The following is a 60948-nucleotide window of genomic DNA, read 5'->3' on the forward strand; positions in this document are numbered from 1 at the left end:
CTACCTCCTATTTGGATTGCCAGACGCCAATATTGACCATACCTACCCCGGATCTTTTCACCCTAGAGACAAAACTGAGCATGCCATTGGTCCATACAAGGTGTCATTATTATCGTTAAGGCCTTGGCTAACTTTAACATGTGTTTACCAACATAAATAGGTGCCTCATTAAGCGGAAAAATCGAAAAACCATCATAAAAACCAAGAAAACCAACATAAAGGCAAATGTCAATTATAGTGAAAATCTTCCCCCAGCACCGCCCAGACATGCCATTGAGGTATTTTATAGCTCAAACTAATGCTTAGGGTGTCTACTACATGCCTGAATCTTTATTTATAGTGAAATATATATGTGAACGTAAGCCAAGAAAATATTTAATCGACCCCTACCCCCTATTTGGATCGCCAGACGCCAATATTGACCATACCTACCCCGGATCTTTTCACCGTAGAGACAAAACTGAGCATGGCATTGGTCCATACAAGGTGTCATTTTTACCGTAAAGGCCTTGGCTAACTTTAACATGTGTTTTCCAACATAAATAGGTGCCTCATTAAGCGAAAAACACGAAAAACCATCATAAAAACCAAGAAAACCAACATAAAGGCAAATGTCAATTATAGTGAAAATCTTCCCCCAGCACCGCCCAGACATGCCATTGAGGTATTTTATAGCTCAAACTACTGCTTAGGGTGTCTACTACATGCCTGAATCTTTGTTTATATTGAAATATGTGAACGTAAGCCAAGAAAATATTTAATCGACCCCTACCTCCTATTTGGATTGCCAGACGCCAATATTGACCATACCTACCCCGGATCTTTTCACCCTAGAGACAAAACTGAGCATGCCATTGGTCCATACAAGTTGTCATTTTTATCGTAAAGGCCTTGGCTAACTTAACATGTGTTTACCAACATAAATAGGTGCCTCATGAAGAGAAAAACACGAAAAACCATCATAAAAACCAAGAAAACCAACATAAAGGCAAATGTCAATTATAGTGAAAATCTTCCCCCAGCACCGCCCAGACATGGCATTGAGGTTTTATAGCTCAAACTAATGCTTAGGGTGTCTACTTCATGCCTGAATCTTTTTTATATTGAAATATGTGAACGTAAGCCAAGAAAATATTTAATCGACCCCTACCCCCTATTTGGATTGCCAGACGCCAATATTGACCATTCCTACCCCGGATCTTTTTACCGTAGAGACAAAACTGAGCATGGCATTGGTCCATACAAGGTGTCATTTTTACCGTAAAGGCCTTGGCTAACTTTAACATGTGTTTTCCAACATACATAGGTGCCTCATTAAGCGAAAAACACGAAAAACCATCATAAAAACCAAGAAAACCAACATAAAGGCAAATGTCAATTATAGTGAAAATCTTCCCCCAGCACCGCCCAGACATGCCATTGAGGTATTTTATAGCTCAAACTAATGCTTAGGGTGTCTACTACATGCCTGAATCTTTGTTTATATTGAAATATGTGAACGTAAGCCAAGAAAATATTTAATCGACCCCTACCTCCTACTTGGATTGCCAGACGCCAATATTGACCATACCCACCCCGGATCTTTTCACCCTAGAGACAAAACTGAGCATGCCATTGGTCCATACAAAGTGTCATTTTTATTGTAAAGGCCTTGGCTAACTTTAACATGTGTTTACCAACATAAATAGGTGCCTCATTAAGCGGAAAACACGAAAAACCATCATAAAAACCAAGAAAACCAACATAAAGGCAAATGTCAATTATAGTGAAAATCTTCCCCCAGCACCGCCCAGACATGCCATTGAGGTATTTTATAGCTCAAACTAATGCTTATGGTGTCTACTACATGCCTGAATCTTTATTTATAGTGAAATATGTGAACGTAAGCCAAGAAAATATTTAATCGACCCCTACCTCCTATTTGGATTGCCAGACGCCAATATTGACCATACCTACCCCGGATCTTTTCACCCTAGAGACACAATTGAGCATGCCATTGGTCCATACAAGGTGTCATTTTTACCGTAAAGGCCTTGGCTAACTTTAACATGTGTTTTCCAACATAAATATGTGCCTCATTAAGCGGAAAACACGAAAAACCATCATAAAAACCAAGAAAACCAACATAAAGGCAAATGTCAATTATAGTGAAAATCTTCCCCCAGCACCGCCCAGACATGCCATTGAGGTATTTTATAGCTCAAACTAATGCTTATGGTGTCTACTACATGCCTGAATCTTTATTTATAGTGAAATATGTGAACGTAAGCCAAGAAAATATTTAATCGACCCCTACCTCCTATTTGGATTGCCAGACGCCAATATTGACCATACCCACCCCGGATCTTTTCACCCTAGAGACAAAACTGAGCATGCCATTGGTCCATACAAAGTGTCATTTTTATTGTAAAGGCCTTGGCTAACTTTAACATGTGTTTACCAACATAAATAGGTGCCTCATTAAGCGGAAAACTCGAAAAACCATCATAAAAACCAAGAAAACCAACATAAAGGCAAATGTCAATTATAGTGAAAATCTTCCCCCAGCACCGCCCAGACATGCCATTGAGGTATTTTATAGCTCAAACTAATGCTCAGGGTGTCTACTACATGCCTGAATCTTTGTTTATATTGAAATATGTGAACGTAAGCCAAGAAAATATTTAATCGACCCCTACCTCCTATTTGGATTGCCAGACGCCAATATTGACCATACCTACCCCGGATCTTTTCACACTAGAGACAAAACTGAGCATGCCATTGGTCCATACAAGGTGTCATTTTTATCGTAAAGGCCTTGGCTAACTTTAACATGTGTTTACCAACATAAATAGGTGCCTCATTAAGCGGAAAACTCGAAAAACCATCATAAAAACCAAGAAAACCAACATAAAGGCAAATGTCAATTATAGTAAAAATCTTCCCCCAGCACCGCCCAGACATGCCATTGAGGTATTTTATAGCTCAAACTAATGCTTAGGGTGTCTACTACATGCCTGAATCTGTGTTTATATTGAAATATGTGAACGTAAGCCAAGAAAATATTTAATCGACCCCTACCTCCTATTTGGATTGCCAGACGCCAATATTGACCATACCTACCCCGGATCTTTTCACCCTAGAGACACAACTGAGCATGCCATTGGTCCACACAAGGTGTCATTTTTACCGTAAAGGCCTTGGTTAACTTTAACATGTGTTTTCCAACATAAATATGTGCCTCATTAAGCGGAAAACACGAAAAACCATCATAAAAACCAAGAAAACCAACATAAAGGCAAATGTCAATTATAGTGAAAATCTTCCCCCAGCACCGCCCAGACATGCCATTGAGGTATTTTATAGCTCAAACTAATGCTTATGGTGTCTACTACATGCCTGAATCTTTATTTATAGTGAAATATGTGAACGTAAGCCAAGAAAATATTTAATCGACCCCTACCTCCTATTTGGATTGCCAGACGCCAATATTGACCATACCCACCCCGGATCTTTTCACCCTAGAGACAAAACTGAGCATGCCATTGGTCCATACAAAGTGTCATTTTTATTGTAAAGGCCTTGGCTAACTTTAACATGTGTTTACCAACATAAATAGGTGCCTCATTAAGCGGAAAACTCGAAAAACCATCATAAAAACCAAGAAAACCAACATAAAGGCAAATGTCAATTATAGTGAAAATCTTCCCCCAGCACCGCCCAGACATGCCATTGAGGTATTTTATAGCTCAAACTAATGCTCAGGGTGTCTACTACATGCCTGAATCTTTGTTTATATTGAAATATGTGAACGTAAGCCAAGAAAATATTTAATCGACCCCTACCTCCTATTTGGATTGCCAGACGCCAATATTGACCATACCTACCCCGGATCTTTTCACACTAGAGACAAAACTGAGCATGCCATTGGTCCATACAAGGTGTCATTTTTATCGTAAAGGCCTTGGGTAACTTTAACATGTGTTTACCAACATAAATAGGTGCCTCATTAAGCGGAAAACTCGAAAAACCATCATAAAAACCAAGAAAACCAACATAAAGGCAAATGTCAATTATAGTAAAAATCTTCCCCCAGCACCGCCCAGACATGCCATTGAGGTATTTTATAGCTCAAACTAATGCTTAGGGTGTCTACTACATGCCTGAATCTGTGTTTATATTGAAATATGTGAACGTAAGCCAAGAAAATATTTAATCGACCCCTACCTCCTATTTGGATTGTCAGACGCCAATATTGACCATACCTACCCCGGATCTTTTCACCCTAGAGACACAACTGAGCATGCCATTGGTCCATACAAGGTGTCATTTTTACCGTAAAGGCCTTGGCTAACTTTAACATGTGTTTTCCAACATAAATAGGTGCCTCATTAAGCGAAAAACACGAAAAACCATCATAAAAACCAAGAAAACCAACATAAAGGCAAATGTCAATTATAGTGAAAATCTTCCCCCAGCACCGCCCAGACATGCCATTGAGGTATTTTATAGCTCAAACTAATGCTTAGGATGTCTACTACATGCCTGAATCTTTGTTTATATTGAAATATGTGAACGTAAGCCAAGAAAATATTTAATCGACCCCTACCTCCTATTTGGATTGCCAGACGCCAATATTGACCATACCTACCCCGGATCTTTTCACCCTAGAGACAAAACTGAGCATGCCATTGGTCCATACAAGGTGTCATTTTTATCGTAAAGGCCTTGGCTAACTTTAACATGTGTTTACCAACATAAATAGGTGCCTCATTAAGCGGAAAACTCGAAAAACCATCATAAAAACCAAGAAAACCAACATAAAGGCAAATGTCAATTATAGTAAAAATCTTCCCCCAGCACCGCCCAGACATGCCATTGAGGTATTTTATAGCTCAAACTAATGCTTAGGGTGTCTACTACATGCCTGAATCTTTGTTTATATTGAAATATGTGAACGTAAGCCAAGAAAATATTTAATCGACCCCTACCTCCTATTTGGATTGCCAGACGCCAATATTGACCATACCTACCCCGGATCTTTTCACCCTAGAGACAAAACTGAGCATGCCATTGGTCCATCCATACAAGGTGTCATTTTTACCGTAAAGGCCTTGGCTAACTTTAACATGTGTTTTCCAACATAAATAGGTGCCTCATTAAGCGAAAAACACGAAAAACCATCATAAAAACCAAGAAAACCAACATAAAGGCAAATGTCAATTATAGTGAAAATCTTCCCCCATCACCGCCCAGACATGCCATTGAGGTATTTTATAGCTCAAACTAATGCTTAGGGTGTCTACTACATGCCTGAATCTTTGTTTATATTGAAATATGTGAACGTAAGCCAAGAAAATATTTAATCGACCCCTACCTCCTATTTGGATTGCCAGACGCCAATATTGACCATACCTACCCCGGATCTTTTCACCCTAGAGACAAAACTGAGCATGCCATTGGTCCATACAAGTTGTCATTTTTATCGTAAAGGCCTTGGCTAACTTTAACATGTGTTTACCAACATGAATAGGTGCCTTATTAAGCGGAAAACTCGAAAAACCATCATAAAAACCAAGAAAACCAAGATAAAGGCAAATGTCAATTATAGTGAAAATCTTCCCCCAGCACCGCCCAGACATGCCATTGAGGTATTTTATAGCTCAAACTAATGCTTAGGGTGTCTACTACATGCCTGAATCTTTGTTTATATTGAAATATGTGAACGTAAGCCAAGAAAATATTTAATCGACCCCTACCTCCTATTTGGATTGCCAGACGCCAATATTGACCATACCTACCCCGGATCTTTTCATCCTAGAGACAAAACTGAGCATGCCATTGGTCCATACAAGGTGTCATTTTTACCGTAAAGGCCTTGGCTAACTTTAACATGTGTTTTCCAACATAAATAGGTGCCTCATTAAGCGAAAAACACGAAAAACCATCATAAAAACCAAGAAAACCAACATAAAGGCAAATGTCAATTATAGTGAAAATCTTCCCCCAGCACCGCCCAGACATGCCATTGAGGTATTTTATAGCTCAAACTAATGCTTAGGGTGTCTACTACATGCCTGAATCTTTGTTAATATTGAAATATGTGAACGTAAGCCAAGAAAATATTTAATCGACCCCTACCTCCTATTTGGATTGCCAGACGCCAATATTGACCATACCTACCCCGGATCTTTTCACCCTAGAGACAAAACTGAGCATGCCATTGGTCCATCCATACAAGTTGTCATTTTTATCGTAAAGGCCTTGGCTACTTTTAACATGTGTTTACCAACATAAATAGGTGCCTCATAAAGCGAAAAACACGAAAAACCATCATAAAAACCAAGAAAACCAACATAAAGGCAAATGTCAATTATAGTGAAAATCTGCCCCCAGCACCGCCCAGACATGGCATTGAGGTTTTATAGCTCAATCTAATGCTTAGGGTGTCTACTTCATGCCTGAATCTTTGTTCATTTTAAAATATGTGAACGTAAGCCAAGAAAATATTTAATCGACCCCTACCCCCTATTTGGATTGCCAGACGCCAATATTGACCATACCTACCCCGGATCTTTTCACCGTAGAGAAAAAACTAAGCATGCCATTGGTCCATACAAGGTGTAATTTTTACCGTAAAGGCCTTGGCTAACTTTAACATGTGTTTTCCAACATAAATAGGTGCCTCATTAAGCGAAAAACTCGAAAAACCATCATAAAAACCAAGAAAACCAACATAAAGGCAAATGTCAATTATAGTGAAAATCTTCCCCCAGCACCGCCCAGACATGCCATTGAGGTATTTTATAGCTCAAACTAATGCTTAGGGTGTCTACTACATGCATGAATCTTTATTTATACTGAATTATGTGAACGTAAGTCAAGAGAATATTTAATCGACCCCTACCCCCTATTTGGATCGCCAGACGCCAATATTGACCACACCTACCCCGGATCTTTTCACCCTAGAGACAAAACTGAGCATGCCATTGGTCCATACAAGTTGTCATTTTTATCGTAAAGGCCTTGGCTACTTTTAACATGTGTTTACCAACATAAATAGGTGCCTCATAAAGCGAAAAACACGAAAAACCATCATAAAAACCAAGAAAACCAACATAAAGGCAAATGTCAATTATAGTGAAAATCTTCCCCCAGCACCGCCCAGACATGCCATTGAGGTATTTTATAGCTCAAACTAATGCTTAGGGTGTCTACTACATGCCTGAATCTTTATTTATACTGAATTATGTGAACGTAAGTCAAGAAAATATTTAATCGACCCCTACCCCCTATTTGGATCGCCAGACGCCAATATAGACCATACCTACCCCGGATCTTTTCACCGTAGAGACAAAACTGAGCATGGCATTAGTCCATACAAGGTGTCATTTTTACCGTAAAGGCCTTGGCTAACTTCAACATGTGTTTTCCAACATAAATAGGTGCCTCATTATGCGAAAAACACGAAAAACCATCATAAAAACCAAGAAAACCAACATAAAGGCAAATGTCAATTATAGTGAAAATCTTCCCCCACCACCACCCAGACATGCCATTGAGGTATTTTATAGCTCAAACTAATGCTTAGGGTGTCTACTACATGCCTGAATCTTTGTTTATATTGAAATATGTGAACGTAAGCCAAGAAAATATTTAATCGACCCCTACCTCCTATTTGGATTGCCAGACGCCAATATTGACTATACCTACCCCGGATCTTTTCACCCTAGAGACAAAACTGAGCATGCCATTGGTCCATACAAGGTGTCATTTTTACCGTAAAGGCCTTGGCTAACTTTAACATGTGTTTACCAACATAAATAGGTGCCTTATTAAGCGGAAAACTCGAAAAACCATCATAAAAACCAAGAGAACCAAGATAAAGGCAAATGTCAATTATAGTGAAAATCTTCCCCCAGCACCGCCCAGACATGCCATTGAGGTATTTTATAGCTCAAACTAATGCTTAGGATGTCTACTACATGCCTGAATCTTTATTTATAGTGAAATATGTGAACGTAAGCCAAGAAAATATTTAATCGACCCCTACCCCCTATTTGGATCGTCAGACGCCAATATTGACCATACCTACCCCGGATCTTTTCACCGTAGAGACAAAACTAAGCATGCCATTGGTCCATACAAGGTGTAATTTTTACCGTAAAGGCCTTGGCTAACTTTAACATGTGTTTTCCAACATAAATAGGTGCCTCATTAAGCGGAAAACTCGAAAAACCATCATAAAAACCAAGAAAACCAACATAAAGGCAAATGTCAATTATAGTGAAAATCTTCCCCCAGCACCGCCCAGACATGCCATTAAGGTATTTTATAGCTCAAACTAATGCTTAGGGTGTCTACTACATGCCTGAATCTTTGTTTATATTGAAATATGTGAACGTAAGCCAAGAAAATATTTAATCGACCTCTACCCCCTATTTGGATCGTCAGACGCCAATATTGACCATACCTACCCCGGATCTTTTCACCGTAGAGACAAAACTAAGCATGCCATTGGTCCATACAAGGTGTCATTTTTACCGTAAAGGCCTTGGCTAACTTTAACATGTGTTTTCCAACATAAATAGGTGCCTCATTAAGCGGAAAACTCGAAAAACCATCATAAAAACCAAGAAAACCAACATAAAGGCAAATGTCAATTATAGTGAAAATCTTCCCCCAGCACCGCCCAGACATGCCATTAAGGTATTTTATAGCTCAAACTAATGCTTAGGGTGTTTACTACATGCCTGAATCTTTGTTTATATTGAAATATGTGAACGTAAGCCAAGAAAATATTTAATCGACCCCTACCTCCTATTTGGATTGCCAGACGCCAATATTGACCATACCTACCCCGGATCTTTTCACCCTAGAGACAAAACTGAGCATGCCATTGGTCCATACAAGGTGTCATTTTTATCGTAAAGGCCTTGGCTAACTTTAACATGTGTTTACCAACATAAATAGGTGCCTCATTAGGCGGAAAACCCGAAACCATCATAAAAACCAAGAAAACCAACATAAAGGCAAATGTCAATTATAGTGAAAATCTTCCCCCAGCACCGCCCAGACATGCCATTGAGGTATTTTATAGCTCAAACTAATGCTTAGGGTGTCTACTACATGCCTGAATCTTTATTTATAGTGAAATATGTGAACGTAAGCCAAGAAAATATTTAATCGACCCCTACCCCCTATTTGGATCGCCAGACGCCAATATTGACCATACCTACCCCGGATCTTTTCACCGTAGAGACAAAACTAAGCATGCCATTGGTCCATACAAGGTGTCATTTTTACCGTAAAGGCCTTGGTTAACTTTAACATGTGTTTTCCAACATAAATAGGTGCCTCATTAAGCGGAAAACACGAAAAACCATCATAAAAACCAAGAAAACCAACATAAAGGCAAATGTCAATTATAGTGAAAATCTTCCCCCCAGCACCGCCCAGACATGCCATTGAGGTATTCTATAGCTCAAACTAATGCTTAGGGTGTCTACTACATGCCTGAATCTTTGTTTATATTGAAATATGTGAACGTAAGCCAAGAAAATATTTAATCGACCCCTACCTCCTATTTGGATTGCCAGACGCCATTATTGACCATACCTGCCCCGGATCTTTTCACCCTAGAGACAAAACTGAGCATGCCATGGTCCATACAGGGTGTCATTTTTATCGTAAAGGCCTTGGCTAACTTTAACATGTGTTTACTAACATAAATAGGTGCCTCATTAAGCGGAAAACTCGAAAAACCATCATAAAAACCAAGAAAACCAACATAAAGGCAAATGTCAATTATAGTGAAAATCTTCCCGCAGCACCGCCCAGACATGCCATTGAGGTATTTTATAGCTCAAACTAATGCTTAGGGTGTCTACTACATGCCTGAATCTTTATTTATAGTGAAATATGTGAACGTAAGCCAAGAAAATATTTAATCGACCCCTACCCCCTATTTGGATCGCCAGACGCCAATATTGACCATACCTACCCCGGATCTTTTCACCGTAGAGACAAAACTAAGCATGCCATTGGTCCATACAAGGTGTCATTTTTACCGTAAAGGCCTTGGCTAACTTTAACATGTGTTTTCCAACATAAATAGGTGCCTCATTAAGCGGAAAACACGAAAAACCATCATAAAAACCAAGAAAACCAACATAAAGGCAAATGTCAATTATAGTGAAAATCTTCCCCCCAGCACCGCCCAGACATGCCATTGAGGTATTCTATAGCTCAAACTAATGCTTAGGGTGTCTACTACATGCCTGAATCTTTGTTTATATTGAAATATGTGAACGTAAGCCAAGAAAATATTTAATCGACCCCTACCTCCTATTTGGATTGCCAGACGCCATTATTGACCATACCTACCCCGGATCTTTTCACCCTAGAGACAAAACTGAGCATGCCATTGGTCCATACAAGGTGTCATTTTTATCGTAAAGGCCTTGGCTAACTTTAACATGTGTTTACTAACATAAATAGGTGCCTCATTAAGCGGAAAACTCGAAAAACCATCATAAAAACCAAGAAAACCAACATAAAGGCAAATGTCAATTATAGTGAAAATCTTCCCGTAGCACCGCCCAGACATGCCATTGAGGTATTTTATAGCTCAAACTAATGCTTAGGGTGTCTACTACATGCCTGAATCTTTATTTATAGTGAAATATGTGAACGTAAGCCAAGAAAATATTTAATCGACCCCTACCCCCTATTTGGATCGCCAGACGCCAATATTGACCATACCTTCCCCGGATCTTTTCACCGTAGAGACAAAACTGAGCATGGCATTGGTCCATACAAGGTGTCATTTTTACCGTAAAGGCCTTGGATAACTTTAACATGTGTTTTCCAACATAAATAGGTGCCTCATTAAGCGAAAAACACGAAAAACCATCATAAAAACCAAGAAAACCAACATAAAGGCAAATGTCAATTATAGTGAAAATCTTCCCCCAGCACCGCCCAGACATGCCATTGAGGTATTTTATAGCTCAAACTAATGCTTAGGGTGTCTACTACATGCCTGAATCTTTGTTTATATTGAAATATGTGAACGTAAGCCAAGAAAATATTTAATCGACCCCTACCTCCTATTTGGATTGCCAGACGCCAATATTGACTATACCTACCCCAGATCTTTTCACCCTAGAGACAAAACTGAGCATGCCATTGGTCCATACAAGGTTTCATTTTTATCGTAAAGGCCTTGGCTAACTTTAACATGTGTTTACCAACATAAATAGGTGCCTCATTAAGCGGAAAACTCGAAAAACCATCATAAAAACCAAGAAAACCAACATAAAGGCAAATGTCAATTATAGTGAAAATCTTCCCCCAGCACCGCCCAGCCATGCCAATGAGGTATTTTATAGCTAAAACTAATGCTTAGGGTGTCTACTACATGCCTGAATCTTTATTTATAGTGAAATATGTGAACGTAAGCCAAGAAAATATTTAAACGACCCCTATCCCCTATTTGGATCGCCAGACGCCAAAATTGACCATACCTACCCCGGATCTTTTCACCGTAGAGACAAAACTGAGCATGGCATTGGTCCATACAAGGTGTCATTTTTACCGTAAAGGCCTTGGCTAACTTTAACATATGTTTTCCAACATAAAAAGGTGCCTCATTAAGCGAAAAACACGAAAAACCATCATAAAAACCAAGAAAACCAACATAAAGGCAAATGTCAATTATAGTGAAAATCTTCCCCCAGCACCACCCAGACATGTCATTGAGGTATTTTATAGCTCAAACTAATGCTTAGGGTGTCTACTACATGCCTGAATCTTTGTTTATATTGAAATATGTGAACGTAAGCCAAGAAAATATTTAATCGACCCCTACCCCCAATTTGGATCGCCAGACGCCAATATTGACCATACCTACCCCGGATCTTTTCACCCTAGAGACAAAACTGAGCATGCCATTGGTCCATACAAGGTGTCATTTTTATCATAAAGGCCTTGGCTAACTTTAACATGTGTTTACCAACATAAATAGGTGCCCCATTAAGCGGAAAACACGAAAAACCATCATAAAAACCAAGAAAACCAACATAAAGGCAAATATCAATTATAGTGAAAATCTTCCCCCAGCACCGCCCAGACATGCCATTAAGGTATTTTATAGCTCAAACTAATGCTTAGGGTGTCTACTATATGCCTGAATCTTTATTTATACTGAAATATGTGAACGTAAGCCAAGAAAATATTTAATCGAACCCTACCCCAAATTTGGATCGCCAGACGCCAATATTGACAATACCTACCCCGGATCTTTTCACCCTAGAGACAAAACTGAGCATGCCATTGGTCTATACAAGGTGTCATTTTTACCGTAAAGGCCTTGGCTAACTTTAACATGTGTTTTCAAACATATATAGGTGCCCCATTAAGCGGAAAACACGAAAAACCATCATAAAAACCAAGAAAACCAACATAAAGGCAAATATCAATTATAGTGAAAATCTTCCCCCAGCACCGCCCAGACATGCCATTAAGGTATTTTATAGCTCAAACTAATGCTTAGGGTGTCTACTACATGCCTGAATCTTTATTTATACTGAAATATGTGAACGTAAGCCGAGAAAATATTTTATCGACCCCTACCCCAAATTTGGATCACCAGACGCCAATATTGACCATACCTACCCCGGATCTTTTCACCATAGAGACAAAACTGAGCATGTCATTGGTCCATACAAGCTGTCATTTTTACCGTTAAGGTCTTGGCTAACTTTAACATGTGTTTTCAAACATATATAGGTGCCCCATTAAGCGGAAAACACGAAAAACCATCATAAAAACCAAGAAAACCAACATAAAGGCAAATATCAATTATAGTGAAAATCTTCCCCCAGCACCGCCCAGACATGCCATTGAGGTATGTTATAGCTCAAACTAATGCTTAGGGTGTCTACTACATGCCTGAATCTTTATTTATACTGAAATATGTGAACGTAAGACAAGAAAATATTTAATCGACCCCTACCCCCAAATTGGATCGCCAGACGCCAATATTGACCATACCTACCCCGGATCTTTTCACCCTAGAGACAAAACTGAGCATGCCATTTGTCCATACAAGGTGTCATTTTTACCATAAAGGCCTTGGCTAACTTTAACATGTGTTTTCAAACATATATAGGTGCCCCATTAAGCGGAAAACACGAAAAACCATCATAAAAGCCAAGAAAACCAACATAAAGGCAAATATCAATTATAGTGAAAATCTTCCCCCAGCACCGCCCAGACATGCCATTAAGGTATTTTATAGCTCAAACTAATGCTTAGGGTGTCTACTATATGCCTGAACCTTTATTTATACTGAAATATGTGAACGTAAGCCAAGAAAATATTTAATCGAACCCTACCCCAAATTTGGATCGCCAGACGCCAATATTGACAATACCTACCCCGGATCTTTTCACCCTAGAGACAAAACTGAGCATGCCATTGGTCTATACAAGGTGTCATTTTTACCGTAAAGGCCTTGGCTAACTTTAACATGTGTTTTCAAACATATATAGGTGCCCCATTAAGCGGAAAACACGAAAAACAATCATAAAAACCAAGAAAACCAACATAAAGGCAAATATCAATTATAGTGAAAATCTTCCCCCAGCACCGCCCAGACATGCCATTAAGGTATTTTATAGCTCAAACTAATGCTTAGGGTGTCTACTACATGCCTGAATCTTTATTTATACTGAAATATGTGAACGTAAGCCGAGAAAATATTTTATCGACCCCTACCCCAAATTTGGATCGCCAGACGCCAATATTGACCATACCTACCCCGGATCTTTTCCCCATAGAGACAAAACTGAGCATGTCATTGGTCCATACAAGCTGTCATTTTTACCGTTAAGGTCTTGGCTAACTTTAACATGTGTTTTCAAACATATATAGGTGCCCCATTAAGCGGAAAACACGAAAAACCATCATAAAAACCAAGAAAACCAACATAAAGGCAAATATCAATTATAGTGAAAATCTTCCCCCAGCACCGCCCAGACATGCCATTGAGGTATTTTATAGCTCAAACTAATGCTTAGGGTGTCTACTACATGCCTGAATCTTTATTTATACTGAAATATGTGAACGTAAGCCAAGAAAATATTTTATCGACCCCTACCCCAAATTTGGATCGCCAGACGCCAATATTGACCATACCTACCCCGGATCTTTTCACCCTAGAGACAAAACTGAGCATGCCATTGGTCTATACAAGGTGTCATTTTTACCGTAAAGGCCTTGGCTAACTTTAACATGTGTTTTCAAACATATATAGGTGCCCCATTAAGCGGAAAACACGAAAAACCATCATAAAAACCAAGAAAACCAACATAAAGGCAAATATCAATTATAGTGAAAATCTTCCCCCAGCACCGCCCAGACATGCCATTAAGGTATTTTATAGCTCAAACTAATGCTTAGGGTGTCTACTACATGCCTGAATCTTTATTTATACTGAAATATGTGAACGTAAGACAAGAAAATATTTAATCGACCCCTACCCCCAAATTGGATCGCCAGACGCCAATATTGACCATACCTACCCCGGATCTTTTCACCCTAGAGACAAAACTGAGCATGCCATTTGTCCATACAAGGTGTCATTTTTACCGTAAAGGCCTTGGCTAACTTTAACATGTGTTTTCAAACATATATAGGTGCCCCATTAAGCGGAAACACGAAAAACCATCATAAAAGCCAAGAAAACCAACATAAAGGCAAATATCAATTATAGTGAAAATCTTCCCCCAGCACCGCCCAGACATGCCATTAAGGTATTTTATAGCTCAAACTAATGCTTAGGGTGTCTACTACATGCCTGAATCTTTATTAATACTGAAATATGTGAACGTAAGCCAAGAAAATATTTAATCGACCCCTACCCCAAATTTGGATCGCCAGACGCCAATATTGACCATACCTACCCCGGATCTTTTCACCCTAGAGACAAAACTGAGCATGCCATTGGTCTATACAAGGTGTCATTTTTACCGTAAAGGCCTTGGCTAACTTTAACATGTGTTTTCAAACATATATAGGTGCCCCATTAAGCGGAAAACACGAAAAACCATCATAAAAACCAAGAAAACCAACATAAAGGCAAATATCAATTATAGTGAAAATCTTCCCCCAGCACCGCCCAGACATGCCATTAAGGTATTTTATAGCTCAAACTAATGCTTAGGGTGTCTACTATATGCCTGAATCTTTATTTATACTGAAATATGTGAACGTAAGCCAAGAAAATATTTAATCGAACCCCACCCCAAATTTGGATCGCCAGACGCCAATATTGACAATACCTACCCCGGATCTTTTCACCCTAGAGACAAAACTGAGCATGCCATTGGTCTATACAAGCTGTTATTTTTACCGTTAAGGTCTTGGCTAACTTTAACATGTGTTTTCCAACTTAAATAGGTGCCTCATTAAGCGGAAAACGCGAAAAACCATCATAAAAGCCTAAAAAATCAACATTAAGGCAAATATCTATTAGAGTGAAATTCTTCCTCAGCTATAAAATCGAGTGGGTTGTAACAACTGATCAATGTTTTTTGGTTTTATGGTAGCATATTGATAACCCTCAGAGTAAAACATCATTTTTCCGATATATTCCACATGATTATAAAAATAAGAAGATTTTAGGTGCCCTTTTTTGATAATTTCTCAATCAGTCCGGAATTTTCCGGAGTGTATTTTTTTGTAAATGTTTGATAATACATTTCGTCAATTTGTATTCAATTATTGAGGAAAAACTAATTGTTTCCTAACAAACAATACATAATATATCATAAACGCTTGAAAAAATACAGTTATAACAGCTAAATAGACAAAAAAATGTATTTGTGTATGGCCATATGTAAGCAAAATCAAAATCCCAAAATATCAAAATATGAAACTAATTTGTTTTACCTTATAAATCGAGTGGGTTATAACAACTGATTGATGGGTTTTTGATTTTATGGTAGTATATTGATTGCCCCTAATGACAAGTATCGTTATTCCGATATATATCACGTTGTTAAAAAAATTAGAAGCTTTTTATGTGTCCTTTTTTTCTAATTTCTCATTCAGTCCGGAATTTTCCGGAGTGTATTTTTTTGTAAATGTTTGATAATACATTTCGGCAATTTGTATTCAATTATTGAGGAAAAACTAATTGTTTCCTAACAAACAATACATACTATATCATAAACGCTTGAAGAAATACAGTTATAACAGCTAAATAGACAAAAAATTGTATTTGTGTATGGCCATATGTAAGCAAAATCAAAATCCCAAAATATCAAAATATGAAACTTATTTGTTTTACCTTATAAATCGAGTGGGTTATAACAACTGATTGATGGGTTTTTGATTTTATGGTAGTATATTGATTGCCCCTTATGACAAATATCGTTATTCCGATATTTCTCACGTTGTTAAAAAAATTAGAAGCTTTTTATGTGTCCTTTTTTTCTAATTTCTCATTCAGTCCGGAATTTTCCGGAGTGTATTTTTTTGTAAATTTTTGATATTACATTTCTGCAATTTGTATTCATTTTTTCAGGGAAAACTAATTGTTTCCTAACAAACAATACATAATATATCGCAAACGCTTGAAGAAATACAGTTATAACAGCTAAATAGACAAAAAAAATGTATTTGTGTATGGCCATATGTAAGCAAAATCAAAATCCCAAAATGTCAAAATATGACACTAACTTATGAACCTTAAAAATCGAGTGGGTTGGTGAAATAAATCAATGGGTTCTATTTCGGTCATTCATATATATCCATATGTAAGTGATTGGCCTTGAATGGTCTGTTTATTTTGCACAGTAAAAAAAATAAAGCATATTTTTAAATGAGGTGTATATCCGGCGAGCGGGAATCCAATTCTGAATAGGGTTCATAAAATATAATCCTTTTTTCCTCAAATACCAAAGAATGAGCAGTTATCGGCGAATGATCAATGGAAAGCAACATATTAAGAGTTTACAAAAAATGTAAGAATGGTTAGTCTAAGTGATAAATTATTGAAATAATGACGATTTTATTTTTTGGGTCCGGACCCGGTCGGAGGGAATCCGGATTCGCTCGGTCGGAGGGAGGATATGAGGGGATTTTCATCTATCATATCAAATATCTACCAGTGTCAAATAAAAAAACCCTGATCAGAACATTTAATGATAGTTTCAATAAAATTCCTTCAAATACATCGACATTTTTCACAGAGATACGTGTAAGAATTGGTGCAATTTTATATGACTGTTCTTTTAAAAAATCTTGGGTAAAATTGTATCTGGATCTGCTGCAAGGTTTGGATTTAAGTTTTGTAAAAGTTTGTATTGTTTTGTATATTGTTGGTAAAAGGGTATTATTTGGCGTGTTGCACTGTATGACAAATTCTATAAGAACACCCCCTCCCCCTTTTCGATATCTGGTTCAGCCTTCGTTCTGTCATTTATGTACAATTTCAAATTGTCATAGATTTTTCTATATCTCTAATTTTTGGGTCTTACAAAGTGATTTTGAATCCAAGGTTGAGTAGAAAATGAAAAACATTTCATTTTAAAATGCGAACTTCATTGTGACTTACTTTATAAATTTATTTTGTGTCTGACTGCTCTTAATCACGGTAGATATAGTGTCCAGCTAAGATCGTGTTTTTGAGTGATTTGGTACATTTTTTCGAGTGTATTTTGAGCTTTTTGGATTTATAAAACACGCAATAAGATCAAATAACGGATATTTCGTAACTATAACCATTTTTAACATTACTTCCCATCTTATATTGAATGCTATATCTGTTTTAATCTACGAAGAAGCTCATTTTCCCTATATTTAATTAAAAAAAAAACAGTATTTGTTATTGTCCGGGTTTTTTCGAGAGTAACTGTAAAATCGTCCGGGTTTTTAGACAAATGGTCCGGGTTTTTAACAGAAAGTTAGAAGGTATTCTAGACTTGAAAGAAAGAGCTTTTTTCTAGTATATAACTGTAATAAAGTTAAGGACAATATCATATATTCCCAATAAGTCATCACAAACATATCATTGACAAAATGAATCTTGTTTTCAATTTCATGCAAATATTCTGTTTGGAGAGCGTTATACAACTAATTTCCAGTGTTCATTTATAAATAACTTGATCCTTAACAAAACGGTGTCTAGAACATTATGCAGGGACTTCATTTTCATTTTAACTTCATTTCATGCTACTTTTGATTTTTCAGTTGACAATATTTCTTGTGGTAAACTCCTGAGATTAATAAAGAAACATATTAATAAAAAAAAACGTACAAAACACACTAAATTCATCTCATTTGTATAGCCATTGAACATTAGCAGCTTTACAACACACACAATTCCTTCGCCCACATTGTTTGTAGCAACCGGGAGATGGAATAGGCTGCTTTGCTAATACATCTGTAGACATTACTTTTTTGTTTTAAAAGATAAACACCAATTGTTTCTTTGTTGAATTTTGTAATTTCTGTATTTTATATGTATCCTAAAAAGTATACATTTTTTTTTCAGAAATAACTCATATTTCTCAAATGTTCATTAATGTAGAAAAAAAACATCATTTTTTTCTGTATATTTATCAAATTAAAAAAAAATTGCACTATTTACGTTTTATATAAAAATTGGAACATATATATATCATCTTGTTAAGTAATCAAACCAAATACCCCCTTTTAAAAATGGCTGGATCCGCCTCTGGACTGCATACAGGAACTTATTCAGAAGAATAATAAGAAGTTAACAGTATGCTTTAAATTTACTTTTTGTTATATATAGATAATATTCTGTCACTTAATAATTCAAAATTTTGTGACTATGTTGAACGCGTTTATATATTCCATGGAACTTGAGACAAAGGATACAACAGAAACAGTGAACACTGACTCATATCTTGACTTATATTTAGAAATTTACAATGAGGGTCAGTTGAAAACAAACTACCTTTACAACAAAAGAGAGGATTTCAGCTTCCAAATTCTGAACTTTCCATTCCTATATATGTAACAATAAACATTCCAGCAGCGCCTGCATACAGAGAACATACGATATCTCAGTTGAGACAATAATCCAGGGCTTGTGTTTCTTATCAAATTTTCCTTCATGAAGGGTTACTGTCAGCTCACAAGGAAACTATTCATAAAACCAAGAGTTCCAAGGGGTGAAATTGAAATCATCACTTTGTTTTTACGGACGCAATTACGAGTTGGTTGAGCGTTATGAAATATCTCAGATGATAGTGGAAATGTTCCAATTATTGTTACTATACAATCACGTCCCGTTTTCCCCGAATGTTACCTTAAGAATAAGACTTATTGTCGGTTTTGAAATAATATAAGCAGAACGGCGGGTGCTTCATATGGAGCAGGATCAGCTTACCGACTTTCTGGAGCACCTCAGTTCAATAACCCAAGTTTAGGTTAAGTTATTGTTGCTCAGTTCTTAGTTGTTTGTTTTGTGTTATGTGTACTGTTGTTTTTCTGCATGTTGGTCTTTTACTTTTTTGCCTTTCTTTTTTGCCCATGACGTTTCGGCGTTATTTTAGACTTGTGAGTTTGAATGTCCCTTTGATGTGTTTCGCCTCTCTTTTTATCCCGTTTTTATTTTATCTAAGTTAATACCTTGACTACTGGATATAAATCTCTCTGAACATAAACACGATTTTTTATGGTCTTTAAATTAAGTTCCAACGGTACAAAAAACAGTCAACTTAAAACGATACATTCTTTCCCGATAAAATTGAAAGATTAAATTGCTAACAAGCAGTCAGGATTCTACTTCGTCAAAATTGTCTCCCCATTACGCAAATTCATTTTCAAAATCGTAGAAATGAAAGCCATTGTAGGGATGACGCGCTACCAGTTTTGCTCTTGGAAACCGATAAATTTATCCACATTGCACCATTACGATCCTTATATGTCAGTTATATTTTAAAAGACAAATGTATCAACTAGATAATGAGCATCAGTTAATGATCTTGTCTGCATTGATTCAACTTAAAACTAGTGTCTGATCGGTTGTCAGGTTGAATTCTCGAAAATTCATAAACATTTAAAAAAATTCTAATTAAATATTTCGTGGAAGGGCAGACTTGATATTTTTAGTGTATGAAGATTATAAACCCTAGTTATCACACACAAAAAATTAGAATTTTTCGAAGATATGCATTTTCATCATCCAACTTGAAAGACTGTCGTCAAGTACTCTCAGTAAAAAAAATAGCTATTCGAATACACCTACTCATTAGATAGGTATTTCACTTGACCCACATATTTTATCTTTTAGTACTGTTTGTTTTGTGTTATAAAGTCAACCTGTAGCTTTGACATATAAAAATGATAGAATCTGAAGCGAGACGATGTATGAAATATTCCTACTGTGTGCGATATCAAGACAAAATGCTTAACTCAAACGCGCCCTAACATAAAAAGGTGCGCTCGATTTTCTCTTATCGATACAATTGTTACCTATTTTTTGGATTTTTTTCTTCAGTCACATAATGGAAGGACAGACACGAAAACTACTGAACTAATAGATTGATATGTTTTCCGTCCGTGGTAATTTTTTCAAAAAAATCGGAGGTTATGCATTTTCTTCATCCAACTTGAAAGATACCCATGTCGTCGACTTGATATATAATTGTTCTGCTTAACTATGTACTAGATAAATTGAAAACTTATGCAAATGGTGTTTTTTCAAATAAAACACCTCGTAATCGAGAAGAAAATTGCAATTTTGTGTGTTTCTATTGACTTTTTAAAAAATTGTCACTATAGTAAACAATACAGTAAACATTTATCGCCTTCTCTAACAAAGATCTTCGATTCTTTTGTTCTATTTCAACCTGGTTTCCGACTGCATCTGATTTCATAGTGAGTGGTCTAATCTGGATATAAGGACCATGTGTAGCGGTTTGAAACATATTGACACTACACAACAAGTCAAACATAACCATATTACAACACGATTACATTAAATAAATCACATGACAGTGTCTTTACGCAAAAAAAAGGTAGATGAACGACTTATGGCTGAAAGTTCAAGGAAAAGAGTTGTTTTAGCAATGGATGGTAGCAAAGAGTCTGATAACGCGTTAGACTGTAAGTGTTCTATAAAAATTTAGTTTACGGTATGTTTACGTCAATGTATAGATTTGAACGCATAGAATATTCCTTCATAGTGAAAAAGAATAAGCTGATGCGTTATATTATATATTTATATTTGGACCAGTTAAGAGACAAGGTCACTAACCTATACTGAACTTAACATAACACAACACATTCTTTAATGTTTTATAGAAGAAATATTCTTATTAACATTTTTATAAACATAAAGGGTAATTCCCGATGACAATCATGTAGATTGTGAAGCAACTTGTAGCTTCATATACCAATATTTCCCTGTTATCCTTAATCCGGCATCACACATTGGCGTATAGACCGGCGTGCACCAGACGTACAGAGAAAATTGGCAAAGTCCGTATACGTTAGTGCACGCCAGAGGAACGCTAAACAATCGTTTGACCCGCGTTGTAAAGTTTAAAGTACGTCGAAATGCAAAGGTATACGCTTGGTGAACGCTATAACTCCAGGATTTTTTTATGCAGCTTATACCGTCGTCACACATCGACGTACGCCGGGCGTGATAAAAAATCATGTACGCTGCAAATACGCTAGTAATTGTGGATGTATTCAACCTGTCAATCATATATGTAACGTGTGTAAAACGAGCTTTAAGTGTGTATTGGGCATACGAAAAGCGTACCTAAGCGTTAATCAGGTGTTCAAGAAACGTATGGTTGCGTATGCCTGGCGTTTGTCTAACCTAGATGGAGTGCACGGTAAGAAGGAAAAACGTTTCTTGAACGTATTTGAGACGCGTTCCGGTCGTATCTTAGACGTTCTATTAAGGGGTGTTTGTTACAAACACACCTACATACGTTTAAGTAAAAGTAGAACGATCTCGAAGCGTAAACAACGTGTCCTAAACGTGTCTCAAAACTTATCCGTATCGCGTTAAACGCTCTTCTAGCGTATGCATACCGTGCGTGTAGCGTACAGGTATACGCTAGCAGACGCTTGATCTGGATTAAAATTTGTATGCTGCATATAAAAATTTCCTCGAGTTGCTGCGTTCACCAAGATATTATATGTTATTCAGGTCTCAGACAGGGTATATACTGTGACATTCCCGGCTTAGATTATATATCCCTTGAGCCGACTTTGTCAATTTTCTCTGTACGTTTGGTGCACGCCGGTCTATACACCAATGTGTGACACCGGCATTAAAAAATTTCATCTAGCCCAAGAACATTTTTTTATTTAAATGTACCCTTTATAATAAGGAAAGAAAACCCTTTCTGGGTGAACTCTTTACAAAATACCTATATTTATCCCAAATATCCGATAGTAATCTGTTTATTTGTTCATGCCGAACGATGACCTTGATTTTAACTCTAAATTATGTGAATCCTCATTTTACACATTGAGAAACTAAATATTTGCTTAACTGAAACTTATAACACTTATTTATAGTCTTCACCAGTTCATTGTCACATCATACTTGAATTGGTTTTTTTTTTCTTTTCTGGGCACTAAGAGTTATCCTTCGTTCCATATATACAATGCAGGCAACTGACTTCTCATAAAAAAAATAAAAATACATTTGTGTTTGTATTTTATTTTTCATTTACATGTTGTACTGTTAAATTAATCATCCTTAATCAGAACGATAGTTGTATGTTTGAGTGTATGCGAGTGGGAGAGAAAGGCTTTTTATTCTTACTTTATTTGATAACATGCTTGTTATGAGCCCTATGATTTGGAAATAAAATATCTTATCTTATCTGTACGCTACACGCACGTAATAAATACGCTACAAGCGCTACAGATAAGTTTGAAACACGTTTAGGGTACGTTGTATACGTTTCAAGATCGTTCGACTTTAACTAAAACGTATGCGGGTGTGATTGTAACAAACACCCCATAACTTAACATCCCAGACACGCAGACTGCACGTATCATCGTCCCAGATACGACCGGGACGCGTCTCAAAAACGTTCAAGGGACGCTTTTTTTTCCTTTGTAGCGTGTATTTTTTCTACGTTAGACAAACGCCAGATATTTGCAAACATACGTAAATTGGGCGCCCGATAAACGCTTATGTACGCTCCTCGTACGCCCAATATTGGGCTCGTTGTGCACACGATACAGATATGATTGGTAAGTTACTAGGGTATTGGCAGGTTTTTTTACCACGCCCGGCGTACGTCGGAGCTATAAAGTCTATATAGCTGATCTGTGACGCCGGTATTAGGGAATAAACTATGTAATAATGTAATATTTAAGTACTCTCAACATATACAGCGCATTCTTACAGACACCAGAACACCACACACTTACAGCCATAATGACACTTGGCGTAAAGCGAACGAAAAGAAGAAGTAATGGACGGATTGTTGTCTTAATCAAACACAGTGACAAACAGTTCGTGCATTTTCAATACGAGCACGGATTAGCAATATTTCTAATACTATTACTAGGTAAATTAAGAGGAAGAAGAGACACTTGACTGTAACTAGAAACATAGGGTGGGTTGAATTTTATAACTATAAGAATGGAAGACAAGACAGTTATTGTTTACAAATTTACCTGCTAGACAAAGCTTTGGTCGGTTAGTAAAGGAAGATTACAGATAAATCTTAAGTAAAAAAAAATAGATATTAAAAGTTTATTGGTTTATAAGTGTATTATTGATAATTGCAAAGTGAATTGTTTATGATCATGTAACTAGTTTAAATTTTAAAAGCCTAATGTAGAGTTTCTTTTTTTTTTTTTTTATAGTTTATATGAAGAATATACACAAAGATAGTGATGAAGTTATATTGGTTCACTGCGTAGAACACGGACCTCATTCCATGGGATGTAGGTACTATAGTATATAAAAATAATTATATCAAGGAAAATAATGATTAGGGATATATGCCTCAATTTTGTAGTCTTTAATCTTTAAATATATATAAAAAAAAAAAAAAAAAGAAAGATGTGGAATGATTGCCAAAGAGAAAAATCTCCGCAAGAGACCAAATGCCACAGAAATTAACAACTATAGGTCCCCGTATGGCCTTCAACGATGAAAAAAGCACTTACCGCATATATATAGTCAGTTATAAAAGGTCCGAAATGACAAATGTGAAACAATTCAAACGAGAAAACCAACGGCAAAATTTATGTGTAAAAAAACATATTTTTTTTAACTTTTAGCCATTATTCTCTTTTTTTTACCTCTTTTTTTTTATAATTTTCCCCCATTAAACTGTATTGTTGTTCTATTATACTCTTTACTGAAACCCCCATCTAGACCCTCACACAAGATGCAAAAAGTAAAATAAAAGATACCGAGGAAAATTCAAATAAAAATCCCTTATGAAATGGCATTAGAGGTCAAACACATCAATCTTACGGATAACTAGTCATACACTTGGGAAAGGCAGTGGCGTTGCTTGCATGTATGTTCAGATGCTACATTTTACCAAACATGTGAAATGTGTTATATTAAATTAAAATCATCTTCAACAGCAATGTGTTGAATTAATAACTACAATTTTGAATTTAATGAGTATATATAATACTGTAGGAAAATATTGAAAGTATATAAAGTATATAAGTTAAATTAATAGTACAGAAAAACTCATACTTTTTAAAAATAAAACATCTTAAACAATGTTCATTCATCTTTTGAAACAAGTTAACTGTTTGATTTGTTGTGGCTCTCTTGGAATGATACGTCATATATGCATTTTTTGTAGCTATCTGGATGCCATTAGATCCACATGTTATAGCACGTGCAATTCAAGATGAAGAAAAGAAAGGGACAGAAATTTGTACTAAACTGAAAACTTTGTTGCCTATGTATAAGGTACTAGATCATCAACTGTGTGTTTGTTTTCGATCGATGTAAACATAACTTAATAAATAACTCGTATACACATCTTACAAAAAAAAAAGATATCTGAAGTCAAAAACAAAATCAAACAACAAATAAAAAGCAATTTATTTTAACAGAATACATCGTAAATTTGTCTTAAAGTACTGCAATACTAATATTTTCTCGTACGTTGCTACTTTGTTATAGTTAAATCAGAATAGATTGATATGATTCATTTTGCATTATTATCATACGGATGAAGGATATCTGTTATCCAAAATTCTTCATAAATATTTTTTTAATATTTGTGCTGTTTTGTACACTTTTTGAGCGTTTATATACATATACACACACACACATACACACGCACAATGAAAAATAAATAACAGTACTATATACAATAACACAGACATGACACCTATATATAAGTTACATTAGTCATGGGTTATCATTTGACTGCATTTTAAATCGAATGACATAAAATTAAAAGTAGACTTGGTTTGGGAAGCATCGACTATTAGGAGCGAAATCTGAGAATCGATGTAGAATAATCAAAACTTGCATCGATTTTTACCCCCAACCCCTACCCTAAACTATTTGAATTAAGTGGGTTTTTTTTTTATCCTACATTGATCTTTTGGTGTCGTATGATAAATATAAAAATATAAAATATCACTAGACACCTAATTTTAGTTTTATCATTGAAGTCAGGAGGAAGTATCACTGTCACGACGGTAGTAGGCGGAGAACCTGGACCAACAATAATACAGAAGGCAGAGGAATGTGGTGCATCAGTGATTGTTGTCGGATCTCGTGGATTGGGGACCGTAAGGAGGACTTTAGTTGGTAGTGTTAGTGACTATATCCTCCACCATGCTAATGTTCCAGTTCTTGTTTGTCATTAGCTTATATTTTATTTATCGATGTTCTAGTCTTTTTTCATTATGTTTTAGTGCAAATAAATATTTTCTAGTAGTTTTACAATTTGAAGTAAATACGTATCTTGTTTGAATTCATAAACATACACATAGATCTATATAATTTCAAGTTCACCCGTGCATCTGGCGAATCAATTATATAGAATACATCTTGCCATAAATTCTTAGCATCCTTTAAGCAAACATCGATAGTCCATAAATTATATTATAATGGATACATAATGTTCCTTCAATGTGAGTGCGTAAAGAAATAAAAACTTCATAGAGTGATGTCATGAATAGGTTTATACGGCTGCTGACCTTGTATGAAGATATACCATCATCATGTAGGCCAAATTTAAATTTTAAAGGGTAGTCTTAGCAGTTGTACAGAATTAGGAATTCCAGTGCGCGAAATACCTGTCATGTATGCATATTTATCAAATTATTAATGTTTACCAGTTAAATATGTCTGTCCTATTAGTAAATCATGGTCCCTTAGATACTTATATAATAGTTCTTGAAAAACTGGTAGTTATCGTGATATATGGACTGTCCTACGGGCAGATATAACCCAAAATTAGATGATCAATTATATATAAAAAAAAAATATGTGGTATGGGTGTCAATGCAACAATATACATCAAATAAACAACTATAGGTTAAAGAACGACTTAAACACGGAGCCTTGGATCCCATCGAACAGCAAGATATAAAGGGCCCATTAATGATTAGTGTAAAACAATTCAAACAGACGTTCTGGGTTATATAAAAAAAAATGAGAAGCACATATGAAGCACAACAGCAAACGATAACCAAAAAACAACAGGCTCTTGACTTAGGACAGTTCGGCGCATTAAAATATACACGCACTATAAAATATCAATTAAAATAACAAAAAGAAATTTAAACAAAAAAAAAGTAAACATACACTAAAAGAATAAGCATGATCGATGACACAATATAGGTACAATATTAAGACGTATAGGTGCTTGTATATCTGTAAATCTAAGTAGAAGGTTCTACGTGTTTGCTTATCAAGCCGAGTGTATTTCTGGACGTATGATTGGTTGTTGTAAGCTTAATATGTCCAGAGGCAGATATGTCTGGATAAACATACCCTTTCACAAGGCTAAAACTATACCCAATTTAAAGTTTTGGATTTTCTGAACGTTCAAAAAATCTTGTCAAAAGTTAACCACGTGGAATCAACTTGTGATCGCTTTTATAAATGTTATTTGCTGAAAGTTCAGTGGAAAGTATTTGCTACCTATTGCCATGACGAAAACAAATTAAAAAGAATATATATGTTATATTGGCGATGTTCTTTACTGTTTTACATATGATAGGATAATCCCTTACTCCTCTATGACACAATCTATGGTTCGGTAAAAATGTCTTGCCAACTAGAATTTAAAAAAATAAAGGTTTCTTTAATTTGTATAGTTGTAGCGAAACTTAATCAATTTGTCAAAGGAACAAACATAGTGGTGAAATAGAAAAGCAGTATAATAGTTAGCTTTCAAATGGCCGACATGACAAAATATAAAAATGTTTAAACAAGAAAACCAACGATCTGATTTATGTAAATCAATATTTCTTTACATCTGTTTTGGTGTCACATGTTGCGTGTCTCAGTAAAATCACGTGACGCGTTAAAAAGTTTTGAATTATTCAGCGGAAAAAAGGAATCAATTTCAAAACAGAAGATGGAGGGACAGAGCTCTGTTGAGAAGAGGGTAATTGTTGTGGCAATGGATGGCAGTACTGAAGCAGAATCAGCATTGCTGTGTAAGTTATTTTAATCACATGGAAGTTAAACATGATTATTTATAGATTAATTTTGTTTATAAATAGCATAACGATTTGTTTATTTGCCACGAAGATATAAAAAAGGTTAAGTAAGTTCAATGTCACAAAGTTTACCTGTGCATACATACAGAATGGACACTGCATGTAAATTGTGGTGTAAAGATTACAAAAATGTGAAACTACAAATGTATTGTAAAAGTTTGGAAGAAATTGTTTATATCAGTGACAGTTATAAATATTAAAGATTTGCGTCAACTGCAAATTCCATATAACATATACTTATATTTATATGCATATGCATGCAACTGTTATAACTCATCGTTTTTGATGCGTTTTGTTATTTGATTCTGCCATGTATTATGGACTTTCCTAATTGGTTTTCCTCTGAGTTCAGTATTTTTGTGATTTTACTTTTCACATACACACACCATCGTCTTTTTAGAAATAAAAATTAATAAATAAAGAGACAATCACTAAAGCCACACACAATAAAAATATATTTAGAGAGTACGTATACAGTAGACTGAATATATATGAAAATTACATAGAAAGGAAATAAATAATTCATCTCGAAACAAGAGTCGGAAGATACTTTTACATTGAATAATCAAACATATTTTAATTCAGCTTTAAACGAGCGGAGGTTAATTTAATTAATGCTCGTACTGTTGTAATACAAACTTCGCTCGCCAATCGTTTTGTAGAATTGTATAATTTTTACAATAAAAATACGATTGATTAGCAATTGAGCTTGTTTTAAAAAGTCTGATAACAATTATTCCATTTTTCTATAATTAGGGTTCGCAAACAATATTTACAAGAAGGGAGACGAAGTTGTAGTTGTTCATTGTTTACACCACACAGCTCATTATACCATGGGATGTAAGTATATTCATCATGATGCGATAAATTCATTCTATCTATATTTTACGATTTTTGTCTTTGATCTTGCTGACTGATAATTTCATTTTTCAGCGGAGTCGAGTGATATTTAAATAATAGCTAGAAATTAAGTGAACAATCGTGTTGTCAATGAAATTAACAACGTCTTCTTAGGTAAAATAGCGATAAACAGATTATCATTGGTCATCTCAACTCGATTGCCTTTCTCACTTTCGCCCAACCGGCTCAAGCGAGAAAATCAATCTCTTTGAGATAACCAACGATAATCTTTAAGTATGTTACTAAGTTCATAACAATTCTGTAGAATCAATAAGTCGCATGAAATGGTGGAAAAGCATGACACATAGTAGCTTTTTGAATATGTGTTGATTAAACTTTTTATAGTTAACAGTTAATTCACCTTTATTTTTTCAAATTGTCTCTAAATTTACTATAGAATGAGGAATATTTATGAAAAAAATGATACTAAACGCGATTTAATTATAAAACATAGTGCTAAGTCTTGTTGTCTTGCATTGAATTTCAGTTACTTTAAATAATCTTCATTTCTCTCTTATGTGTTTAATGCTAAAGCATAATCTATAAGCTTTAATTTCATAATTTGACACTAGAACGCTTAATTATTGGTAAACACCCTTCTACATTGCCACACCATTTTTTGTGATAAATTTCCTACGGAGAAAGAAAAAGTATTCAAAAGACCGATTTCCGTTTCTTATTTTAATAGTATAATTGTTGAAAAATTTCAAGTAATTCTTTTAGCAAATTTTCGATTTATTCTTATGTTGTAGCAGTTTGGGCCCCTGTTGACGCACAGGCTGTTGCAAGGGCGTTTGAAGAAGAAAGTAAACATGCAACAAAAGTGTGTAGCCAGCTTACAGATTTACTACATAAATATGAGGCAAGTAGTAGAAGGAATGTTTTACATCTCTTTAGTTAAACAATAGTGTACCAAGTATTGTAAATTAGGTCCTTTTGAAGGCTTTGAAGTATCAGCAGATGGATATTTGAAGGGAAAGAAACGGATATATATTAAAGCAAGTAACGCGATTGTGATCTATTCTTTTTGGAGACGTGTGCTGTCGTTGAAACATTCTCTCTTTGATAATGCAATGCTTTAACATAGACAATTTTGAGGTTTTTTACTGCTATGTAATAGAATACCAAAGTAATTTTCATAAGTAAAAATTGTGGCAAATGAATATTTTTTTTAGCCTGAATCAATAAGGATCATATTCGCTAGCCAAGGGTTATGATCCGACATCCTTACTGGTTTATGGAAAGGCGGGATCGCATGGTAACCATTGGCTTGAAAGGATTTTCCTTTAAATTAATTTTAATAAAATAGTAATAAAAAGATTTTTTTCTTTGTTTTTTTTTTTTCCAGTCGTGTTTTTTTCTTCTAAAAATACCTCTTTGTTTCTTCTAAAAATCACTTGGCTGCTGTATTATGTTTCACTGACGTATATTGCTTCTCTTATTTTTATATCATTGTTTTTAGGCTATATAAATTCAATTCGAATGTAATCAGCAAAACAAGTAATACCAAGCAATTTGGAAATTCTCAACCTCGATGTGCATGATATAGATATAGGAAGATGTGGTGTGAGTGCCAATGAGACAATTAACTCTCCATCCAAATATACATGTAACACATTATACACAACACGATTTAATATCATTACATGTATATTCGTTAAATGTTCAATGCATTTATTAATGGCTGTGAACACCAAACATTTACGTTTAGCTTTGACCTTTACGTATTTTCAGATTGTCGGTAAAGTCATGCAACTTCAAGGGGACCCTGGACATCAAATAGTTACAACAGCAGAGGAGTGCCGAGCATCATTTATTGTCGTAGGGTGTCGGGGGATAGGAGTTATCAGGCGGACAGTTTTAGGAAGTGTCAGTGACTATATTGTACATCATTCCAATATTCCCGTTCTTGTGTATCGTCATTAGATTTATCTGTATTTTCAATAAATGTCCATTGATACACGTATGCCAGTGTGTGTTATCTTGTCATAAAGTAATAAAATTATAATTGACACAATATCTATAAAAGAGGGTTGAAAGATATCAGAGGGATAGTCAAACTCATAAATCGAAAATAAACTGACAACGTCATGGCTAAAAATGAAAAAGGCAAACAGACAAACAATAGTACATATGACACAACAAATAAAACTAAAGAATAAACAACACGAACCTCACCAAAAACTAAGGGGGATCTCATGTGCTTTGGATTGGTAACCAGATCCTGCTCCTTAATGTTTCCAAATAATTTAAACACATGCAACTAAATATTACTGATATGAAACGATGGACATCCACGGTCCTAATGTTGGCAGCGTATTGATTGATATTTTAGACTTATAACTTTGAACTCGTTTTCATTAAATGACCAACATGTATAAAGGTGGAACATTGCTGTAAAATGTTAGTGTTTTAACTATTCTTTAAAACCGCCAAATATAGAGAAAATTTGAAGATCAGAATGTTGATAAGTTCTGCTTATGTTTACTTCAAAATTGTCAGACAACTATAAAAAAAATAATCAACAAGTCAAGATCTTTGAACAAGGAAGTCAATGTGACAGTATCGTCAGCCGACTCCTTTTTAGGTATCATTGCCCTTAAATGAGGGAACTCTAAAAAAGCAAATACAATCAGAATAGATGAAATTGTAATTTTAAAAGTTGTCTCCTTAAAGGATCATTTTCCTTGGTCAAACAAACTGAAGAAGATGCAGAGAAAGCGTTACAAACACTGATCAGCAATATAAGATCGACATGAAATACAGGATTTGTGTCATGATATATATTCTAGTCATCAATGTTAGAGGGAGTCCTTGTGTCCATTGTACATAGGCCTCCAGGTGGGTCACCACTATCTAAGGGGATGGATACCCGTTACCATGTTTCACCACGCTACATATTCTGTATGTGCCTGTCACAAGCCAGGATCCTGTAATTCAATAGTTGTCGATTGTTGCTGAATATTATATTTGTTTCTATAGTTTTTGTACACTAATGAAGCCGTAACGTTAGTTTCCTTGTCGAAATTGTTTTACATTTTTGTTTTCGGGCTTTTTATTGCTTGCTTTGCGGTATGGGTTATGCATGCACATTGTTGAAGCCGTTTAGGATATAGAATAGTGGCAATTTATGTTTTTTTTCTTATACAACATTAAATCCCATATGATTTTTTTACACTAGTCATTTTGGGGCCCTTTATAGCTTTCTGGTCTGTGTTAACTGAGGCTCCGTGTTGGAAGGGCGTATTTTAATTATTATTATTTAGTATTTACCTTTTAAATTTTTTTAATTAGTTAGAAGTTGTTCCATTGGCACATTTTCTTGTTTCTTTTGACAACGCCATAGCAAAAAGGGAAAAGACGAAAAAGGAAAAACAAAAGTATACAAAACACAACATAGTAAACTAATTTAAAGGACTGAGCAACAAGAACCCCGTTAAAAACTTGGGTGCTCTCAGGTGTCCTGGAAGGTAAGCAAATACTGCCCTACGCGCGGCACCGTCATGTTCTAATAATAAACTGTAGTGTTTAGATAATCTAACTTGTCCTTGAAAATCAAGTTAACATCAAGCAAATTTCAAATTTAAACTACATGGATTACTATATGGTTTGAAAAAGCCGCGTTATAACTTGAATTACACGTGACCTATTGACAACGATCAACTGCAGGATACCAAAGATGACTGAAGGAAATAGAGTGGTTGTAATATCGATGGATGGAAGTGCAGATGCCGATAAGGCTCTTGATTGTAAGTGTTTTAGTTTTTCTTATTCCTTTATTTAACCAATACCCTAACAAACACGAGGTACAATATTTGTCGTTTATCACAAACATTTTATCGACTTCAGATAATAAAAACTTGTGGAGTGACTGGATGTTTATTCATAGTACAAAATGCTTTTGGTCAAGTATTGAAATGGATACACAATATTACAGAATTTGCAGGAAATAATCAGTTTTTAAATCGTATTGTGAATTCTTTAACCTGCAGCTTATTCTGGTCAACAAAACTTTAATTTGTATGCAGACCAATGTCAACAAAAAAACATATAATCAGTTACCAGTATAAAGTTTTATCAACGAGATAAAACACTATTTATAATCCATAAATCACATCTCAATTCGGATATTGCATGGTATGAATTAAACACAGGTTCAAAATGGGTACCTGTACAAAATAAATTCCAAACTATACAGAGATTACACGTACATGTATATACATTGGGTTAGTTAAGTCCACTGATAGAAAACAGACATCTTTCTATGTTCAACCACAAGGACAAACCACAATACATATAAATGCATAGCAAAGATGATAAACCGTTCGCTGAGTTCTTTTTATAGAAAAGATAATCCTCCGATCAACAAATGATAAAGAATCCTTTAAATCAGTTGCTTTAAATAGTAGACAGTGAAAAGCAAGAATTACAGTAAACAAATGCTAAGTTGGTACACAAAGCAGCGATGAAAAATTGATAAAAATATCTTCTATACTATAGCGTTGGAAATAACATGAAAATGATTTGTACATAATATACACCCAGGCAATATTTGAATCTGTCATTAAAATTGCAGAGACGGAAATAATTTTATGAGAAGCATTACAGCACATTTCAGTCAGTATGTAGCTAATGGTAATATTTTTGGTTAGCTTGCTTGTTAGCTGAACCGTGAAGTCATTGTTAGGTAAGGTAAACTTCCCTCCTTTAATAGTAGACTAGCCCAACAGATACAAAATCTATCTCTCTATAGGACTAAGCTACTTTAAAAGGAGGGAAGTTTACCTTACCTATCAATGACTTCACGGTTCAGCTAACAAGCAAGCTAACCCAAGATATTACCATTAGCTACATACTGACTGAAATGTGCTGTTAACAACTACAAGCGCTTGGGGAAATGACCCTTCCCTTTCCATATACAATTTTTTATTTACAAATGCTGGCCTCCTCACGTTTAAAAAAAACACATTAGTTATTGTAAGATTGTATTAATTGCTCATTCTGCTTTTTTTACTATAAACTCCTGTCCTGCCTTTTTTCTAATTTCGTCCTAACCCCCTTTAAAATCAAATGGTTGCTCCCTAACGAAAAAAGGGGTGTAATTCCAATTAAGCAAATACATATGAAAGGAATGAGGGCACAAACTATAAACAATAATCAGCAAATAATAAGTAAAAATGGATTACTAAAATACTTAAATGTGACACAATACAATGGTATTCTTTTTTTCCAGTCTACAGCACGAATTTGTACAGAGAAAATGACGACATAGTGATATTGCATTGTGTTCATCACAGATCTGTTTATACTTATGAATGTAAGTATACATCAAGGAATGTTCTTACAAGGTCAAAATCTGTTAATTGTAAGTTGAAACACTTCGGATAAAAGTCGATGTACGAGTGTGAAGCATATTGACACATCCGGGTTTTTTTCGTACTTATTTAAAGTTGGGATGCAATTTTTATTACATTTGGTTACTAGTACCCAGGATACAACAACTTTTAAAAACAAAACGACTTTCAGACTTAAAAGTAATATATTATCTTGAAACAATTAACTAACGGTTTATTTGAATCGACAGGAAAAGACGTAAGACAATAAATATATTGTGTGAAAGTGTCATAAATTTGTCGCTTAGCTCTGTCAGCTAGTTACACGATCAGCATGTTTTTTAAAGGTTACAAAACTAAAGAAAAGTAAAATAAATGATGGATAAAAAGCAATGAGACAGGATTAAAGCTTGTACTCCGGAGAAAATGGTCATGCTTCAGGGTTTTTTTTAAACTTTCTTTCTCTTTTTCATAGCAATATGGGCCCCCACAGATCCAGGAGCAATATCGATTGCATTTGAAGAAGAAAGTAGGAAAGGAAACGAAGTATGCAAAACAATCGAACAAAAGCTTAAAGACCACAACGTAAGTATTTGTGATTTTAAGTGTTACAGTTCAGAACCCAATTAGTACCACAATAAGCCAATGAAGGAAGGACCGAACATCTTAACACTAACCAATAATAACAAGACTCAAGCTGGCAGCCACTTTTAGCAGTCAATCAAGGTCAAATATAGAGCTGTGCGGCATATCAGTTTCAACATGTATATACCCCGAACTTCTAAGAGTTTAAACGTATACTAAAATTCTATGCTTCCATTACTTTCATTTTTGGACTTTTTGGATGCCGACGATATGTTATTACCAACGATGGTCGATTGGTATCAAAACAGGAAAGGTAGACAATTACGGAACGAAATATGTTTCTGATATAGTTTTAACTTTCGATTTGTTTTTCAGACGCTATGCAGTATCAAATACATTTTCAATAAAAGCTTCTAAAGAACGAAGATGCCATAAGATCACTCGTCTTTTGTATAAGCATTATCTACTCTTTTTAAACATTTTGACTTTTTTATCAGTTTTATTATATTATAAATTTTATAATTTAGGTAACAGCCAGAGTAATTAAACTTGAAGGAGGGGATCCTGGTCATACTGTCGTTCACAAGGCTAACGACCTGAATGCCGCCATGATAATTATGGGGAGTCGTGGTTTAGGAACAATAAGACGCACTTTGCTTGGAAGTGTCAGTGATTATATAATTCATCATTCAAAATGTCCTGTCTTTGTTTGCCGCCATTGAGAAACGCTCATAATATAACCACCGTACTATACACATCTTCTATGTACAACATGTATTATTTTTTACTTATACTAACGATATATACAATGTATAGTAACACGAATAAAAGAAGTTTTATAGCCTGAATTTTTTTCTTACTTTAGATAAACTAATACTATTTTTTAACAATTAAAATAAATAAAATTAAAAAAATAAACCAAACACAGATTTCAGCGCTTCAAGCAGTATTGAATTAATGCCTTACAGATATTTCAATTTTACTGGCCAACGGGGTCGAGCCTACAAAGGCTATTCTAACAGAATAGAAATGAGGAATGTGTCAAAGATAAAACAACTCGACCAAAAGTGCAGCAAACAGCCCAAGGCAACCAATGGATCTTCAATACAGCGAGAAGTTCCCACAACCGGAGGCGGGTTTCAGCTGTCCTTCAAACTAAATGTGTGCTAGTTCAGTGAAAATGGTGTCACACTCAACTCAGACACATTTAAATGATCATATATATAGTATTTGCTATAGAATGGTAATTTTTCGTGCGTTCTGTAGCTGTTTTCTGTAAAAAAAAAAAAAATAGAATAATTTCAGTGGGAGACATTTGGAATTTGATGAGACTGTCGTAAAAGTGAGAGATTTAGCGCTATAAAACCAGGTTCAATCCACCATTTTCTACACAGGAATTGGTTAAAAAACAAACTTTACGACAAAAGAGATGATTTCAGGTTCCCAATAGTGAAGCATTGGGAAGCTGAAATCATCACTTCGTTCATTTTACGGACGCCATCAGGAGTTGGTTGACCATTATGTAACATCTGTTATATAAATGATATCGGATATGTTCCTTATGTCGTAACTACAATCTCGTTCCCTTTTCACGAATGTGACCTCCCGAATTATACTTTTTACCTTAATTTGTGACATGTTTACCTATTGTGTCTGTTTCTTTTGTTTATGCATCATTATCAATATTATTAAACTTGATGCGACTGTCGTACAAGTAACAAGTTTAGCGCTATAAAACCAGGTTCAATCAACCATTTTTCTGCATTTAAAAATTCCTTAATCAAGTCAGTTCAAGTTGTTCATTCGTTTGATGCGTTTTGTCATTTGATTTTGTCATGTGATTAGGGACTTTCCGATTAAATTTTCCGCGGAGTTCAGTATTTTTGTGATTTTTCTTTTTCCTTATTTGTATAATGTATACAGGAAACAGTAAGTAGATAGATTACTCACTGTTTTAGAAGTATTGGATAACAATATAAGGGAGCAACCGTTTAACTTCAAAAAGGAAGATGCTTTTTTTTGTCTGAGTCAGAAATTTATTTTTCGCGCCAAACATGAACAGATTTTTTTCTTTTCGATGATCAAATTAATATGTTGTTTTGTTTTTTTTGAATTTGACACGATATGATGAAAATCTGTCGTCTGCTTTACATCAATGTAGTTAATATCATTAGATTTAGAACCATATTTTTTTAGGAAAAAAACGTACCCCCACCCCGCTGAGATCACCCCCAGTTTTTCGTGGGGTTCGTGTTGCTGTTGTACCCCTATCTGTAACATTTTTACCTATTGTGTTCACACAACATTGTTGATATAATGGAATTTGATGCGAGGTTTAGCGCTTTAAAACCAGGTTTGATACACCATTTTTTACATTTGGTAATGCCTGTACATTGTACCAAGTCAGAAATGTGACAGTTGTTGGCCATTCGTTTGATGTGTTTGAGCTTTTGAGTTTGCCATATGACTTTCCGTTTTAAATTTTCCTCAGAGTTCAGCATTTTTTGTGATTTTACTTTTTTCTTTGAAGTTAATATTAAAAACCGTATTGCTATCTTAGATTGCTATAAAAGACTATTATATTTCATTAATCCCATATTTCGATGAAAAACGTGATTGTACAAAATGTAATTGCGGAGTAACATCCTTTTAAACCACAACTGCAAATCAATGCACAGTGTCTCTGGTTGTGTAATTTACTACAAGGACATCAATATTAAACTGCGCAGTATACATTCAGCTGTAGTGAGATCAATAGACAACATTTATTTTTAGACTGTCACACTTGACCTATCATAGTTTTACTTTATCGCGACTTTCGATACAATGGCAGATGCATCAAAGGGACCAGCTAACAGGATTGCTGTTGTGGCTATGGACGGCAGTGAAGCATCGGAAGCAGCACTAGATTGTAAGTAAAACGCACGAAATGTAAGTTAATCGCACGCAAAAATTATCATTTGTATACAATTGTTATCTTTTTGTGCGATATACGTGTACTTGTCATATCGGTGTTTAAACTAATGTGAACGACCTCTCTATCATATTAATTTGTCATTTATAATGTGGAAAGCGACAAAATGCACCTTTGTACATAATACGTGAGATTTAACATGTTAAATCATAACACCTCTATTCAGTGAAATTGTTTATGTTTAGAAAGTCATAATAAGCCCGAAATACATTAATGCAACGCTTCGAGGCAGTAACAATATAGGTTCAACATGTTCAAGGATTCGTGACTATAAATAATGTGTAATCTACGAATCATAGATAGAAGTCCTTTAAGTTATTTTGTTGATTGTATGCATTCAACCTCATTTGGGTATAACTGTGTATTATTCAATAAACCTAATGTAAGACTTTTTTTCAAACAACTTTGAACATGACCTCTTAAAATTAGTTCGGCAAAAACGTTTTTTTAACATTTATGCAATCGAATTTTGTACGAAACTGTACCTTTGGTAAGAATACTAGCATCTGTATTTAAATTTAAAAAAATGTATTTAACATTTTCTTCGCTAGACACATGCGAATATTTGTATATTTCCAGCCTCCTCAGCATATAAATTAATAAGGTCTAAAAAGCGGTAAATTTCTAATTTTTGTTTATATTTCTAACAAAAAGGAATTCATGGTCAACATATATTACTTTTATCGTAATATTTCATCGATAAGAGCAAGAACACATATTTTAAGAAAAGTTCAACTAAAAAAATGAAAAACACCAAAATAAATTTATATATAAAAGAGGAAGGAACCATTCCTCGAGCGTCTGTGTGTTTGACCAGTTATACATGTAACTAGAAATCGCATTTAATCCACAAATAGTAAGCCAGTTCATATATACAGTGTATGTGAAGCACTTGTTATCATCTTTCTACAGTTTTTGCGGCAGAATATATACAAAGAGTACGACGATGTATTGTGTTATCAATCACCTTTGAGCACAATATATGAATATGAGTTCAAAATAACTTTTTTGTGTGTTTTTTTTATTTTCAGTTTTTGTAAAGAATGTTTACCACGAAGGCTTCGATGTTGTACTTATGTATTGTGTTCACCACCGAGCACAGAACACATATGGATGTAAGTAACAATTTTGTTTCCTTTATTTATTTTCAGATTTTTCATAATGTGTGAAAGAGGATGTGGGATGAGTGCAAATGTGACAATTCTTTATTCGAGTCACAATTGGAAATATTAAGCAGTTGTGTGTCTAAGTACGGTCGCCGTGGTTCACACCGAGTATCAAGCTATAATGGATGAAGCTTTTATATGTATAAAAAATAAGATGTGGTATGATTGCCAATGAGACACCTCTCCACAAGAGTCCAAATGACACAGAAATTTACAACCACAGGTCATGTGTTATTTTATCTGTATCACTGCTAGCGAGGGTTTTGAGATGTTGCGGCTCTGTACTCATATGCATATTCTTTTTTTTTCAAACCACGTCTATTTGAAATGTATTTTGGTTTGTCTATAGTCATGGTAGTGGGCATATAAAACTGGATTATTTTGCATTTTGAACTGTATAACGAAAAGGACAAAATATCCTAAAAATAAGTGTGCGATTCCAATAGACCTATATATATTTATATGTGAATGTGTCAATTGCGTGTTATTTGCTATTTTTTATTGAATTGATATGCATATATTAACAGTTGATAAAGTAATAGATTTATACAATTTAGACAGATAAGGGATATTTATATCCAAACAAATAATCTTTTGGTTTTACAGTGTGTCTAGACTGAATATATTATTGTCCTGCAAATTTTTGTATTCATATTTTGTATTTGTTAAATTCAACCCTGGTAAGTTCACCAGTTCTGAATCAAATTCTAATTGATTATCGTTGCTCTAATAAATTGTAGCTGTCTGGATGCCTGTAGAACCACATTTGGTTGTGCATGCATACCACGAAGAGAGAAAGAAAGGAGAAGAGGTCTGTAAAAAACTGAAAGCCAAACTAGACACGTACAAGGTATGAATTGGTAGATGTCGTATCTGAAGAAGTTTGCGAATTGTTTTTTTTTATTATTATTAATTTCATAAATAACATATCAGTCCCTTTTGAAATATTTGAGGACCGTTGTCATGTTTTGTGATAAAATTGAGAAAGGAAATGCAGAATTTGTCAAAGAGACAACAACCCGACCATAGAAAAAAACAACAGCAGAAGGTCACCAACAGGTCTTCAATGTAGCAAGAAATTCCCGCACCCGGAGGCGTCCTTCAGCTGGCCCCTGAACAAATATATTAGTTCAGTGATAATGAACGCCATACTAATTTCCAAATTGTAAGTATAGTTTTGCCTCCATTGAAATCATTTTCAATATTTTATTCATACGCCACAATTCCTGATTTTGTATGCGCCCTAACACTAGTCGTATTCGATTTGGCCTCCTTACCGTTTTGATTCGAGCGGACATGCAACTGATGAGTCTGGTGTACCTAATTACAAAATTTTTTAAAGTATTGTAAATATTCAATTTGAGAAATTGTATCTACACTGATCTAATTTGTTCAGACTACAATTTGTGTGGTCTAATTATAAAGAAAATACATATACAAATAATATATATGTTTTATTCGTTCTTTAGATTGGTGGACAAGTAATTCAATTAGATGGTGGTGATCCAGGCCACACAATAGTTCAGAAATGTGAGGAATTAGGGGCCAGTGTAATTGTTGTTGGCAGCAGAGGTTTAGGGGCTATTAGACGTACACTTATAGGAAGTGTTAGTGAATATATACTCCATCATTCAAACATTCCTGTGTTCATTTGTAAACATTGATTAAAATATACATATTTGATGGACTGTTTGTAATTGGTTTTTACCTGTGTCGCCAACGGTGAATCCGTGTCTATAAACCTTTCGACTCCATCCGTTTGTCCGAAAAACGTTTAGAAGAATGTTCCGTCAAACTTTTCTTTGCTACTATGAAAGGGAATGATTTTATATTTGGGTTGCTGCTTCGTAATGTTGAGTTGTAGCGTTTATAATTCAAATAACTGTTTTGCAGCTAATTTTTGGTGTTTCTAATAGTTTGGAATTTAACGAAATTGTTAAAATTTAAACATTCAGCTATGTATGGGAAAGTAGAATACTTTTGCTACGAAGTTATTGGCGGGTTTTTTATGACAATATAATGCACATGCATCAAATATAACATCATTGATTATAGTATCCATGCGAACTTCAATTTAACTCTTAGCTGGAGATGGATTACACATGTGCTAAGCATGTTCAGTTATCAAAAAACAAGAATGTCAAACATTAAAATTACAACTAGGAAGACATCGAGAACAATTTCGTAGACTGATTCGGCCAAATAATTCTTATACAAATAAAATAATAATTTACGTGTTTTTTTTTTAGATACACAAGACATGAATCGTCATGCAATTACACGTGCATGTCTTTGTATTTTTATGTAGGTTTATATCGGGGCATTTGACCATCAACATTCTTCGGAGGTCACTTAGATGGCTAGTTATATGACGTCTCTGGTCTAACATACACATAACACGCACGAAATGTAAGCCCATTATAATTTGTCCAGCTGCCATTTATTTATTGTTTCATTTTGTGATTTGAATGCCAAGAACATTTTAGTATATCTTATTAATGAAATATAAGTTGATAGTTTGTGAGGCCACTGCAGCTATATGCGTCAGAATACTACATCTTGTTGTCACGGAATAGAAGTTCCTTCATAATGTAAGTTCCAAATGGAAAATTTATTCTGGAATATAACTTCCACAGGAATAAATATAACAGTAGATGTTCCGAACGGAATAAATAGTATAGAATATTTGTTCCATCAGGTACAGGTATTATGACATTGTTTATAATAAAGTTTCCACTGGATCTTCTGTAAGGTGGAACAAATATACGTTGACAACTGAAGCAGGGGTATCAATCCTGCCGAGGGAAGAACGAAATGTATTAGCGTTGATTTGCTTCATACTTGGTCACAACTCAACTTGACAATGGTGAGTTGTAATGCAACGTGTATGCTGATCCGCCCGTCCATCTGTTTGCCAGACAAATATCTTCTTCATATTTAAATCAAACACTACTAGACAGGATAAGAAAAGCAAGCACGACAATGTATGCATTCTTATTCTATTAGAAAACTCTAGCTGAGAACATACAATTTCAGTCCCTCTTTTGTGCAAAAGTATGACGCATTGTCAATTAACTCTTGAAGACTGATACATTTATCCCCATAGTACCAAATATATCTACTGGCTATGGAATAGAATAGTAAAAATGTAGTTAGTCATAAGAAATTGGAACTTCATAAGTTTAAAAATACACTTAAATTAAGGTTTTCATAATACTGAAAGCATATTGCAATAACGATTTACTGATGTTCTTATCTCAGGCATAGATTACCTTAGCCGTATTTGGCACAACTTTTTGGAATTTTGGATCCTCAATGCTCTTCAACTTTGTACTTGTTTGGGTTAATAAATATTTTTTATTTGAGCGTCACTGATGAGTCTTATGTAGACGAAACGCGCGTCTGGCGTACTAAATAATAATCCTGGTACCTTTGATAACTATTTTCTGGTGGCGTTAGAAGCAAATTTGTAATATTGTATTGATAACATTTACACGAGACGTTTCATTAAACTCATTGTCCAATATAAAGATAAGGGAGACATTGGTATACGTTTGTTGATAAGAAGCGATATCCTATAATTGACAGAACAGAATGGGACATGTAACACTTTTTTGTCTCTTTTTTAAGGTTTGTTTACATTTAAATTAAGAGAATTAATTATAAGTCTTTATAAGAAAATTGTTCTGCCATTATAGATTTGATTGCGCAAAGGGCAATATCGCAGGGACTTGCATTCAAAACACTGTATATTGTTGTTAAAATAACATACTATCTATAATCACTTGTGGTATATAGTAATCCGCAGAAACACATTATATTTTATTGTGGGTAAATTTTTTAATTTGTACATGTGTAATGTATGTCAAGAAAATATAATAATGGTTGGGAAAACGAAATTTATCGAGATTACACTATGCGATTCTCTAATTTATTGGTGCTTCCTTAATTGTCCGTCGATCTATTCGGCTGATATATAATGCGTTGTTCGGCTGTGCTTTTTTTATGTGGTGATATATGTTCTTTTACGTATTCGTTTTTTGGGATACGATTTCTTTCAAACAATCTGTAGACTTATACCGGTGGCTCCGAGCAATGCCCTCACGTCAATCGTTTTATTCTAAACATTAAGGGATATCTCACCTTTTTATGATTGCCTTGTTTTAAAAGGTAAAAACAAACAAAGGGATTGAACTTATTCAACTTTCCTATAATATTCTTTTCATAATCTTCATGTTTGATAATTCCCTTGACTTATATACGTGTTTTTAACAACGCGGAAAATCAGATTTAAGCAGTATTTATATTTAGTGTTTTTATAAATTTAGAAACACGTTAGAGGGAAATCCAAGTTTTGATTAAATGTGAGAGTTCTCTGAATTCCGATAAATCTATTTCTGTCATATGGCCCGAGAACACAGTTATTTCGTAGTGCATTTCTTTTAGACTATAAACTCAAATTAAAAAAATCGCACCTGCTCTTTCTCAGAAAGATTTTTACAGTGTAGTGTACTACCAGTGAGACAAATTATATCAAAATTATAGAAACTTCTACCAGCTCTAACTCAAAATATCGACAATTCTGTGTTAAGGGGGTGTAAAATTCAGTTTGACACTTTCAGACGTGATAAAATTTGACCTTTTAGAACTGGACCAATTCACTACTTAACATAAAGATTCAGCACCAAAAATATTTTGACATGTAAATACATACCCCTACTTAATATTTCATGCATTTAATAGGAAGAACTTAATTGAGAAAGTGTATCAAATAAAACATGCAAGTTATACACTGTTTACACTAGGGACTATATTCGTAGACAACGAAAACCAAAGGACGATAACTGTGTCCTTGGACCATATAAGAATTGAAGTGGGGTTTTTCTAACTGTTATGAAACTGATATTTGAGATTGTACTTCCATAAAGAAATAGAGAACCATTTAGGTCGTTTAATAAACATTTAATTAATAAATATTCTTGCTCCAGGGTTTGTTTTGGAAATTATGAGCATGCGTATAGATTTCTTGACTTCAAGGGGTTTTAGATTGAATGGTTGCTCTGTATTTCCCACTCAATTAATTAATTTATAAGTCATGGGATCTTTTCAACGTATGTCTGCTATTGAGGGTTTATTGTTGTTGTATATCTTTAAATCATCATCTTCGCTAGCCAAGGGTTACGATCCACTCCCGCTCTCTTCACCCTTGGCGGATTGAGCCAACATTTGTGATAACAATAGGCCCAATTACATTATTATTACACTTTTATCCGGGATTGGCTTTTTTCTAACTATTTTACATATGCAGTTGAATTAGTTTTGAAAATAATATTATCCAGCTACATGCATACATGCGTCAATGAAACAACGGCAATCGTATCCCTCAGAGCAATCTGCTCTTTGATTATTCTGTAGTTAGCCACCACTTCGATGTTAACATGTATATCAATTATATAGTCATTATTCTAAATACTTAGGACTTTCTTATCCCAGGCAGATAACCTTAGCCGTATTTGGCGCAACTTTCATCTTTGTTTGGCTTTCTTTGCTATTTTGACAGGAGCGTTACTGGTGAGTTTTATGTAGACGAAACGCGCGTATTAAATTATAAGCCTTTTATAACTATTAGCTTTTCGGAATGTTCTATTGTATTGTTAATTTGTGTGTTTCTCTGTACTGTATGTTCTGCCATACATTTGTATTGTAGTCAAGTCATGCAATGTTGTCATTTTAGTGTTATGTTCAATTTTGCCATTAAAGTGGGAGGTTTGGCTAGCCACAAAATCAGGTCCAACCCACCATTTTCTTAAAATGTCCTGTACCAAGTCAGAAACATGGCTATTGTTATCTTATAGTTCGAGTCTGTGTGTGATGCATTTTAGTGTTTCTGTTATGTCGTTGTTCTCTTTTATTTGATTTCCCTCAGTTTAAGTTTGTAACCCGGATTTGTTTTTCTCAATCGATTGACGAATTTCGGACAGTGGTACACTACTGGTGCCTTTATTTATACATATGATGCCAATAAAAACGACAAAATCAACATCACAATTATATCATAATTTTCATTCAATATATGAATAAATCAACAACGATTAAGTTTGACATTGTAGTACGATAGTTTGCCTTTCATTGCAGATTTGTATTATGTTGTTGGTACACGTAAACGGACAACATTCTGTCAATGACGCTATTTCGTTTAGATATCTTGCGAATGTGGTGAGTATGAGATATTTTGCAGATGTAAACCATCTATATATGATAAAGAATTAGTAATACGATGAGCTGTGAGGTCACACAATAAGTTGAATAACTCTTATATTTACTTCAATTTTATCTTATTGTATCTGGTGATGTGAAAATAAAGTTAAGCACAATCTAATTTAGCTGTTTTGGAAGCACTATTTAAGTTTGATTATTTTACGGAACACTCTGAATCAAACACCGAAAGCAAAATACCAAAAGTTTTGCAACAATAAAATTTCTACGTAAACCTTTTGGGGTCAACTTTGTATTAATGTGCTAGTCTTGTAGCTATTGTTGATGTGTTTGGAAACACCAATATCCGCAATTTTTGCCCCAAAAGAATATTTTTAGTTCTCGAGACAAATTAACTATCTGAATTAAAGAATGCTTATGTTGACTTCTATTCAACAGAGACAGAAGCCGAAACAATGTTTGTTTGTTAAGCACCATTAAATCATGCTAAATTACTAAAATCTTCACAATTCCAGCATTTTAGTTCAATTTTAAACGGGTTCCGTGTAAAACCAAAGTGGCCGCATTCGTGTTCATCCAAAATATTGAAATGGAAGTTGTATTCGATGATCATACATAATATATATAAAGATTGAGAATGAACACGGATGCGGCCACTTTCGTTTTTGACAAAAACCATCTGAAAAGTGTAATTTGTTTTGCATATTTGGTCGATTTTTCATATTTGAGCTTGAATCAGATCGTTTTAAATGACTATATAAGTTGTTTTTTTTTTTTTTAAATAAGTTAAAATCTTTCACATAAATTAATTGAATCATATGAAATAGACACTAAAGCGCATACGATACAGTTTTGATCCTGTATTTACAAGGTCATGAAAATGTGCATATAGGCTATTTTTTACCTGATTAAATCTGTTTGATATGTATAAAGAATATAACTTCATGTGCTACTTTTTGAGTAAAATGAGGTCGAAATTTTGTAGATTTGCTCAAAATTCAGATTTGTGGCCGTAATTTCTTTTTCGAAAGAAAGACATAACTATTTTGTTATAAAGGATAAACACAAATTGTTTTTTGTTAAATAATCGGTAATTTGTGTATTTTATAAGTATCATAAAAAAATACGCATTTTTTTATTCAGAAATATCTTATTTTTATCAAATGTTCATGAATTGAGAAAAATACGTTATTTTTTACTGCATGTTTATCAAAATTCCAAAAAATCCTCTATTTACAGTTTTATAAAATTTGGGTCACATAATCTCCCTTCAAAATGAAAAAAAGTGCCGTTTTGAAAAATAGGGGTCCATGAACGCGTTTTCAAATTAAATCAGTTTGAATGATAAAAATCAGTCGAAAAATGCATCTTTTCCCGATATGTCACAGTTTGACGTCGCGAAAATAACATTTTACGTTAGCAACGTCACTACCTCTACTGTAACTGTATCGTATGCTCTTACGTGTTTAAAAAGTGGTCAAAATCCTCCGTCAGATGAAACTGAAATTTGAGGCCAAAATAGGTCCTTACCGGACCTACTCCTTTGATTTGCTCTTCAATAGTTGTTTTAGATTTGGGATATTTAAGTGTTTTTTGGCCTAAAGCGTCACTGAAGAGATATCAATATCGAAATGTGAATCTGGTGCCTTAGAGTTGATATCGTTTATATTATGGTAGTCGATGATCCATTTTAATGTTAAGTTTTTTTTTAGCAATACAATAATACTCTTTGAAAAGCATTTTCACGCATAGACTAGTTTTGCTATACAATTGTAATACACTTTGTTAATTAACAATATTTTATCAGACAGTTAGATGCATTCCTAATTAAACTTCTCGTTTCAGAATTGCCTATTTTAAGTATTATGTAAAAGCGAAGGTAATATCCGGTATATTGGATACACTGTGCTAGCCAGAGCATAGAAATCTGGCTTATATGAATAACCAATAATAACCAGTCCTTACGTTTTTTCTGGTGTGTTTTTTTTACATTTTCGCGCTTGCTAAAGATAACTTGTGGTTTTTATACGACCATACATGAACTCACATTGCAGGATGTACTTTTGATAAATATGCTTTTTTTTCAGAATCATCTGCTATGCCTTAAAATATACCATGACTGTTACATGTATAACACTACGAAACAGGATCAGATTGACATGCACGGCACACTAACAATGATGGGCGTAGAGGTAATTTATTATACTGTAGGAAAACTACATAACATAGTAGACTAATGTCATAAGTATTATTGAAACAATTCTTCTATTTGGTTTATTATAGATTTTCTTACTTTTTGCTTTAGTTCTCTTTCTGCTTTGCCGATACAGATTTAAAAATAAAATAAGCGTTGCTGGTTTTATTTTCTGCTAAATATCTATAAGATGGGAGTTAAAAAAATGTAGAACTGTTCCAAATAACTATTTTTTTTAATAGTTTGATATATTCAGCCGTTTGAAAAATTATTTTAGAACGAATGTTATCATCTGGGTGTCACCATTCTATCCAATCCCCTTATTTCTTATCAGATCGTCTTCGTATGTAACTATGAAGGCTTTTTGGATTTTTTTATATACAACTTAGAGTTTGTCAAAAACCATTTGTATACAGTGTTTGATTCTACAGAGGCAGTTTCGAATTTTTAACATTTACTTATTCTAATAAGAGATCTGATAACTATAAACGTACAAAATGTATAATATGCAGTAAGCCTTTTGAAATTTCGCCATAAAATTAGGAAAAAGTAAAATCACAAAAATACTGAACTGAACTGATAGAAAATTCAAAATGGACAGTCCCCAATCAAATGGCAAAATCAAAAGACAAAAAAACATCAAACGAATGGATAACAACTGTCATATTTCTGACATGGTACAGGCATTTTCTTATGTAGAAATTGGTGGATTGAAGCTGGTTTCATATCGCTAAACTTCTCACTGTATGACAGGCACATGCAATTACATGATAGTGATAACGGCCATCATAACGCTGCGTGAACAAAACAGACATAACACGTTTATTTGTCAGCAGTCATCACTGTGTTACAATCTAAAAAAAAAAAACAACAAACAAACAAATATTTAACAAAGAAGAACTTGAAACTGGCAGTTGTTTTGAATATGTGCCTAGTGGTGGTGCTTTAAAAGCAACATAACAGACCACTGTTTAATACAATAAAAGTTCACAGTAGAATATATATTTTTTTTTTTATTCACAAATTTGTATGAAATTATGAACATTACCACATTTATATTAACAAGTCCGCATCTACGTCACGCGTTTTCACACGCTTTTTGACATATCATGTCATGTCATGACATGATTTCCCATTGTCAGAGGTTGACATGTATGGATCATAACGCTGCGTGAACAAAACAGACATAACACGTTAATTTGTCAGCAGTCATCACTGTGTTACAATCTAAAAAAAAACAAAAAAAAACAAACAAATATTTAACAAAGAAGCACAACGATGTTGAACTTGCAAATGAGTCAACGATCTACTGGCGACTGATTAGCGAGGATGGTTAAACTATAAATTATCATACGACCTTAATTCATGAGCAATTATGATATTCTGTAAAACAATAAACTACAAAAGGAAAAGCCATATGAACATCATAGTCATGAATATCGACTTGAATTATGCTTGGAACACTAAACGAAAATTTTGTTTCCGATTTCACCGATTGTATTTCTCATTCTGTAGACTCTTATCATAACTAAAACTAAAATGAAAACTTACTATTTATAAATCTATACACCTTATCGCTATTTGTACGCCATTACTGGACATCACACAGGTTCCCGTAAAACTTTGACGTCATACTACAAAATATCTGACGCCACAACGGAAAAGAGATTATTGTATTGCGTCAATAGTTCAAGCGGGACATAATCTCGGGTCAGCCGTGAGAAGCGATAAGGTGTATTAGATGGGTAATAAAGATAATCAACTACCCTGCTTACTACTGTGAAAGTACTTTTATTCGTGGGGTACCAATTTTCGTGGTTTTCGTGGATGACTTTATCCACGAATTTTAGTGTCCAACGTAATAAAACAACAATTGTCCAAATCAAAACGGGGAAAGATCCCCATTGGTAGGTTTGACTACTAATATGATCTAGAGAATATATTGAATAACACCAAATCTGCGAATACTTTAATAGCAGGCACAGAACTGCAACCGCATGCAGGATTATACCCATTTAATATTTTACAACCTAAACTGCACAACTTTTGATCTTTTAATTTTCATAAAAAATATTTTTGATCGATGAAAGTCAAGTTTCCAGTATTGATATGCTTGAATGATAAAGTGTTCATTTTATATCCTCATAGTTCTGTTACATATTGTTATTTCCTTCAATCCAGACTGTTTGTAACCTTTCGTTTCTAATGGCTTTAATTTTTAATTTTTTATTTTAGAAAACTAAAATCCACGAATTTAAAAACCCACGAACATGTAAATAGTGCTCAATCCAAGAAAATTGATACCCACGAATTAAAGTACTTTCACAGTATTTGAAATGATTGTCGAACTGCAAATATATACGTGCATGAAATACATATGTTAGAAGCACTGGTTTTCTGATAATCGATTCATTTAATAGTAAAGGTCTTGTTTGCGATAAAAAATAATGCAAAATAATGATTATTATCACCATCCTTTTTGTGATCACTATTCCTGTACTACAATAAGGTTTTGAAAACGTTCAGTTTCCCATATAGTGATAAAGATAATCTTTCTCAGAGATGTTTATACTAAACAAGAAAATGCACAAAGGATATTCAGCAAACTAAATAAAAATTGGAAATAGTTTTTTTTATTACCTACAACAAAAAATGTAATTCATTTAAACAACTGCTGCCTCTTAGTGTGTCAATGATATTACAATTCATTTGCAGGCAAAAGTTTTGAAGATGGTCACTGAAGATCGTGCAACTCACTTCAAAACTGCATCTAAGGATCATTACAAACATGACTTAAGGTCATTTAATGGTTATTGTCTGCATGGAAGTGCCAATCTATGGGTATATAAAAGTCCTGTGTTTTGATTTCTGGTGTTGAGACAAGTTTGATAAATAAATAGTGAATTAGTATTTTTCTATGTTTTGTTTGTTTTGAAGGGGAAGCGAGTAGTTTTATATTTAAATTAAACTTTATAATGATGCTATAAAATGTATAATATCAAAAATACGGAACTCCGTGGAAAATTCATAAAGGAAAGTCCCTATAATCCAATGCCAAAATCAAAAGCTCAAACATATCAATCAAATGAATCACAACTGTCATATTCCTGAATTGGTACATGCATTTTCTAATGTAGAAAATGGTGGATTAAACCTGGTTTTTAGCGCTTAACCTCTCACTTGTATGACAGTCGCATCAAATTCCACTATATTGACAATGACAACAAAACATACATGATAGCTGAAATTGTCAAAAAAGGGGTACAGCAGTCATCATCGTGTCAAAATCTCAAACACCAATGGTATCGACTTGGTGATTTTTTTAAATGAAATCTGTAGCACATTTTATGATTGAACTCTTAACAGGAACGCTCACAGCAAGAAAAGTTTGACAATCAAAATTGAAAAGTGTTTCAAAATAAGCTTAAATACCACATCTTCCTATATCTATTAAATAAAAATCTTAATGCTCCTTTAAATATTAAAAACAATAGGCAAATTTGCCTGTTGTTGAGAGTCAGGACATCAAGGGGTCAGTCTACAGGCGTACAAATTGTTGAAATGTATACAAGACCACTTTTAAAAGAAAAGAGGGCGAAAGATACTAGAGGAACAGTCGTACTCATAAATCGAAAATAAACTGACACCGCTTTGGCTAAAAATGAAAAAGACAAGCAGACAAATAATAGTACACATGACACAACATAGAAAACTAAAGACTGAGCAACACTAGCTTCAAAAACTGGGGGTGATCTCAGTTGCTCTGGAAGGGTCAGCAGATCCTGATGTGACACCCGTCGTGTTGATCATGGAATTATTAAGCCGGGGTGGTGTTCTCGAAAGTATCCTAAGATTCGTCCTAAAGCACATCTTTTAAGGATGGATTTAGGATCAACTTAGGACACTCTTAAGTTGTTTTTCGAAGCTATCTCAGACGAATCTTATGTTAGGACGTCCTAAACATATCCTAAGTCGAAATTTTAAATCGTTAAGGTAAGGTAATTTTTTGATAAAACATCTACAGAATTAAATGCATAAATAACAATGTAATTATATCAAAAATGTTTGTTATTTAAACTGGAAAACAATTTGTTTTGAAATGATAATTAAATTTGTAGTGTAATCGTATCGTGAAACACGAAGTTCAACGTTTAAAATCATGCAAAATATCTTTCTATACGAGTTAATAACCGATGGTGCGTTTCATTTCATGTTCATTTTCACGTAAAATAATGAGGAAAAAGCGAAATCCAAACTTTATTACACTAGGATGCAGATATGATGCTCTTAAGACACCTTGTTGGGTGTCATAAAGTTAGGACGAAAAATGAGATATATCATAAGTTAAGAGAGCTTCGAGAACACAAAGAGTTGTCATAAGATAGACTTAGGACACGTCCTAATCCTAAGATAGCTTCGAGAACACCACTGACGGTAAATAGTCTAATTCGTTAGGTCACATTCATGAAAAGAAAAGGGTATTGTAGTAACGACATAAGAAACATATCAGATATGATCTGTGGAACGGTAATTCTATAGCGATCAACTTGGAAATCTTGGTTTAATAGCTTTCTTGTGAGCAGCATTCCTCTATCAAGGAAATCATGATAGGAAATACAAGCGCAAGAATATCGTATCAATTGAGAGATATATACTCTGTATGCAGGCGCTATAGGAATTTTACCACATAGAAATGAATGAATACTTTATTGCAAAAAGCATATATATTCTATAGCAACGAAAAACATATTTACAACATGACAAATGATAAACAGCAGAGATCAATACATATAAATCATTACAAGAAATTAAATAACACTAAGTAGCAATATATGATCTGATTAACCACGCAGATTTAATGTAGTCACAATTTTTTTTAATATGTAAAACAAACTTTAATTTAAATCGATACTGTAATTTAGTAAGAGAAATAGAAAGTTCACATTAAGGAAGCTAAAATCATCTCGTTTATTGTAAAGTTTTGTTTCCAAAAGACCCTCATTATCAATTTCTAGATGTAAGTCAAGATATGAGGCAGACTGTAAATTAGCTCAAATGAGATTACAAATACCAAAACCGACATCAACTAATACATAACGAACACCAATTTACACTATCAAGATCTACTCTGTTCATTAATCTGTAAATTGTTTTAGAAATGCAAATATAACGTTCATTAATATCTTAGACATTTTATGAGCTAAGAGAACAACACAATCAAGGACAGGAAATATTCTCATAGACTGGAAATGATTGGTATTTTGGTTGCATGTAACTTTGCCTCTCTTACTGCTGATTCATTTCTCATTTGCTCATATCTCCACTGTTTCATATAAACATGTTTTGCTGACTATGCAGCATGGTTCTTTTCATAGTTGAAGGTCGTACGGTGATTTGTGGCTTTTGGTCTCTTGATACATATATATTAGTATGTATTCATTATAATCTTACCTCCTATACATTTCTAGGAATATGATTGGTTAAAAGCGACCTCGTGGAGACCGTGTATATTCAATATAAGGTTAGTAGAGAGGCGGGGATTATTTCATACACGGTTAGTTGTGATTTACAACTTGAGCCCTGTTTGATTTATTTAAAACTATTAAAGTTCTGTTTAATATTGTTGATGTCAAGGTTGTTGATAATAAATCTTTATCGTTTACATTAGTTGTTTAGTGCAGACTAATTAAAGAAGCTTCAAGGTTCTTAAAATTTAACACTTGAACACTTCAATACAGAAATAAGAAGATGTGTATGCTAGCAAATAAAGACAACTTTAGTCTAAATTCAACAAATGAAGATAATCAGTAAGATAAATTTGTTACATAGTGTGTAAGTGATCTAATATGATATATACAGGGTAAGTAAATTCCATATAAGGTTCGAGCTTCGCTAACATATACTTTAAAAACAACTAGTTTGTATTGTGACGGCTTGTATGTTCAGTTACTGTTTCGAAGTTTGTGTAGTAAGGCTAATGGCATTATCTGGAAAATTGATGGTATATCTAAGAGATAATGAATGTCGTATATGTCAAAATGAAAGATATAAGACATTCAATTCTTTTGTCAACGGTTTGTAAATCCAATCTAGTTATAGAACAATATACGAATTCTTCATATTATGTAACTTACTTTAAGTTAGATAATACTTAATATAGGAATCGACAAGTTCTATATGTTTTTAATGATAAACATGCGCTTGTAATCATGATTTAAAAATAAGTGTAATACTGTTAAAAGATTTATTTCTTTAATCATACTATTTTTGGGGGTTGTTTTTGTTTTGCTTGGCAATCCAAGAGTTGAAACATTTGTTTCGTTAACGAGGACCCCAACTCATTTCCTATATGTGAATAGATATTGTAAAGTTGATATTTTGATATAAGAAAACTTGAATTATTCGAATCCCATGATAGATGACAATGCAATCTATGGTTATATTCTACAAAAAAAATGTAGTAAAAGTTTCCTTGAAATGCAGTTAGTGCTTTGAAGAAAATGTTTGTTTCTCGTTTAAAATGTGTCTACTACTACTAAAATAGAGATTAGTAGGGGTGTTGGTTATTTATAATACAAGATATACATGAAAGATGTACCGATACGTATAAAATACTCTTGATTAGACATATTTGACTTTTCCAAATATGCAAATGCTAGAAGGGTCTGACATGTTCTTGTACATTGTATATGCATTAATACAATTATACCGCGGTTCGTAAATAAACTCATCATAGATACCAAATTTTGTATATACGACAGCACGGGTTTCGTCTACAAAAGACTCATCAGTGACACTCGAATCCAAAAGAGTTTAAAAGGCCAAATAAAGTACGAAGTTGAAGAGTATTAAGGACCAAAATGTTTTACACTTTGTCATGTCTTTTTTAAAGCTTGTTATGAGGTATGGGTTTTGCTCATGAAAACCGCACAGTGATCTATAGCTAACCTCCAAGTGAATTATTTTGTCTCGGTGGATATATCTAATGGGTAATCATGCCATATGTTCTTATTAACTTACCTGTTTTGCGCAAAAGTCAATGTTTTGCTGATGGAAATTAAAAGTAAAATAAGAAAATACCGATTCCCAGGATAATTCATAAACAAATGGCAAAATCAAAAATCCACAAGCGAATGGATATCAGCCTGTCATACATCTGATTTGATACAAGCTTCTACAATATATAAAGAATGGAAGATAAACTCTGGTGTTAAGGCATGATAAACCTCTTACAATTCCCGACTTTCGATATACAGAGTTATCGGTCGTTATCGGAGTTGTCTTTCTTGCGTGAAGGTGACGACACTTCCTTCTCTTCCGTAACGAGTGTAAACAATCAGTAAACTAATGAAAATAGAAGACATAAATGATAAAACTACGGTCGAGGACTTTTTAACTTTGAAGAAAAGTGATTTGGTACTATTCCTGCGATCAAGCAGTGCAAAGATATCTGGGAATAAAGACGAACTTACACGAAGAGCCTTTGAAACTAATCAAACAAACAATGTCGTGACTGCGTCACTGTCGACAGTTCTTGTTTCTTAAAACTCTTAAACTAATGACAATGTTGATATTCCCCCTTATAATGAACTATACTCTGGGTGGACTAGTGATCTATCTTTGCTGCCACTTGTTTCCCATCAGGATGTGGAATCCTTTCTCATTCACAGCAGTCACAGAACTGGAGACAATGAGCAAATGTTATGCTATCGCCAGTTCATCCGTGGATATAACTTTTTTAAAGAGAACTATGTTCATGACTTAATGATAAACAGTATTGATGATGATTGTGAAAGTTGTTACATCAGATCAAAGTGTTATACTTCCATGAAACAACAGGGACCATATCAACAATGGATTTTAATTTCAAAGAAAACACCTGTTGTAGTTTTCAAAGCCAACTGTAGTTGTCCAGCTGGGTAAGTGTGTTTTTTTTATTTTACACTTTCATTATATCAAGTTGGGCCTTATAAGTGTTCAACACAAGACTTTCTTTTATTTAAAACCATCACTGTCTCCATGATTCAAATTTGCCTTCATTTAACATACATGACTATTTGCTAAGTTTGGTTTTATATGGCCATGTGGCTTTTGTAAACACGTTTTATGCCGGCAGACTAAGGCCGCAAGTGAAGACTATAATGTTGCTCACATTATCCTTATGGTCAGGCGAGCTAAAAAAATATAATATAAATAAGAAAATGTGGTATGAGTGTCAATGAGACAACTTTCCATTCAAAACACAATGTTGTTAAAGTTTAGCTTGCTGGTGGTTTAAACCATTATTGTTCAACTTCAAACCAGTTTGTGATTTTACTGACTCTTAACTGCCCTTGTCATTTCTTCTTAAATGAACAATAACTCTGATTTCTATTTTCAGCCTAGGTGAAGGATGTACCCATATCGCAGGTCTTCTCTTCAAGCTTGAGGCATGTGCACAAGAAAAAGAAAATACTGCATGTACTTCAAAACCATGTAATTGGAATAAGGGAGGTAAAAGGAAAAAAGATCCTCAAGAAGTCCTAAACATATCTTTCAAAAAGTTAAAATATGGTGGAAATGAACCATGTGCAAATGAAAAGAAAAATATATTTACTGTGAAAAATTCCATTACTGACCAAGGTCAGGATTTCTTATCACTATTAACAGCTAAATTTGGAAATTTGAATTATTCTCCAGCAATTTTTGATTTAGTTGCCCCAAGTTGTGAAGTTTATGATATTAATAGTGACATAAATGTAGATAATTTTGAAGAAGTTGAGACCTCTGAATATTTACATTTTGAATCTGACAGCTACATAGACATTATGTCAATTGTTCAAAAAGAACCAGCAATAAATGAGACCATACTGCTCGACAAATTTATGAATATTCCCCAGACAGTAATTGATGAGATAGAAAAAAGAACATTAGGTCAATCTGAAAATCAACTTTGGTTTGTTACCAGAAAATTTAGAATAACAAGTTCAAATTTTCACTCTATTGTTTCACGCAAAAAGGCAGATGTCGATAAATTAGTGCAATCTTTTTCTAAGTCGGCTAAGGTAATCAATGTAGCACCATTAATTTGGGGACGAAAGCATGAACCGATAGCAAGAAAAAAATATATTGCTCACAGAAGATTAAAATATGGTGAACAAAAATTTGTAAAAGAATGTGGTATATTCTTATGCGACAAATTTGGATTTCTTGGTGCTTGGTGCTAGTCCTGATGGACTTGTTAAAAAGTGCACAAAGCTTGGTGAGGAAAAGTGTGTACTAGAGATAAAATGTCCATGGAAATGGAGAATGAAAACAATCAGAGAGGCATGTGCAAGATTTTTTCCTTGAAATTGATGAACAAAACAATATGCAATTGAAAAAATCCCACAAGTATTTTTCTCAAATACAAGGACAAATGGGAGTTGCCATTTTAATTCTATATAGGTATGTTACAAATCATTTCAGCACTGAAGCTCTGACTAGTGAGCTAAAAAGGTATACCATTCTTTATGTTCGATTTGATTTTGTATTTTAGAATTTTTATTGTCATGTTGTACAACACAAGAACGACGAGAGCATTAATCGAAACTAAATATCCTATTTCACATTGGTATTATCAGTCGTGTCTTAATCACATATAAGAATGTGTAGAGAAAGATAATAAAGAAAGATAAAATAGAGTCCTCAATGAACTTACGAGGACATGATGCGTTCAAAAGCACAACGTACTTTTAATCAACTCTTCAGGGTTTGTATTTACTTTTTAACATATCAATATTTTTTATTTACGAATTATCACTTGTTACATTTGTAGCTATTTTGTTCGTTTAAAATATCAGAGCTCAAGTGTTAAACGAACAGTCATAAACAGTTTTGTATAGCAGTTTTCTAAAGACCTTTGAACTTTAGTCCCCACAAAAAAAAAACGGACGTAAATGCAAGTTGTCAATTCCTGATCAACTAAAGTGACTTCTACCGTGTTACTCCGGTTTAAATTAGTTGGTGAAACGTTTTCAGTGATTTTGCATGATACAATTGCAGACTTATTAATCAAGCAATTACTCAATTTATTATTTATCAGTAGTTGATGGATGTCTCTTAAATAACTGTATAACTATAATAATCTAAGTGTGATGTTAATTAAGCAAACATTGAAGGTTTAGAATATGAAAAAAGTATATCAGTGTTACTGTTTAGTATTATGATTCTGTTGTGTCGTAGTTCTCCTCTTATATTCAATTAGTTTCCCTCTGTTTCAGTTTGTAACCCGGATTTTTGTTTCTCAATCGATTTATGAACAACGGTATACTACTGTTGCTTTTTTTGTAGGTGGTTGTATTGGCATGCATGTTATTCGTTGTGTTCGTGCAGACTGAAAACAATCAAGGCGAGACTGTAATTTTCAGATATATTCCCTATGCAGTAAGTAGTTAAACATTACTTCATTATTATTTATATATTATAAACTTAAAGATTTCCAAGTTCAAATTCGACAAAGAAAGAAGCTATAGTTCAAGGAGACAGCAAGTTAACGGCAAAATAAATGTAAAGACGATGTCCAAGTCCTTTATGAACCAAAACATCTTTTTAAGTGTGTTACTTTTTGAACGAAATACTCTCTGCAAAATAGGGGCGAAAGATGCCAGAGGAACACTTTTAAAAGTTCATAGATTGGAAAAAAAATGACAAGGCTATGACTATAAAAAAGAAAGAAAAAACATACAAATAATAGTACACATGAAATGATCGTCTATTTCCTAGTGCAAGTTTTTTTTTAATATATCATGTATATACGCAACCCGTTCGTTCGGAATGGAGAGGTTAGAAAAACACCGATTGGACGAGATAATTAACATTGTCTGCACCTTAAATTAACCTTAGTACTTATATTTGAAGGCTTCACAGGTCGACAGTTGCACTGTTTATTTCTTACCAGCTACAACATACCTCGTATATTAAAGTTACAGTCTAAATACAACCCCTTTAATTGGCGGATCCAAGGGTGGGGTGGGTGTCCGGGGGTTGGATCACTCCTTTTTTTTTTACGATCTATGCATTTGAATTGGAGCATATAGTTGGGCCCCTACACTTTACTCTGAGATGGGACCCCCAACCTTTTAAAACGGCTGGATCCGCCCCTTCCTTTTCCTTTTTAAGTATGCAGAATATATCAGATGGAAACATTGTTAATTTGTTAAAGACCTGCTTAACATAAAATATTAGCCATTGGATGTTCACCACGCAGCATACACTAATTGATGAATCTATGAGTGCCTCAGAGAAGATTAGTTTATTGTTACTAACTGAGTTTACCCTCTTTAAATAAAGAATTTATTATTATAATTATGAAAATTACTTTTTTATGGTACAGTCAACATTAATTTTGTAGTCACTCTAATTAAGACAACGGAGTAAGTACTGTAAGGGCTATGGATGGCCCCGATTAATAAAATTGGATGGTACAAGATAAAAAAAAATTAAACTGTCTTTAAGACATGTTAAAAAGTTTCATATTACTATTTGAGTCAAAGTTAAATTTAAAGCCTTGATTTCTAAATGCAAAATAGGTCGACATAAGAGATTTTAATGAAATTTGACAAAATTGGCCGGATTTAAACCAAAATTAGGACTAGGAAACATAGAGTGCAGGAGTAGACACACTTTATATTCAAGTTAAACATGCCAAATGTCAGTGCAAACATTGTGTTCAAAGATCTTTTTTGTTGACGTATGCGCTCTATGTTCCCTGTCCAATAACCAATCAATGGAAAGATTTTTCGTGGAAAATAACAATGAGTACTGTTTGTGACGTCATCAGTAGAATGCAGGAACGTGAATTCTGAACAAAAAGGCTCACTTCCTATCCAGTCAATATGTTAGCTATGATTCATTGTGATATTGGTCAATAAATCATAATTTGAAATTTAAGAAAAATAAGAGGGCCCTTGTATGGCCGTATCGAACTTACAGTGTATTCATTTGTCTATCGTATCAGCCGTATACATTTTGGTTTTACGTCGTGTGGCGTGAATCTATTTTAGAATCATTTGTTCGCAGTTAGAAAGGGTAATCAGGGATGCTTCTTTTACAACACCACTATACAAGAGAGAGCACAAATACATCACCCGGTAGACGTCTATGCTTTTGAGGTACGGCTAGAATTACTATTCTAATGTTTAGTAATGTTGTTTTTTTAAGTTTAAGGTATCATTAACATTTAAAATCAGTGATTCGACTATTTTCTCACACTGATTTTTATCTTTTATAATTCAATACTAGTATTGAAAGTGTTCTTTAAATGAAAAAAAAAGTGTATTCTTCAAATGAATGAAAAGAAAACAGCCACAAAATGTATTATTCTTACCAATATGACCTCCTTTTAACTGTACCATTGAAAATATGTCATATGCTTTAGATAAGTTAAAAAAAAATAGATTGTACTCAAAACTATAAGATTTAAAGTAAGCGGTGAAATCGAACATATTATATGTATATATTGTGCCCAGATAAGATAGATTAGAAACATTAAAACAAGACGCAAAATGTTCATGCATCCGAAACTCTTTTCTGGATTTGCTTTTATCAGGAACGTTCAAAGCCGAATATTTGAAAGCCGAGGATTTATAAGTTCACAAAAAAAGAGAATCTTTAAAAAAAGATTTAACAGTAGTAAATTTAATTTAAAACAAACAATACCTATCCATTGAGTTATCCTAGTGGGTTTTTTTTTTTGCTGATACTTTGCTTTTTTTTTTGCAGTTAAAAGTCTTGAAAATGGTACATAACTACACGTCATACTTTAGAGCAGCGCCTAAGACTCTTTATCATACTGATCCGGATATCAAAGTATACATTAACTTTTGTAACAAGGGAACCTTTCCTGTATGGCTTTTTAAAGGTCACACCTAGCAACGCCATGCTCGTAATTTTTGACGAATTCGAAATCTATGTTAAGTGTTTATAAATTAAACATTATAAACTATTAATTGTTTTGGTTTTTCTTTCATTTCCTGAACCTCGACTGCTGATCAACAGAAAAAACATTTAGACAACATATATAAAAAAAAAATCAGAATTTAAATTACAATTAATATATTCATTGTTTATCAAACATGACATATAATGGCTTTGGCTGTAAGGGTAAGCATCAGAAAATACAATACTGCTTGCAAATGATTCACTCAATTCAATACTATATAAGATTCCTAGTATTTTTGAGGAACGAAACCTGGCCCAATCATACTGCGTCGATAACATGTAGCGGAGCTAATCAGTAGCCAGGACCCCAGGCTAATGTACACCCGAGCTTAGAAAATTTGGGCCTTAGTAATGGCGTCTTGTCTATTTTGAGCAGCTGTTTGAACACATAAAACTTAGCAAAATTGGTGCCGTTTATTTTATTCTTATACCATGTGATTGCGGATTTCGCATTTTAATGGCGGTTTACGATAATTATCAATGACAATAAAAATGGAAAACATTTTGATAACGAAAAGGGTATGCGTACATTTTGTAAGAGTGGTACTCTCACCTTTAATTAGACATAAACCAAAAGTGTTGGCAATGTTAAAAAGGATGACATAATATGGATAATATCAAATTTATAGTTTGATATGAATAAATAAGACAGGAATTACTCACCATCCTTTGATAATGGACCAGGATGTCAACCAATGATGTCATTTACTCCTTTGTTTCTTGGGGTTTTTTTTGTTTTTTTTAGGGAGGTAGCTGTAGATGTACTGATTTTTGTCATAAATGGATAACCATATTCTTTCTGATTTTCTTTTGGCATACTAGAAATATCTTAATCTTAGCATATGTTCTTAAAACGTGTAAAAAGTACACAGAAGTCATCTGATTTCGGGATTA

The 60948-nt window shown here is 34.2% G+C and overlaps 7 protein-coding genes across 8 annotated transcripts; all 7 read left to right on the forward strand.

The window, feature by feature from the left end:
• Positions 1-20911: 20911 nt before the first annotated feature.
• Positions 20912-25902, forward strand: LOC134714104 (universal stress protein MSMEG_3950/MSMEI_3859-like). Its single transcript, XM_063575351.1, has 4 exons — positions 20912-21129; positions 23872-23952; positions 24837-24946; positions 25663-25902. Exons 1-4 carry the CDS (start codon positions 21015-21017, stop codon positions 25858-25860), a joined length of 504 nt encoding a protein of 167 aa, XP_063431421.1. The 5' UTR covers positions 20912-21014; the 3' UTR covers positions 25861-25902.
• A 1579-nt stretch (positions 25903-27481) lies between these two features.
• On the forward strand, positions 27482-30592 carry LOC134714108 (universal stress protein YxiE-like). Of its 2 annotated transcripts, none has more exons than XM_063575356.1 (4): positions 27482-27663; positions 28483-28566; positions 29382-29488; positions 30361-30592. In XM_063575356.1, exons 1-4 carry the CDS (start codon positions 27495-27497, stop codon positions 30550-30552), a joined length of 552 nt encoding a protein of 183 aa, XP_063431426.1. In that variant the 5' UTR covers positions 27482-27494; the 3' UTR covers positions 30553-30592. The 2 variants fall into 2 exon arrangements, with proteins under 2 accessions (XP_063431426.1, XP_063431425.1); XM_063575355.1 differs by having other exon boundaries at positions 27484-27663; positions 29379-29488.
• Positions 30593-32232: 1640 nt separating this feature from the next.
• Positions 32233-35392, forward strand: LOC134714105 (universal stress protein YxiE-like). The gene is made up of 4 exons (XM_063575352.1): positions 32233-32375; positions 33860-33943; positions 34435-34544; positions 35072-35392. The coding sequence occupies exons 1-4, from the start codon at positions 32306-32308 to the stop codon at positions 35264-35266; spliced, it is 459 nt and encodes a 152-aa protein (XP_063431422.1). The 5' UTR covers positions 32233-32305; the 3' UTR covers positions 35267-35392.
• Positions 35393-37263: 1871 nt separating this feature from the next.
• LOC134715749 (universal stress protein YxiE-like) lies at positions 37264-40367 on the forward strand. Its single transcript, XM_063578148.1, has 4 exons — positions 37264-37455; positions 38550-38633; positions 39425-39534; positions 40154-40367. The coding sequence occupies exons 1-4, from the start codon at positions 37371-37373 to the stop codon at positions 40346-40348; spliced, it is 474 nt and encodes a 157-aa protein (XP_063434218.1). The 5' UTR covers positions 37264-37370; the 3' UTR covers positions 40349-40367.
• A 1811-nt stretch (positions 40368-42178) lies between these two features.
• Positions 42179-50004, forward strand: LOC134714106 (uncharacterized). The gene is made up of 4 exons (XM_063575353.1): positions 42179-42314; positions 44820-44900; positions 46988-47092; positions 49810-50004. Exons 1-4 carry the CDS (start codon positions 42279-42281, stop codon positions 49957-49959), a joined length of 372 nt encoding a protein of 123 aa, XP_063431423.1. The 5' UTR covers positions 42179-42278; the 3' UTR covers positions 49960-50004.
• Positions 50005-54206: 4202 nt separating this feature from the next.
• LOC134716739 (uncharacterized) lies at positions 54207-56300 on the forward strand. The gene is made up of 2 exons (XM_063579744.1): positions 54207-55013; positions 55475-56300. The coding sequence occupies exons 1-2, from the start codon at positions 54793-54795 to the stop codon at positions 56298-56300; spliced, it is 1047 nt and encodes a 348-aa protein (XP_063435814.1). The 5' UTR covers positions 54207-54792.
• Positions 56301-56702: 402 nt separating this feature from the next.
• On the forward strand, positions 56703-60058 carry LOC134714107 (uncharacterized). The gene is made up of 4 exons (XM_063575354.1): positions 56703-56824; positions 57406-57498; positions 59118-59225; positions 59836-60058. Exons 1-4 carry the CDS (start codon positions 56780-56782, stop codon positions 59983-59985), a joined length of 396 nt encoding a protein of 131 aa, XP_063431424.1. The 5' UTR covers positions 56703-56779; the 3' UTR covers positions 59986-60058.
• The last annotated feature ends 890 nt before the right edge of the window (positions 60059-60948 follow it).

Source organism: Mytilus trossulus, chromosome 4 (genome assembly GCF_036588685.1).
Source record: "Mytilus trossulus isolate FHL-02 chromosome 4, PNRI_Mtr1.1.1.hap1, whole genome shotgun sequence".
In the NCBI taxonomy this organism is placed as follows: Eukaryota; Metazoa; Mollusca; class Bivalvia; order Mytilida; family Mytilidae; genus Mytilus; species Mytilus trossulus.

What these genes read in the sequence shown, in the direction of transcription:
- LOC134714104 (XM_063575351.1), top strand. Translation starts at nt 21,015, where the DNA reads ATGACAGTGTCTTTACGCAAAAAAAAGGTAGATGAACGACTTATGGCT. An exon ending in GTCTGATAACGCGTTAGACT is followed by an intron (nt 21,130 to 23,871) that starts GTAAGTGTTCTA and finishes TTTTTTTTATAG; the next exon opens with TTTATATGAAGAATATACAC. An exon ending in CGGACCTCATTCCATGGGAT is followed by an intron (nt 23,953 to 24,836) that starts GTAGGTACTATA and finishes CATTTTTTGTAG; the next exon opens with CTATCTGGATGCCATTAGAT.
- LOC134714108 (XM_063575355.1), top strand. Translation starts at nt 27,495, where the DNA reads ATGTTGCGTGTCTCAGTAAAATCACGTGACGCGTTAAAAAGTTTTGAA. An exon ending in AGCAGAATCAGCATTGCTGT is followed by an intron (nt 27,664 to 28,482) that starts GTAAGTTATTTT and finishes TTCTATAATTAG; the next exon opens with GGTTCGCAAACAATATTTAC. An exon ending in ATTTACTACATAAATATGAG is followed by an intron (nt 29,489 to 30,360) that starts GCAAGTAGTAGA and finishes ACGTATTTTCAG; the next exon opens with ATTGTCGGTAAAGTCATGCA.
- LOC134714105 (XM_063575352.1), top strand. Translation starts at nt 32,306, where the DNA reads ATGACTGAAGGAAATAGAGTGGTTGTAATATCGATGGATGGAAGTGCA. An exon ending in TGCCGATAAGGCTCTTGATT is followed by an intron (nt 32,376 to 33,859) that starts GTAAGTGTTTTA and finishes CTTTTTTTCCAG; the next exon opens with TCTACAGCACGAATTTGTAC. An exon ending in ATCTGTTTATACTTATGAAT is followed by an intron (nt 33,944 to 34,434) that starts GTAAGTATACAT and finishes TCTTTTTCATAG; the next exon opens with CAATATGGGCCCCCACAGAT.
- LOC134715749 (XM_063578148.1), top strand. Translation starts at nt 37,371, where the DNA reads ATGGCAGATGCATCAAAGGGACCAGCTAACAGGATTGCTGTTGTGGCT. An exon ending in ATCGGAAGCAGCACTAGATT is followed by an intron (nt 37,456 to 38,549) that starts GTAAGTAAAACG and finishes TTTTATTTTCAG; the next exon opens with TTTTTGTAAAGAATGTTTAC. An exon ending in CCAAACTAGACACGTACAAG is followed by an intron (nt 39,535 to 40,153) that starts GTATGAATTGGT and finishes TTCGTTCTTTAG; the next exon opens with ATTGGTGGACAAGTAATTCA.
- LOC134714106 (XM_063575353.1), top strand. Translation starts at nt 42,279, where the DNA reads ATGGGACATGTAACACTTTTTTGTCTCTTTTTTAAG. An exon ending in TTAGATATCTTGCGAATGTG is followed by an intron (nt 44,901 to 46,987) that starts GTGAGTATGAGA and finishes CTTTTTTTTCAG; the next exon opens with AATCATCTGCTATGCCTTAA. An exon ending in TAACAATGATGGGCGTAGAG is followed by an intron (nt 47,093 to 49,809) that starts GTAATTTATTAT and finishes ATTCATTTGCAG; the next exon opens with GCAAAAGTTTTGAAGATGGT.
- LOC134716739 (XM_063579744.1), top strand. Translation starts at nt 54,793, where the DNA reads ATGTTATGCTATCGCCAGTTCATCCGTGGATATAACTTTTTTAAAGAG. An exon ending in AACTGTAGTTGTCCAGCTGG is followed by an intron (nt 55,014 to 55,474) that starts GTAAGTGTGTTT and finishes TTCTATTTTCAG; the next exon opens with CCTAGGTGAAGGATGTACCC.
- LOC134714107 (XM_063575354.1), top strand. Translation starts at nt 56,780, where the DNA reads ATGATGCGTTCAAAAGCACAACGTACTTTTAATCAACTCTTCAGG. An exon ending in TCAGATATATTCCCTATGCA is followed by an intron (nt 57,499 to 59,117) that starts GTAAGTAGTTAA and finishes AATCTATTTTAG; the next exon opens with AATCATTTGTTCGCAGTTAG. An exon ending in TAGACGTCTATGCTTTTGAG is followed by an intron (nt 59,226 to 59,835) that starts GTACGGCTAGAA and finishes TTTTTTTTGCAG; the next exon opens with TTAAAAGTCTTGAAAATGGT.